Below are 72,089 nucleotides of genomic sequence, written 5' to 3'. Positions count from 1 at the left end.
ACACTTTTACAAAAAAAGTTGGCCCAAGAATCTTGAGCCATGAATTTTAAAAACTTAAATAACTTTTATATGCATTTCTGCTACAGGAGAATGGTTCTTGTAATTGTGGCAAGGTTTTCTTCCTTTCCTTTCTCTCCTCCTCCTCTTCCTTCCTCCTTCCCTGCTTGCCTGCCTTCCTTTGTGGGAGTTCAAGGTTTAAGAGGTTGGCAACGTGTTATTATAGTAAGAGCACAGGTTTGAACTTAGTCACATCTGTAATGGAATTTTGAGCAATTTAAAATTTTAACACTTGAGCTTTCTCATTTGTAAAATGAAGATGGCATCACTTGGAAATTGTCATAAAAATCATAATGTTGAATTAAGTGTTCATACACACAGGAGGTTCTCAGTGAATATAATCTTTCTCCTACTACATCCTCCTTCACTTCCCTAGAGAGGTCTGGATGTAGAGGAGCCACCAAAGGCCCAATTTCCCCAGTGAAGAGTAGGTCAATGTTCTTCAGCGAGTTGACCATTTCCAGGGGTTCAAACGGTCACAGAGGCTAGACGCACCTCCCTGGGCTGCAGAGGCTCCAGAGATGAGTGCAGCTGCCTGGAGCCACCTCTATCATGGCAACTAGGCCCAAGGATGCACAATGAACACCTTTTTCATCTCCTTTATTGCTGGTTTATATGAGAGTTAATCTAGCACGTTCAAAAATGCTTGGCACCCTTCTGTCAGTCTGCACAACCTTCTGAATACTCTGAAAATGGCAGTAATGATAGCTGTTGATTATTATTTGCCAAACGCCCCCACTGACGTTGTGGCACACAACCCTACTTTAATTTGTCCAAAGCCATATTTTACCAAGCCAGGGCAGAATTCCAACCCAGACATCCGACGCGAATGCCTGACTTTTAACTACTTTGCGGTGTTTGTCCTCTTTACGGTGAGTTCAGAAATTGATACTTTCAGTAACTGGATTCATGATAGTTCTTTACCACTCCAGCACAAGTGGTCCAGCCGCTAGCCTCTTGCCTCTGCCCACTTCCGCTGAGCAGCTGGGGGGCGTCTCGTGTCCTGTGGGGAAGAGCGCCCCCTTCCCACCCCTACTCTTGCTGGGCAGAGGTTAAACAGCATTGAATGAACTGAAGTGCGGAATAAAACAGCCACGAACAGGAAAAAGGAGAACGCTTAAATCGGCGGTAAAATCTTTCTCTCTCCTTTTCCTTGCAGATTACATAATTCGATGTCTAATCATCAGCTAGTGGATCAAAATCTGGATTGGATAGACGGTGACTCGATCTCCGACAGACTGAAGTCCTAAGGCCTGTGCTCACTTCTGGAACTTTCCTTTGGGCCTTGACCGAAACTCCTGTTATTGTGTGCAGTAGCAGAGGCTGCGCTGCCTGGCTCAGTTTGTGCAAAGGCTATTATATTGTTTCTCATTCACTGACCCCTCCGGAGAAGTCTTTAGCAATAGTTTTTTTCCCACACAAACGTGAATAAAGACGACCCCTGCAGTTCTTCCTGAAGCTCTACAAGCTTCCTGGATGCAGGAACCGTGTGCTGTTCCAACGACTCTCTGAAACCTAGTTCAGTGCCTGGCACTAGACAATAAAAAATTGCTTTCTGAATGAAAGTATATGCTGGCAGGCGCAGGGGGTTTCATGCCTTTCTCTGCCTTGGTAGTTCTAGCGCTTCCTACCTCTTTGCCCTTCTTGCCCAGTTCCTGCATCTTTCAATCCCTTGAAAAGCTAGGTAAGAAAGGGCATGGAAATTCTGACATAATCATTAGCAAGTGGCTTGTTTTTTTTGTCAGATGCCCCACTGATGTTGTGGCATACAACCTCACTTTAATTTGCCCAAAGCCGTATTTTACCAAGCCAGGTCAGAATTCAAACCCAGACAACCCACACGGAGGCCTGACTTTTAATTACTTTGCTATTTTTGTCTTATAACAAAGGCTTATAAGCTTATAACCTCCAAGGGATCCTCAGGCATCATGGTGCATTTGAGTTCTTCCCTCCGGAGAGACCTTCAGACCTCAGCGTTTGCAATTAAATTGGGAAACCTACTCTGGGTGCCTAAGAGGCCAACTGGGTCAGGGCCTCTGTTTATACAGGAGGCTCTGGGGGGGCCAGTAGGAACATGTTGGATAGGAGAAGTCTGCGGCAAGCCCCCGTAGACAGACTCTGGATGCGCACTTTGAAATGCTGTGTGTGATGGCCAGACATTGATGTAGATTTTGGCTTGCTACAGGGTAAAAAGGGGACCCAAGGTGGACAGTCAGAATGGGAGCTGAGGTCATTTGGAGCCAGGTGCTGCTGCATGCTGTCCTCTCTGAACTGGAAAGGAGATACACCTTCATTTACAGTCCACAAAAAGGAAGAAGAACAGGGAGGAGACAGGAGGGCAGTAGATGGAGTCTTTGCTCTTGAGTAGGACAGGTTCCACTCTACAGCAGGTCACAGTAGTGTGCCCTGGGTGCCTTGGCGCCTGAGCCTAGTCTCTCCCCAGTCACAGTACATTCAAGCAGGAATAAACTCTGGTCTAGGACTTGACTGGGATTCCAAAGTCCTGAAAAAGGGCTGGAAGACACCATGCAACCTGGAATGGTTTTACCAGCGCTTGCGATATTGAAATTACTCAGCACTAAGGGAGAAAGCACTAGCGCCTTATTCTTAAGACTTGGTGTGTCTTCTTGGCAGACACACTAAGATTTGCGAACTCAGCTATAACTGCTATAGGCTTAGAAACACAACAAAAATTGTTTTAGAAGTGGTTAATCCCATTTCTTTCCCTCAAATACCACCCCCTCTTCCTCAGAAGGACCTCCAACAAGTGTTTATTATGATTACTATTAATTTTAAATGGAGTCTTTAGGTTGTTCCGACTTTCAGTAATAACACCTTGATCTGGCTAAGCTCTTTACAGTTTGCATCATTGTTGTTTTTGCATCTCAAAGTTTTGGGAAGAAATAAATAGGCAGCAGTTTCTTTTGAAGCTTTTAACACATACGATGCCTTTTCAAGGTTTCTTTCCCCTCTTCTCATTCAGAATACTTCTGCCCTGCTTCGCTAATATTTTGGGGTATTGTGTGGGGGGAGGAACCTCTTGCGTTTAAAAAAATAACTTGGATTAATCCATGTAAATCTGTCTTTTAAAGGTCAGGATGCAGAAAAAAAGTATGCTGTAAACTAAGTCAGAATTCCTGCTTCTTTAAACCACCCTTCCCTCAGGCTGAGATAACTTTTTTCCTAAAAAGACTTTGTATTTTTAGAGATGAATATGTATCCTTTTATAAGAAGTACCATGGATTGTTTAGCTTTGCCTGGCTTTTACATATGTTGTCATATGTAGTCCTCACAATCTTCTGTTAAGTAGAATGTATTATTATGCCTGACTCACAGATGGGGAACCTGAAGCTCGGAGAGGTAGCCCACATTCTCACGACAAACTAGCGACAGAGGATGAACCTAAATCATTACAAGGTCTTAACCATTGTGCTACATGTAAATAATATTTTGTGGCCTTGCATGTTGGCTGTGTGGCTCCTCCCAGTCTCCTGAAGCATTATAATAGAAGTGAGAATTCTCTTAGAAGACCTTGAGGATGGCGGGACTGGGGGAGTGGGGTAGGAGGGGCGAGTCTTGAGGGACCTGAGCGCTGCGCACGGTTAGGTGGGAATGGGGTTAGACACGTGTGGAGCTTGGGTCTGGGATCCGGGAGCGGGGAGGAGAGGGAGGAGGATGGGCTGCAGGATGACAATCAGCCAGGGGAGGGGGGTGGATCGCGTGCTGGGCGAACACTTTCTTATCGCCTGCTGGTCATAAATATTGTTGCATTTCCTTGGTAACACCCCAACGCCCGAGGCGAGGCGGAGGCCCGCAGGGCGCGTCCATTGGGAGTTGAGGCCCTTTCTCGCTCCCGGAGGCCTGAGCTGGCGCCTGCCTTCGAAAGCGACCTCGAGAGAAACGCCCTGGAGCCAGGCAGGTCCCCACGGCTTTGAGGTCCCAGTTGTCCAGCCCCAGTGCAGGTTGGGAGCATCCCCACCGCACGCGGTGCACTCCGGGAGGCACTGCTTTCAGGCCCAGTTGTCCAGCCCAGTGCAGGTTGGGAACATCCCCACCGCGCAGTGCACTCAGGAGAGCACTGCTTTCAGGCCAGATTGTCCAGCCCCAGTGCAGGTTGGGAGCATCCCCACGCGGTGCACTCCGGGAGGCACTGCTTTCAGGCCCCAGTTGTCCAGCCCCAGTGCAGGTTGGGAGCATCCCCACCGTGCGGTGCACTCCGGGATGCCCTGAGGCATTTGGGCGCAGGGCTGGGCGATGAGAGCCGGCGCCCCGGAAACAAGCTCTGTTCGGGAAGCAGGTGGAGGACCCTGTGTGATCCTCTGCCCCGCCCCTCCTCATCACTAATCCAAAGTCGGTGTGGGTGGCCGCGGCTCCGAGCGCCTGGACGCCTACCCGAGCCCAGGCCCTCAGACAGGCTCCTCGCGTCGCCCTGGTGGGTTTGACCGCCGCCCTCCTCGCATCCTTTTCCGTGGGAAACCCCAGGGCGGAGGCTTCGGTTTCACATGGGTAACATTCTTCTCCTGGAATCAGATCGGTCTTCCAGAGGATAAGACCTTTCTTTCCTGAGAAGGAGAGCCTGAAGGAGACTCAAGGCCCAAGCCCTCCTTCCCCTCCGCCGTATCTACTGGTAAATAGGTAGGTAATTCTTCCCCAACACTTGAAAAGCTCCCTCTGTGCACATTCGAGCACCCCACAGAACGCTGTGAAAATAAGAGGAAAAACCACAACCGAAACCAGCAACAAACAACAAGGCCACGGGGGCAAGGCCTAACTAGGCCAGAACAGATAATGTGCCTGGGTTGTCCTGTGAGGTGGACAGGCTCCGGATGCCCGAGTCGGGAAGAAAGGCTGGAGGGAGTGATACGGCCGGGGGAGGCCGCTGTCATTTCGGAGTGGCTTCGCCGCTGGCTTTCCTCGGGCGCGGCGTCTAGGCGGGCAGGCAGTAGCCCTGAGGGCCAGGCGCTAGGGGCCTTGGGCCTGATCATCACCCGGAGGCCCGCGATTTCAGCCTCTGGGAGGGCTTCCTCGGGAATTGGAGTTTCTTCTACTTGGCTTTACTTCCTGTGCCAGCCATAGCCCTTGGTCCTTAGAACTTTTAATACTATGGTGTAAAGCTTGGGCAAATACATGTAACTGATCATGCACGAGTATATAGCCCTTTTAAAAGGTAAAAGGTGTGTGTGTGTATGTGTGTGTCTACGTCTACCTACGCGCGCGCGCCTGTGAGATTCTTCTGGGCTGAGAATGTTTTCCGTTCCAAATGATGAATAGGCCTTAGACCCTCTGAATTTCTTAGGTTAAATCAAGGACTTAGTTTCTTTTAACATGTATGAATAATTATATCATTAATTTTGGCCACCCTCATAGAAGTTTAATGCCAATATATAAGAGAATGCAAAAGGGAAAATATTTGTATGCCAAGTTTAGTCTGGAAAAATATCAGTAGCATTTCGTATTTGACAAAGACATACATTTACAATTTTTTTTTTCCCCAGCTGGCAAGGGTATTGTTTTTAAATGTATATTCCATGATTATTGTTTCTGTTTGGTACTTTGGTCACTTGAAACACATCTGTTTCTGATATCGTTCCTGTGTTAAGCACACACTATTGTGTTAGCAAGATTTTACACCATCTGTTTAAGAAAAGTCTTGCCAGTGCTATTTGATGCCCTGTTGAACTTTAGCCAAACTTCATTTTATAATGTTCTGTCAGTCCTGAGCATATATAATATATTTTAATGAAATTATGCTTTTGTATTGACTGACAGACATTAGAAACACATTCACATAGGTCAAAAGCATTTGAGCTAAGTGTTGGATAGGAAGAACTATTAAAATAGTATAAGAAAAATATTTGGAAACAAAACAAAACTTTAAAATAAAATAACCCAGATAAACAGTTCTCTCTCACGTGCACGCGGGTGCGTGCACACACACACATACACACACTCACACAGAACTTGGATGTGGCTATTGGGAGTTAATGTATAATTCTGATAATTTGTGTGTTTCTTCATTACATTAAACTTGGAATTTGTATTTTTGACATTATTCCAAAGGTGTAATAATTGACTTTCAAAATAATAAAATAGAATAACATTGTAATGGGATCATATTAAGTATATTTTAAATGTAACACAGACGAGCATTGAGTCTACCTAAAGTGGTATTTTTTTTTTTTTTTAAATTTTGTGGCTACTCATAAAGGTTTTGCATTACATTATCAAAAGCTAACAAACTTAAGGTCATTTGTGACAATCCAAAAAATGTTCAAGCGTCTATACTTGATGGCTAAGCTTACATCTAACAGTGGAATAACTGCAAGGCTGGAATTGGCTAGAAAAAGCAAATATTGGCTGTGTATTTTCAAATATCTTTTCTAGAATGGAACACTTTGGTTGATAGATTAACCTATTTTGTTTACATCCAATATGTGTACCCCAGTATAAAGCTTTAAAAATGGCAACTTCTCGTGATATTTTAGTTATAAGTCTAGAAATATCAACCTTGTCCTTTGGTTTAGTAAGCTTCTGACACTTATTCCTAGAAATCAGTATTTTTCAGTTAACAAATATGTTTGCTTTGTGATCTACCAAAACCAGGTTGTCACATTCTTTCAGTTGGTACCTGGACAGACTGCTTTTATTGCTCATTAATCAGATGCTGTGGTTAAGGTGTGTCTATTAAATAACTACTTAGGGATGTATTGTCATTTTATTGGTTTCGGAAAACAACTTTTTGTTTTGGTGTAATTTCTAAATAAAATAGATTCATGGTTATGTGGATAACTGACATTATACATATCATTTGGAATTGAGTACCTTGTTAACTGTGTAATAAGTATGGTTATAAAAAGAGAATGAGTATCATAACATTTTTGCCTATATATACTTTTAAATATTTATCAGGATCTACATTTTTCTTAAACTGTTACTTTGGATGTGTTGAAATGTACCCTATACATTTCTTTTTAAATAATGGTTACTAGAAAACCTTACGGATCTTCATATGTCTGGTTCCAATTAATTTGCTTAGACTATTTAATGGATAAAATAATAAACTTGATTTAGTCAATCTGGACTTCTACACAAGTTTTCTATGTGCCTCTTTAAGGTCTAATGCCTTCTTCTACACATATTTAGTTCTTGGTTATACTCTTATAAAACCTGGGATTGGAAGAATAATTAATTTGATTCATTTTCTTAAAAAAAATTTGCAGTTACATCAGTACAAAAAGGCATCTTCAAATGAGTGTCAATGATTATCAAAAGAAAACTATGTACATCTTTATGAATTTAATCAAGTATGTATTGAGCACCTACTACATACCAGTAACTGGGGATACAAAGAATAAGACATGGGTGGTCCTTGTTCTCAGAAAATTCTCAATCTATTAAGGAGACTGACAAAAATACAACTAGCTCATCCCTGTAATTCTTTAATGATTTTTATCTACCCCCTGGGCTTTGAATTAATAAAGTATCAGATGATCCCAATACTTTGCATATGTTTTAAAAATCTTAAAGGCATTAAAATAGTAAAGTATCAGATGATCACAATACTTTGTATATGAATTAGTAAAGTATATGTATGACAATACTTTGTATTGTATCACAATACTTTGTATATGAATTAGTAAAGTATCAGATGATCACAATACCTTGTGTATGTTATAAAATCTTAAAGTTAAATCTTAAAGTCATTTGTGTGGAACAGAAGCAAATTACCCCCACAAGGCTATCGGGAATTAATTTATGGCTTTTAAGATAAACTACACTTTCTGTACTTTTTCAGGTATGAGGAGGGGATGGCTTTAACTTGATGTTCCTAAAACATCCATCTGCTGGATTGTTTTGAGTCTTACATCATAATTATTCCTTTGGTCTGTTGTAGAATCTGTTGAAAGAGTGGTGATTGGGTGTAGTATTGGGGCTAGTTTTTTAGTTTGTTGGATTTTAAAACCTGAACAGCTCTTTTCCTCTAACCTTTCCCTGTCACTTTCCTACATAATAATTTTATATTTTTATTATGGAAAACTTTTAGATGATTAGGGGAGGAAGGAGGATTCTACAGATACTATCTTTCAAGGCAATATATTACTGAAGCCAATATTTGCTGTTTTTCCACCATATATTTGCTAGCTTTGGGGATTAATTATCCCCAAACTGCAAAGCTGAGTTTGTTTTTCATAGAGACAAATTGGGGATAAACTGTTTAGCAGACTGTCTTGTTAAAAAGTTGAGTTTTTGTCTGTGGAAAGTTTTGGGAATTTAGAGTAAAAATTTAGATGTTAAGATGTTTTAGCACTTACAAGAATTGCCGTAAAGTTAAATTTAGTTACTATCTCTAATAATTTTAGAGATCAAAGTATAATTTTCTTCTTTTATACATGCTGGAAAATATCAGGAGAGAAAGGATAAATTATTTGATTGAATTAATTTAATGCTTTTTACCCCTGAGGAAACATTGCAGTTTTAATTGTTTTCTGTTTAATCTTGGGTTTTGGACTAAGTCTGTGTTGTGCTTTTCTTGTAGAGAAGATTGCTCCTCATTTTGCCTCACCATAATCACAGAACTGTTTATATGATCTGTTGATTTCTACTGGCATTTGTCACACATTTTATTTCGATTTCCTCAATTTTTCTCAACTCCTTGTTTCTCAGAAAGGTAGAATGCTGAAGTGAAAGGTCTTAGAGTTGAAATCTACTGACGTGTGTTTTCATTTCAACCCCTTTGGTTTTTAGCTCTGTGACCGTGGGGAAATCACATAACTTTCTGAGCCTCAGTGTCCCATTATGTGTTCTTTTCCTGTACATGCTGATTTGTGAGGCTAGGAGTTTAAAGATGAATACAAAACTAGTACAGTTTTGTTTTTGACAGTTTTGACAGTCTTGAACTGCATTAGGGTTTTTGGTAGAAATTCCAAGATGTCAAATCCAAACTTTTTTTTATGTTGTGGTTGAGCCAGAGCCCCTTTAACAAATCAACAAATAGTTTAAAAATATAATTCAGTTTTTCTATATTCAGAAGCTTAGTATTAGGTAATATACAGAAAACTTGATGTGTTCCTTTTGGGTACATTTTGGTTATGTGGCTTTTCACATACACTGAGTTTGATACAATAACACTATATATACTTAGAATCAGTGGTCCATGTGGTGTTCAAACATTTGAAGTGGCTATAATCTAGCTATAAAATAGAATATAATTTTCTTTGTTGATCAGAAATAAGGCATCTCTCTTATCTACCTTTTTTGTTATATATTGAATACTTGTTTAAAAAAATTTTAAATTTGTGGTAGAATTATAGCCTTAAGCTTTCCTCCAAAACATAGTTACGGGTGTTTAACATGAATCTGTAATGAACTGAGACTAATCTGAAGTGAAATCTAAACTTATCATTCCATATGTTAGACTATTAATAAAGACCTGGAATTTAAATTTTGAAAGCTGCACTCTGGAATGGCATTTGAAAATCAAAGTGAGAGAGGTAATGGAGACATACTAGCCATATAGATTACTTTCCATGATCTGATCCTCACATACTGATTTAAATATTTGACCTTTATGCTTGGCTGGCATTTCCTCTATTTGTTACCTTTTTGTCCAGATGGGCTTATGTGATTCCTTTACTAAAAACTTTTTGAGGTCAGTGAGTATGTCTTATGGAACTTGAGATTCATTCCTAGTGCCTCAGATAGTGACTGCAACTGTGTTTGGCGAACAGATGGAAGGATAAATGAATGAATGACTATTCCATTTGATGGGATCGCAGTGCAAACAATTTTAATGATCAGATAGTAATATGAATGTGGGAAGGGTCCAGTAAAATACCGTACAGCATGGGGGCCTATAACGTAGCTTGCTTACGCACATTTAAATTAATTTTGGTTTGTAAAAGAACTGTGTTGAGACACTTAAGAAGGTTACTAGTTTGTGATTCATACATTAAGTCATCTTTTTAAAAAAATCTCAACTTAGAGATAAAAGACTCAGCTCTGATACTTAGGCTTGTGACCTTTCTATGCCTACTTTTTATTTGGAAAATTAGGAAAATAATAACTTTTTTGACTAAGTACTGAGGTCATTGTGATGATCAAAAGAGATACTGTATCAAGATTTTTTAAAAATATAGAGCAATAAACAAATGTTAAGTAAGTGGTGAACCTCTAGAGAATGAATTGTGAAGGACATTCTAAGTTCGAATAAACAAAGTCACAGTGATAAGGGCTCATTGGCGCTTAGGGACCATAATGAGGAAGTCTGGTAGTGGTTTCTATTGTAATTCCTATCTAAATTCAGGGGATTTGATTTTGGTAGATAGTGTGGAACCCAGGGATTAGAACTGTATGGGACTTTCTAAAGACTTTATAAGGTCCCAAAAGACTTCCTACATAGAGAAAACGCATTGAAAATTCCTGGTTGAATGACAAATGGGTCAGAGACTGCCTAACCTAGAAGGTTATGCACCTGCAGAGGTTAATTATGTGTCTCCCAATGAATTTGTGCTGATTCTTGGTCTTCCCTTCACAGCCAAGCCTTTGGGAAAAGGAAGTTTAAAACCCTTCTGTGGGGAAAGATTTTTAGAGCTATGGTACTAAAGCTCTTTTTCCCCAAAGAGGGGGAGTACATAGACAGAACTGTTTTTGTCGTTGTTGTTGTTTGTTTTTTTACACACAGAGAGAGACAGACAACCTGAGTGATAAGCAGAGCAGCAGTAGACCCTTCCTTCTGACAGCAAGAGAATGGAAAAGATGGCCTATGGATATTCATTCAATGCATATTTATTGAACACCTGCTATGTGCCAAGCACTGTGGCAAGCACTTGGGAAACACGCTGATAAGCAGAACAGACCAGTCCTGTCCTTCCACATCCCTTGATGCTTACAGGCAGATGGCTGACTGTGATAGACATTAAACAACCTACTCTACAACTGGTTTTCCCCACAGACGGGAATAGATGATAATATAAAAATATTTATGAACCAATTATCTGATGTAGAATAATATAATTTTTCATCTTTTCTCTCCAAACTAATTTTATGCATTCTTTAAAAGAATTTTAAAATGCTTCTCTATTTCTATTTTTCAAGGTTACCACTACAGCTGATTATTTAAGAATGTATTATAGAATTTGATTCAACCCTGAAAATAGGGATAGGTAAATTCTTGAATATCTCAAAGTAAAATAATTAAAAAGCAAAAGAAATTAGAACAAAAGATAGATAAATATTTTAACCATGTAACTTTTTAAACCTTTTAACTCAGATACATTTTAGTGATTTCTTATTAGGTGAAACCCTGTTAAAACATATTTCTTCTGATCTCTTATTTTTTGTATCTCATTTGTTGTGGGTGCTCAATAAGTATTTGCTCATAATTAAATAAATTCATGTCAGATCCTGAAGGTAAAAATAGAGTGATAGAACAAAGGGATTATACTTTTCTCCTATAGGCTATGACCTGATGGAACTTGTGACTGTAGTTTTAATTGAAAGAAAAACAAAACATAAACACCTGATAGTTTACAGGACAGAAAGAATTTAAAACCGAAACACATCAAAGGCAAATAAACACTATTTAGATGTTGCCAGCTTCAGAGTCAGTTGCACATCTCAGAATGCTTAATCTTAAGTATTTATTACCTATTTCACTTTCAGCACAGATATATTACTTAGAAAACTGTTTTACAAAGAAGTTTTCACATCTGTCAATTATTTCCAGCTACTAGCTAATCTGGTAGTTTAGATCAGAGAAAAATAAATAAACTTACTTGCTTGTCATGATGTAGTTGAAATTTTCATATATAGAAAAGTATTTTGTATTACTAAGTAACTATCAAATCACTAATTCTACAATTTCATATTCTTTCAAAATATTTTTGGGCAATTGAGCCTTTAATTCAGAATGTCTGATAAAGGGCTTAGACTTTCTTTTTTGCTAAACTTTAAACTGTCTTCTAAATATTTTTGAGAATTTGCTTTCTCAGAAAGGATATTGACTATTTTTCTCTATATTGAGTTACTATTCACTTGTTTTGCTTATAATATTTTCCAGTTTGTGGATTTACATAGGACAAATACTCCTCATAGATTACTTTTCTGTGGCTCTTAAGAAATAAAGTACTTAAAAGTAATGTTGACATATTAATAAATTTTGATATTGTAAAGAGAGAAAAATTATGGAAATTTGAGTTTTAAAGTAAAGCATAGTTATCTCTTATTTCTGTCAAGTTTCTTAAAATGTTCATCTACCCTAAAGAGAACCAACAGGAAACTTAAAACTCCAACGTGAAAACTTTTGAAAATCATGAAATTCAGGGGATAACTATATACTGCTGCTATTTGCCAGCCAGAACTTCAGAACTAGTCATGTTTCAGCTTTGCTGGTTGAGACTTTCTAAGTCTTATATATTCCATTCATCAAAATATTTTTTACTGTTTTAATTTTTGGTGGGAGGTGCATTTAAGAAACTATACAATAAATGTCGTATCTTCAGGCATTTGCTTCTCTTTGGCTTAGACTCTGGTTTTGAAAAGTTTTCAATGGAGAGGTTAGGTGGGAAAGTCTATTTTCCTTTAAAATGAGGAATGAGTTCTCTAGGGCACACAGTTAGGGTAGAGATCTTTCCTGGACTCACATGGCACTTTTTTTCTGGGACTCAGTTTCTTTTCACAATTTGCTCGTATAAAGCCTACCAGTTGGTATCCTCTTCTGATTAGGTTCTCTGATGGTCAGTTTTTGTGGCAATAGATAATTGACCAAAGGCATATGTATTAGTGATTCTAGAGACTTTCCAGACTTTTAGAAATGGAATCTCACTGTGTTGCTCAGGCTGGACTTGAACTCCTGTGCCCAAATGATCCTCCTGAGTGGCTATGACTACATGTGCATGTGTTACCGCACTGGCTTTGGTGGTTTTTAAAGTAAATTGTTACAGGCCAGTACATGCAGTTTTAAACATGTTCACTACTGATCCTTTTAGGGTAGAACTCTAGTATCCTTTTTTCCTTCTAAATAAGTTTAAAATTTAAGCATAGGAAAATGCTTATTTCAAATCAAGCAATTTACAAGTAAATATTGTATTTGATGTATTTAAAATATTCACAGGTAACTAATTAATATCTTTTTTTTTTTTATTGAGACGGAGGCTCGCTCTGTCGCCAGACTGGAGTGCAATGGCGCAATCTCGGCTCTCAGCAACCTCCGCCTCCCGGGTTCAAACGATTCCCCCGCCTCAGCCTCCCAAGTAGCCGGGACTACAGGCGTGTGCCACCACGCCAGGCTTAATGTTTTGTATTTTAGTAGAGATGTGGTTTCACTATGTTGGCCAGGATGGTCTAGATCTCCTGACCTAGTGATCTGCCCGCCTTGGCCTCCCAAAGTCCTAGGATTATCATATCTTTAAAGCTTAAGTAAAATGTAATGGATCAAGCGCAGTAAGTGCAATCATTATTTGTCTTTCAGTCAGATAATTAGATCTACTGCTAGATCTACCTGAGATATTATAGTTTAATCAGAATTTTATCTTTGGAAATTATTTCTAGAGATCTCAGGGTAAGGGGAAATAAAGTAAAACACCACACCCTTAATATTCAAGTCTAACTTATTTTGGTCGCTTTGCTATTGTATCCATTGTTAAAGGGGCTTTTTTTTTTTTTTTTTTTTTTTTTCTCTCTTTTGAGGACAACAAGCCAAAAGTCTCAGCAAGATTTAAATTACAAGTAAAACATCCTTAATTTTAGGGCTTTTTTTTTTCCTCCTCTTTTCCTTGGAAAAAAATTTTTAAATAATACTGTTGATACAATATCTTAAATTACCAAAGAGAAATGCTAAGTAGAGATTTATGAATGTCTAAAATTATAGGGAATAACCAAAATTTCATTTATATTACATGAATGAAAGGTTGATAGTCATTCCATTTGGATTTAAAACAAACAAACAAAAAAACCAACTGTGTTGTGGAAAATGTTATTACAGTGTTTTGAGAAAATTGGTTAGCAATGTGTCCTGAATTTATGAGTTTATAAAAGTAATTGATGAGGATTAGAGCATAAAGAAGATATATTTTAACAGTTTGCTCCCAGTACATTTTAATTTTTTATTTTTGACAAAAGATTTTTATTTTATTTTTTTTTATTTTTTATTTATTTTTATTTTTTTTTGAGACGGAGTCTCGCTCTGTTGCCCAGGCTGGAGTGCAGTGGCCGGATCTCAGCTCACTCCAAGCCCCACCTCCCGGATTCACGCCGTTCTCCGGCCTCAGCCTCCCCAGTAGCTGGGACTACAGGCGCCCGCCACCTCGCCCGGCTAGTTTTTTGTATTTTTTAGTAGAGACGGGGTTTCACCGTGTTAGCCAGGATGGTCTCGATCTCCTGACCTCGTGATCCGCCTGTCTCGGCCTCCCAAAGTGCTGGGATTACAGGCTTGAGCCACCGCGCCCGGCCCACAAAAGATTTTTAAAATGAATCTTTACGCAGGGTAAAATACCAAGGGGAGTGAGTGGTTTTGTTTTTTTACCAACATCTTAATTATCCATCTCAAACTATTATGATAGAAGAAAATACAGTATTTAGGTAGTGAAGATTTACCTCTGTTACTGAGATAACAAAGTACATATTTTCTGGGGACAACAAAATAACCACTTTCTAAAAGTTGTGATTTTGGGGGAGATATTTTTATTATGAAAATGAAATTTAAAAAATGATTAAAGACATAGAGACTTTGTCAATATTATGAGTTTATTTCTTTCGTGGTAATTACATATAAAACAGTTTTGTATTAAGGAAATCATGTCTTTAAATTTAGGCTTTTAAAAAAGTAATAAACATTGAAATGCTAGTTTATGTTTTAAAAGGCATTAGATTATAGTTTTATTCCTCATAACCAAATATGTATAAATAATCATAATTAAGTTTGATAATGTTATGCAGTTACATATTATATAATATTGTATATAATATTTTACAACATTTAACATGAGATAATTATAAATGTAGTTAGCATTTATAATTGTTTGCTAATTATACTTATGTCTGCCTAATAGGATATAATACTGTAATATTATAATTAGTAAATAGAGCATTTATTAAGATTATGTTGTTATAAACACCTGGGCATTAAAATTTAGAATTAGAGCCTAGGCATTAATTTAATATGAATTCCTCTGTGTGAACACATATAAGAAAGTGAACATGTTCCAAAATGTTTAAAGCCAATGTCAAGGCCAAAAAAAAACCCTAAAAATCTTGAGAAAGGTATTTTGAAATAGTTGATGTGTTCAATGAAACTAAAAAGACACTACAATGAAGAGCATAGGCTATTTTGGGTTTTTTGTTTGTTTGTTTGTTTTTGTTTTTTGCACTTTATAAGCGCTAGATATATTTTCATATTTTATAATATGAAATAATGAGCTGTGTTTATACAAAGTAAAAGTGCATTCAGAGTTGGAAGCTTGACTTTTATTTTCTTAGCTGCATTCCATCTGGTTCATCAAAGACATGGTGCCAGCTGTTTCATGATGTCCAGATCGTTAGGCACAAAGCCCTTGTATGTGAATCAAGGTAGATTTGTTTTATGTTTGACTTACTTTGAATGGAGAAAAAACCCAAGAATGATCATGAGCTACTTAGATGGTGCAGAAATGCTTGAAAAGAAAGCCATACATGGATTGCTAGTTATTACAATTGTTTTAAAAAGTATAATTTTGAGCCAGAAACAGTTGTTATATGTGAACTGTTTGATTTGATTAATTATAATAGTGGATATGATGATTTCAAGGCTTAATTTTTTGGACTATTAACTTTTTTTTTTTTTTTTTTTTTTACCATGAAGACAAACTAGAAACATGTTTTGGGGTCAATTAAAAATCATTCCGTGTCATTTGTTCTAACTATAAATATGGCATATGTACTTACTAAAAGTTAAAATATTAAACATACAAACAAAACCCACCCAAAATCTCACATGCAGGATGGGTTACATTTTTAAATGATTAAAGATTGTTTCTTCACTTTGTTGGATCCTGTAAAAAAAAAAAAAAATGTAGATTTTAAAAATGCATATTGTTGATTTCTTTGTTAATGAGGCAAATGGCTCTACTTTAAGCCAAGAAAATTTTAATATAGGACATATTTGTGAGGGAACAAATAGAAGTTTCCTAATCTTTTATGAAGAAATTAAGAGAAGCTATATCTGGAAGTTAGTTTACATATGGACTGACTGAACTTTTACACTTTCCCCTCCCCAATTAATTACTGATAGAGAATATCTGGATTGGTTTTAATTTGCATCATATATTTTTCAACCAAAGAGACCAGAATAGTTTGGAATTGCTTTATTTCTGAAAATAGTTTGAATTGTTTTGGCAAGGTTTTACCTAATGCATCCTAATATGTACATGTGATTAAACTTCTAAAAGAGTGAAACATTTATTTGTGGTGGTGCTGCTTGTATAGAAATTCTTACTCATTAGACAGCTTAGTTGCTAATAAATTGACATTAATATAGTTTACTTATGAAAGAAGTGATTCAAACACGTTCCCCAAGTAGATTTCTTTCTTTCCCTCCCTCCCTCCCTCCCTTCCTTCCTTTCTTTCCTTCCCTTCCTTCCTTCTTTCCTTTTTTCTTGTTCTTCCTTTTCCCCAAGTAGATTTTCTTTCCTTTCCTTTTTCTGTTTTCCTTTCTTTTCCATCCATTTTCCTTTCTGCCCTCCCTTCCCCTCCCCTCCCCTGCCCTCCTCTCCCCTCCCCTCCCTTCCCTTTCCTTCCCCTCCCCTCTCCTCGTCTCCTTTTTCTTTTCTTTGGAAGTTTTTTTTTTCTTTTGAGACAGAATCTTACTCTGTTGCCCAGACTGGAGTGCAGTGGTGCAATCTTAGCTCACTACAGCCTTCACCTCCCCAGCTTAAGCAATCCTCCCACCTCAGCCTGGGACTACAGGTGTGTGCCACCACACCCAACTAATTTTGTTTATTTTTTGTAGAGATGAGGTCTTACTCTGTTGCCCAGGCTGGTCTCCAACTCCTGGACTCATGTGATCCTCCAGCCTTGGCCTCTCAAAGTGCTGGGATTACAGGCATGAGTCACCATAACCAACCTGGATTTCTTAAATTAATGTTTTTACTCAGAATTTGTTAACCCCCCAAAGCATCAAAATATAAAAGCATGAATAATAATTTTATTATCTTTTTATAACTTACAAAATAATTTAAAACTATATAATTAAGTATTTAAAAGGCTTTGTGGAGCCAGAAAGACAATTTGTCATTTGAGTTTTGTTTAATCATGATAAATACATATATATACATATCGAAACAGAGTCTCACTGTGTTGCCCAAGATGGAGTGCAGTGATGCAGTCTTGGCTCACTGCAACTTTTGATTGTGGGGTTCAAATGATCCTCCCAACTCAGCCTCAGTCACGCCCCCCCCCTCCAGTAGCTGGGACTACAGGTGCATGCTGCTATGCTGGGCTAATTTTTAAAAGAGATGGCGGTCTCACTTTGTTGCCAGTGCTGGTCTCCAACTCCTGGGCTCAAGCTCTCTGCCTGCTTCAGCCTTCCAAAGTGCTGGGATTACAGGCGTGAGCCACCGCACCAGGCCCTTTTTATCATTTTGAGTGAATTAAAATGAAATAGTATTCTTTATGAAATCTATTTTCTATTATTAATGTAATGAAAGGAAGAGTTTTTGCCATATTGGTTTAATTTTTTCCACTTTAACAAATATGTTCATTATATTATCACTAGTTTGCTTATTGTACTTGTTCCTAACTAATGATGTCATAGGGGACCTGAAGTTGATTGTTTATTAACTTCTGGAAATGTTTGTATACTCAATAGGCTGCAAAACCAGAAATTCCAACAGGAGTGTCTAAATATGGAAGATCTCTGCATGTGCACTTGCTTTCCTATATGAAAACAAAACAAAAAAAATGTAAATTGTCACTAGCATTTTATAATCATCTCTAGTCTTTAAAGTGACAAAAGAGAGGTAATGTGCCTAATCTACCTTCAGAGAATCTTCATTAATTCAAACTCTGCTAATTTAGAGTTAGTGACCATATAAATGGAGTCTTCCTTTCTTTAGAGAGAACTCATGAACAATTTATGCAATATTATTTTAGTAACATTCAGAATATTTCAGGGACTTTGTATATTTTATTATTTATTTATTTATTTATTTATTTATTTTCGAGACAGGATCTCGCTCTGTTTTCCAGCCTGGAGTGCAGTGTCACAATCAGGGTTCACTGCAGCCTCAACCTCCCAAGCTCAAGCAATCCTCTCCCCTCAGCCTTCGAGTAGCTCAGACTACAGGCATGCCATCATGCCTGGCTAATTTTTTTTGTATTGTCTGTAGAGACAGGGTTTTTCCATGTCACCCAGGCTGGTCTCAAACATCTGGGCTCAAGGCATCTGCTCACCCCAGCCTCCCAAAGTTTTGGGATTATTACAGTGTGAGCCACCATGCCCAGCCTCAGGGACTTTTTTTGTGATAGCATTTCTGTATAAATTATGATTATGTTAAATAACATATCTTGTATATTTTATAAAATATGGTCTTGTGTATTATTTAAACAATAAATGTCCTAAGATGTAATACATTTGCAACAAATGTCACCAAGAATTGATAACCTTGTTGTATAAAATGTTCATACAAGTCATTAAGCAATAAGTCCCATAGATAAATGGGCAAAAGATATGACCATTCTATAAAAGAAGAATTACAAATGGCTACGAAATAGATATTAAAAAATTAACCTTATTGTATCTGGTAAAATACAAATAGTAGAGTAATTAAATTACGTTTTTTACAAATCAGATTAGCAAAGCCTAAAAGATAATGCCGGTGTTGGTGAAAATAATTTACATTCTTGCTGGGAGTAAAAACTTACAAGTATAGCTTATAACAATATAGCAAAAAATCCTTTAAGATGTTTATAATGCTGTATTTCCTTTTTAAGAAATATATGCAAAGAAAATAATATAAAATGCTCATTAAGGTTTACACTCAAAGAGATTTGGCACAGCCCTATTTATAACAAGAAAAAATTGTAAACTGTCTAAATGCCTAGAGATGTGGTTGGGTAAATTATACTTTACTCAAGTGATGAAGCCTAATGTAGTTATTAATAAGTCACTAAAACAACAATAAATACTATAAATAATTTTAATGTCATGAAAGTGCTTCAGATATGTTAGGCAAGAAAAGCTGGATACAAATTTCTATATGCAAAATAATTTCAAATGTGTTAAAATGAAAGAGAAAAGACTGGAAGGAAATACGACAGAATATAGTTTCACAAGAAGAAAGTCATGGGTATTTTCTTCTCTGCTGCTTTTTGTTCACTACTGCTAACTACAGAGCATTGCTTTATTTTTAAATATGAAAGGAGGGAGCTTTAAAAAATGTTTGTGCTAGCTGCCTCTAATTTTGTGCAAAAGGAATACATACAGCTTTTTTTGTTGTCATTAATAGCAAGTTATTTGTAGCAAGCAAGATATTCATATTAGGTACATTATTAAGATATATTTCTAGGATAGAGTATTACATAGTTATTAACATAATTTTTCTGAAGAGTGAGATAATTATGATATAATTAAAAACATGTCATGTAAAGTATGATCTCAATATATGCAAAATAATATATGGAAAACAAGAATAGAATGAAATGTGTCAAAATGTTGGTGATAAGTGATTTTTATTTTCTTTTTTAAATGGTTTTGCATTTCACATTTTTTTGTAATGCATCCCTAATTACTTTCATAATCAGAAAAACGTAAGTGTTGAAATTTTAAATAAGCAAGTTTTCTAAAGATGTCTTCCAGGCAAAATGTATTAGTCCTAAAAGTATAACTTAAATAATAATATAGAATATATATTACTTGTAACTTAAGTAATAATCTGAAATGTAATAAGTTAAAAATGATAACAGCTTTTAAGTTTCAAATGAGACTTTTCCTAGTTTTAATTACTCTTTTAGCCTAAATTACAGCAATTTTACTGTAGAAGCAGGTAATTTCATTAGTAATAAATAACTAATGGTTATTAGAATTTTGATACCTGAATCACACTGTTCAATAGCATATTTAAAGAAAAACAAGAAACCAAATAAGGGTTGGTAAATGTGGCTGTTGATATGGTTTTATGCTTCTCACCAAATCAAAGTTCCAGAATATGATGGACAACTTTTAAAAATAGTCATGACTATCATGTATGAGTCTTATTTTACAGAAAACTACATTGGAAGAAGGTTGCAATCTCATGGAGGGTGTAGAGAGTGAGTGTTTCACTATCCTAGAATGAGATACGGAAGTATCAGTGAGGGTGCCTACTGAGGTGTCAAACTAAATGAGAAAAGGGGTACAGCAAAGCCTATTTTCAAATAATGCAGGATAATGTAGGACCCACCCTGATAAACAGGTAGATAGACCCACTTGACTAGCTACCCTAGTTTGTAGCTAACTAACTATAGGATCAAAGAGTTATTTTCATCCATATAGCCTGCCAGCAATGGCTGGCAAGATCAACCTTTCACAGCCTGTTCACAGCCTGTGCACATTCATATGGCTATAAATGACCAGATGTATTATCTTGGAATGTGAAGCACACTTCGTTAATATACACATGTACTTAAGATAAATCAGCCCACTGACTCGATGGTCGTTATAAAGAGCTAAAACAGTCACACTTTTTAAGAGGCAATTTAAAGGCAATTTGGACAAATGGAGAAAATAAAATAATTTAAAACACAAAATGAAGTTTATGTCTTCATTAAAAAATCCACTTTAGATAAAAATATAAATGTAATATAATAAACACTAGATATCTCACATAACACAGCCTGAAATTACTAAAATTTCTATTTATTCTTTAGTCCCACTGTTTATACATGAATAAATGTGTGCTATAAATATGTTCATACTAAATATATATTCATATAAAATCAATTCAGCTAATCACAAACCATATATTTCTGTCTCATCTCAGAAATATATAGTAAGATATAGACTATTGTAGTTGCCAAATCAACTTTTTTCTTTTCAAAGAAATAGCTGTGTTCCTCTCGATAAGGCACATGGTTTCTGATTGTAAGGAACCAAGGATATAAGAGTCCATAAATATATAATGAAAACTGTAAAAGACATATCTCTTACATATCACAACAATTTTTTAAAAATTTAGTTTCATTTTTCTCTCCCTCTACAAAAAAGGTCCGAATCAATTAAAAAATCCCATCCAGAACTATACTCTCCTCCCCAGAACCCCCCCACAAAGCAAAAAACAAAAAACAATTTTGTTCATATATTTCCCTTGAGGTCTTAATCGGTTTAGTCTGTAGAATTTCCTTTTGGGTGACATTATCAGAAGAAATTACCCTGTATCATTACCTATGGTCAATGAACTTTGACAGGCCTTCCTTCTCGCTTGTCTGCATCTGAGTAGAGGTTGCAAGCAATTCTCTGAGACAGGAAGGTGTCGTCTAGACACGACCCTTTGAAGTTTCTTTTACTTCCATCTTCAGCTCACTGAAATTTCATTTTTGGGGGTCATCAACCTTAAGCACTCAGAGCTCAGTGATGCTGCTTTAATTATTATAACCATTTACTGTACTACTCTGTACAAGAGGAAGAAGTCTGACTGGCTATGGAATTTGCCTGGAATTCATTCAGTGTCAGCCTTGAGTGGCCCTTACCCAGGCAGTGGCTTCAGGCCAGGGAGAAAGACAGAGTGAAGCTGGGAAGAGGACTTTGCAAATTGGAAAAGTCCAAGTGAAGGGAGTTTATCTCGGTCAGGGGATAGAAATTTTTCGTTTGTTTTTCTGAGGAACAGAACATTTCATTGCAAATTTGCAGTTTAAAATGGGTAATAATCAATAGTGACAGAAAAAAAGGTGCTCCAGACATTTTCTTAACTAATTTTAAAAGCTTGCATTGTTTTAATTTTATTCTTTTTACATTACCCTCATAAAGCAATGTAGTTAATTTTTTTGACACTACACTGGGCAGAGTTTCAAAAGAATTAATATTTGTCCCTTTAAGAAAAATGCTCATTCCCCTCAATGTGCCCTATTTTCTCTAATGGATAGAGTAGATTGGGGATAAAGGTCTGATATTTTTGTCTTTAAGATAGTCCTTGGCTTATTCATCTTAAGTGTAATATTAAAGAAGTGGTAACTTTAATAGACTCTGAAATTCCTTCAGAGTTTTACGTACAACACAAACAAACAAAGAAACAACCACAACAACATCCAGAAGTCAGTCTTACAGCCAAAGAGTACTCTTTTAGGGGGGAAGGGAAGGAGTAGGGAGTGGGAGTTATTTTATAGTAAATCTATATTTTTTTCTTTTATGAATAAAAGGATAAACTTTCGAGTTTGATTTTACGTATCTCCTCCTCCCTTTTTAATGTCAATAACTCCCCTTCATACATTCTTCTTGCTGTAGTAAAAAGGTTTATTCACTTCACATTCACATCTGCTTTGTCTGAATTGATGTTTCAGCAAAAATGTGAAAGTGGTCAGTTTGCAAAAACCTTTTGTAAGCAGAAGTTTACTGTTTGTCTGCCAAGGTCTTAATTCCCACGGTGAAATTTACTAATAAGTTAGCTAACATTGTGGGAACTGGGATCTTCGCCCCAAGAAATGCAGTAATATTTCTTAGGTAGTGCTCTAGGTCTCTTATAATCACATAATTGAATTAGCTCTAAGATTTAGGAGGCTAATTTTTGTATTAATTCATTTCAAAGGGGGAGTGAAGATGAAAGAGAGGGTGCAGCATAAATATTGCCAGACCAGAGAAGACAGTTTTAAGAATAACATTTTCTCGTCTTATCGAGTACACTACTGTTTAAAAAGTAATTTTACCTATATATAATCTCTCTTTGATTTTGATCCTAAAAGTACTGTTTAAAGAGTGACCATCAAATAGCCATTACCAAATTTTCATTTTTCAAGGTATGGAAATGGAGGATTATGTTTAGCAAGATTCTTAACTTTGCATGGTTAGTAAGGGGCAAAGGATTAAAACCTAGGTCTTCTGATTGCAAGATCTTGCTATTATACCAAAATTTAATGAGGATACTGTGGTGGGAGGGAATTATGGAGAAATTTGGCTCCTTGAGCTTTGCTGAAGGCTTAACCTATGTAAACATCATTAAGCTGAGAATAAATCAAATCTGCAAAGTGCAGGGCAAATATGCGTTGCTTTAAACACCCACAAATTGATTTATAACCTTTTTACATTCTTTTACAAAGCATTTTACAGATGTTCAGTTTTAATTTCATAGACCCTGTACATTTTCTACTTGTGTATATAACCATTGTAAATGTTATAAGCATTGCCCCCAAATAATACCACATATATTTAAGAGGTGATTTTCCAACTGTTTTTCAGAACAAGTTGTGTGGTATGTGGGATAAAGTAGGATTTTTAGAAATCCCCTTTATAACTGAGGACTAAGGAAGGTAGATTCATAAGACTACTAAGAGGTAAAAAATTCCATGTTGTAAATATTGGAAAGGCTTATTACGAGAATTTTCTTTGTGATTCCCATACATAGGTTTGTTTTTATTGTTAGTTATAGAACTAAATTTTTTATTTCTGTTTTTTATTCATTCAGGGGTGTCCAATCTTTTGGCTTCCTTGGGCCACACTGGAAGAATAATTGTCTTGGGCCATACAAAATACACTAACACTAATGATAGCTGATATGCTAAAAAAAATTGCAAAAATGTTTCATAATGTTTTAAGAAAATTTACAAATTTATGTTGGGCCACATTCAAAGTCGTTCTGGGCTGCATGCGGCCCACAGGCTGTGGGTTGGACAAGCTTGCATTAGATCCTAGAAAAATTATTGTACATATACTCTTAAAAACCCATCCACAAACCCAAATAATAATAAAGTTTTTAAAAGTAAAGTTTTATTATTTGTTGATTAGAATGTTATATATGGATACTATATTTAATATTTAAATAAAAAAGTAACAAAACTTTTTAAAGAAGAATATAGTCAAACATTTTAATGGTGAAAATGTGTGATTTTATTCTTTGAAGAGTCTGGTTTCTAATGTTTCAATAAAATATGTGCACATTTTTATAATAAATTTTATATTAAAAAACTTTGGAAAATAATTTAAAAGCAGAGAATTTGTCATGAAATCATTTGCTTAATAACTTTTTTCCCAGTCACCATTGCAATTTTTCCTGGCCCTTGGCAACTTATTTTCTATTTTCTGATTTTGAAAATTTTTAATGAGACTTTTTATTACTGCTGTATCATTTAGCAGAACCTAACAAATTTTCACAAAAAATAGATCTCCCCATGATTCTGAATCACTCCAGTAATTTTATTGGGCCTCAAAGTTTCTGAGCCTGAAGGAAATACTCTATGTAAAACTTGCAGCTTCATCTGGTAGTGATTTGTCATTTACCAGGTTTTGGGCTTGCAGCCAGGTCAGCTGTTGCCAAGAGAAGGCAGACAGGGGAATAAAATTATTATCAAGAAAAGACTTGGAAATGTACAGAATGAAGCAAACTGAGACAAATGCAAACAAAATCTAAGGTGTAATGGACTCCTAGAAATAAAGGGGGCTAAAAAAAGAAGAGCTTCCAATCCCTCTAGGCTAGGCTTTTTTTCTGCCCTTGGCATATCAAGTATTAGTCTTTAAATCTATTTAATTAATTGGACAACTAGAAATATATTTCCTGTAACATTTTAGTCGAACTGATTCTATGACCTGGAAATACACTCGTGTAGTTACTCCTTCAGTGCTATTTTAGTAGTTATAAATGTAATTTCTATCAGGTTTGTCTCATGAATTCAGTATTCCTTACTCAGTCAATAAAATATGTAAATCTGTAGTATAATTTTTTTTTTTAAAAGAGACATCATTTCAATCCAATATGAAACTATCATGGGCTAAGAATTTCAAGTGTCCTTGGAAGTCAAATATATTTGAGTTCTATAATTTTAATAGATTCTGAATAAAGATAAAAAGATCATCTGTAGATAAATCTCTGCAATATCAACTCAAAAATATTTATAAGAGACTTGAAATTAAGGCTCAAAAATCTTTAGACATGTAGAAAATCCTTTAGGAGTTTACCAAATCTCATTAGTTCTTTCGGTACTTTTTAATTGAGGTAATTATAATAATCACTAATATTTGTTGAGCACCCTAAGTTGACACTGCTTACTAAAAAGCTAAAGATAGAATTTGTGCATTCATTTCATAAATTTCTATTGAATGCTTTTGTCTTATGGGAGCTCTTATTATAAAACATACAATATTGAGGATGCCCAAGAAATAGCACACTTCAATAACTTGTTTATGTTGTTAGTTTCTGAAATGTAGAAAACTTCTAAGGATGATGAAACAATTTATATATATGCCCAAGAAACCAATAAAATAGTTTTAACATCAGATTTATTTATATGTCTAAAATCAATGGTAGTTTGTATCAAATTGTTCCTTTCTAAGAGAATCATTTATTTAAATTTGAGTAAGAGAGTACTATAGATTGTAAGTAAAAAGAGCACTGATTTGGCATCAGAGAGACCTGGGCTGGAATCCAAACTCTTATGACCTTGAGTGAGTTACTTAAATAGTTTCTTTAGGGATAAAGGGGAGAGGGTTTGTAATAATATATTCCTTAGAATTCTTATTGATAATGTAGTTATAGTGGCTAGAATGATAAAAAACAGATGGAACTGAATGAATGGTGGCCAGCATTGTTACTATAACATCATTTCTAATGATCTTACAATTATAACATTTCTAATAATTAAGTCTTTTAACTTTTAATAATTTGTATTTTAAAAGTATCAGCTCCTTATGCTTTATTTCTGACATGTAGTTCTAGGCTTGTTTCTTGATCATACTATGTTGACTTCAGTCATCTTGAGATAGGTTGGTGCATGGTTTGGGTAAATGAACAGACTTGAAGCTGGAGGTTGGTGTACTCAAGCTTACCATACTGGCTTTCTCGGCTACTATCCTCCTGAAACCAGATTTATAGCTCAGAACTGCTGTTTCTGGGCCACAAGACAAGCAAAAGTCTGCTAGAAAAGGAAAAGAAGAAAGGGCAGCGTATTAGTTAGAGTTCTCCAAAGGGACACAGCTAATAGAATATATGTGTATATGAAAGGGAGTTTATTAAAGAGAATTGACTCACATGATCACAAGGTGAAGTCCTACAATAGGCCATCTACAAGATGAGGAGCAAGATGCCAGTAGTGGCTCAGTCCAAGTCCCAAAGCCTCAAAAGTAGGGAAGCCAACAGTGCAGCCTTCAGTCTGTGGCTGAAGGCCTGAGAGCCCCTGGCAAACCACTATTGTAAATCCAAGAATCCAAAGGCTAAAGAACCCAGAATCTGATGTTTAAGGGCAAGAAGCATCCAGCACAGGAGAAAGATGAAAGCTGGAAAACTCAGCAAGCCAGCTTATTCCACCTTCTTTTGCCTGCTTTTTCTAGCTGCACTGGCAGCCGATTGGATGATGCCCACCCACATTGAGGGTGGATCTTCCTCTCCCAGTTCACTGACTCAAATGTTACTGTCCTCTTCCAACACCTTCACAGACACAGCCAGAAACAATACTTTGCATTCTTCAATCCAATCGAGTTGACACTTAATATTAGCCATCACAGGCAGCTCAAGATTCCATCCACTATTGCAAGGGTTGGTACCATTATTGTAACCACTACAAACTGGGGCCAGCATCTTTCCTGTTGGCAAGGTCTTTTGTCATAGGTCCAATTAGTTCTATCACTTGAGAAAGAAAAGTAGTTGCTAAGTTTGGTTGTTATATTTGTAATTTTTATATCAACAAAATATTTTACAAAGCTATTTTGGGACAGTCTTTTAAGATTCATATCAGATCTTTATGATTATTGACTTTTTAAATGTTCAGTAGAGTCAAAGATTTGTCTTTTATTGCTTTGCATTCCACATGGTACCCAAGATTGGGTTTTGAATGTAATATGTTTTTAAATAAAAGTTAATTGATTTAAACATTCTTATTGTCCCTGATGACCTATTCATGATTCTTTTGAGAAATATAGCAATATGAATTATCTGCAAGCTTATTGATTTAAACATTCTTATTGTCCCTGATGACCTATTCATGATTTTTTTGAGAAATATAACAATATGAATTGTCCGCAAGCTTTTCTACCCTAACCGCTGTGCTTGTATCTATCCAGAAATATTGCAGACAAAACAGGATACAGAGAATAGTGATTGGATCGAAGATTTCCATGCCTAGAAATTATTAAAATTTTCATAACACTCACTTATTAAACATGGATTTGCTATACGAGCCCTAACTAAGCAGTATGCATTGACCCAAAGAACTCTCTGTTCCGAGATGAGGCAGTAGCGATCAGAGATTTATTTTCCCCAAAACTAGGCTCAGCAGTGACAATGACTATTTTCCAAGATATTGACTTTATGGTCAGCAAATTTTTAAAATTATTGTTTTATTGAAATCATAAACAATGCATTTTTATTTTAGAATGTTTGGAAAATACAGACATGTGTGTGTTAATTTGTTATAGAATGGTTCTCAATGAGCCATACCTATCAGAATTCATGTCCTTGAGTAGGCCTCTCTCACAGTGAATCTGATTTGCTTTCTATTGGAATATGGTGAAAGTAGAGTTGTGCAATTTCTAGATCTAGTCTTTAGGCCACTTGCAGCTTTTTCTTTGCCCTGTGTTATGATATAAAGAAGCCTGAGGTAATTTATTTGAGAATGAAGTCTTGTGGAAAGATAGGCCTTGTTGCAGAAGGACTACAAGGAGAGAGAGAGAGAGACTGCTAAATCCCATCCATTCCAGATGTACCAGCCTAGGAACTCGACACTTGGATGAAACCATCTCAGATTCTTCAGTTCCAGTCAAGCCACAAGCTGACTTCAAATTCATGAGTGAGCCCCATTAATACCACATGGGCAGCTTACCATGTGGTATTAATGGGACTCACTCTTGAATTTGAAGTCAGCTTGTGATAAGCTGCCCAACTCGATGCAGTTCATATTGCAGAACTGTTAGCAAATAAATGGTTGTGTTGTTTTAAGCACTGAATTTGGGCATAGTTTGTTATGTGGAAGTAATTAACTGTTTCATTATGCATAGATATAAATTAATCTTTTGGAATAATTCATATTTTGTAAAGAATTTGTAACTTGCTTTTTTCATTAAACTCTAACTTGAATATTTTCTCATGTAACTGATCTTCAAAAATATTTAGATTTTATTAATAAAAAGACAAAAAATAAAATCAACAACCAAAACAAAAACACTGTACAATAGACTTTAAAAAGTGAGCAATATATGTTTCTCTCTGTAAGTAATGATAGCATAAATATTTGTGAGGTTAGGGATATGCCATATATTAGTTACCTATTGATATGAAACAGATCTCACCAAAACTTACTTGCTTAAAATAACAATAAATATTTACTATCTTTCATAGTTTCTCTCAGACAAGAATTCAGGAGTGACTTACCTTGGTGGTTCTGCCTCAGGCTCTGTCATGAGTTTGTAGTCAAGATGTTGGTTGGGCTGTAGTCATTTGAAGGCTTTACTGTGTCTGGCATATTCACTTCTCACAAGAGACTTGCAGGTTAGTCTGTGCTAGTCATGTTATTGGTGGGAGGCCTTGGTTCCTCACATCCTTGGGCTCTCCAAAGGGATGACTGAATGTTCTTATGACATAGTTGTCTGGCTTTCCCCAGAGCGAGTGATCCAATAACTCAAGGTAGAAACTGCAATGTCTTTTATGACCTAGACTTAAAAGTTACATATTGTCACTACTGAAACTTCATGTTGATCACCTAGGTCAGCCCTATTTAGTGATGTAAGTCACCTTTGTTGAAATATAGAACAACAGAAATGACCATTAGAAATATATTGACAATAATGGAATCTGACAAGATATTGAACCAAAAATTCCATAGAGTTAAAGTAGTGTCCCTGAAATGTAACTTTATGATTTGAGACATAAAGATGGTGTAGCTGTGGAAAACAAGGTTTATACATTCTTTTCAGAATTTTCAGAAATGTATTTGTTACTAAAAAATCATAGATGGTGAAGAATAGGTCAAGTATAAATGAAGAAAATAGATTAAATTGGACTTTAGTTTGTTCATGTAATGGTATGTTAAGAAAAGTTATCTACCCTTGAGTAAAAATTTTGTGTTCAAGGTTAATTTATGCAGAAAACATAACCTGAAAAGCAATTTGAAACTATTAAAAACTAAGTTAATGCACATTGTATGAACTTATACAAAGTAAAGTAGAGTTAAGATACTTTCTGATAGATGAGAGTAGGTTTGTAATCTAAATAGTCTACCTGAAAACTACAGATATTACCAAAAAGGTTATTTTTCTTAGTAACTGTTTTCGTTTGCTGATTTATCAAAAAAAAAAAAAAAAAAAAAAAAAAAAAAAAAAAAAAAGACTAAACCAATTCATGGAATCCTAGCATATTAAAATTATAAACAGAAGACACATTGGCAATCAGCAAGACAGTCTTCCATGCAATACAGTAATTTGTTCTGTAGTATTTATGATTGATACTTATTTTGTTCTTGAATATCTCTGATGTTGAGTGATTCTAGATTTTGCATTTGTAAAAAATTTTAAGTCAAAATGTAACATTTTGTAATCCATGTCTTTCTGCCTTTAGAGTAACAAATAATCTACTCCTGCTTCTACCTAACAATCCTTCAAATATCTACCTTCGTTTTGTCTTCTTTATATCATGTATACCAAGATCTAGGCTATTCACAGTATTCACTGTTACTGTCTACTTCTTGTAGACAGTACTGTCACTGTTACTGGCTACGACTTCAATTTGCTTCATTGTCCTAACGTAAAAATGATAGAGGCAGGAGACAGACAAAGGCCTAGGCAGATAGGGAATGCCCTCCCCACCCCACCGCCCCCGCTCCCGCCCCCTTGAAACCTCACCCTAAAATAGCCTGAAGTCTGAAAGAAGGGACTGCTTGTCCAGGATGAAACCTGAGACCCAGAGGGAGAGCTTCTGCCTCTGTTTGCCCGCCCTTTCCTGATTGATTCTTTCTGAATAATGCCTTTTAACCAATAGAATGTTGCCTTTTCTGATACTACCTATGGTTTGCCTGGGCATGCCCACTTACACACTGGGGGAATAGGGTGGAGCCAGCAGGATTGCTTGCCTTTTGCAATGGAGGAGCCTGGACTCTTCAGCTCAGGTGTGGTGGCCCTGGTATTCAATTTGTGAGGTAGAAGTCTGCATGCAGGACCCCTCTGTTTGCTGAGAGCTTTCCTTTCGCTTAATAAATTCTGCCCTCCTCACCCTTCCATGTGTCTGTGTGCCTAATTTTTTCCTGGTCATGAGAAAAGAACCTGGACTTATCTGAACTAAAGAGCAAAAATCCTGGATCAAAAGCATTCTTAGAACATGACTAGGAAATATACATTGATCTGATGGAATCTGAATTTACTACTAGACTGTAAACTCCATGAAGGCAGGGGCTATGTATTTTTTTCTCAGCATTATATTCTTAGTACCTGGCAAAATGCCCAGCACCCTATAAATATTCGTTGAATGAATGAATGAATGTATGAATGAATATGGTTCAACTCAGCATGCATGTCTTTTTGCTAGACACTGGATTTGTTCCTTTCTTAGTGTTTCAAAATTATGATTACCACTGGAAAATAATACCTCGTATTTTTTAAAGTTAATGCCAATATTTCAAAATATTTTGCAAACAATTAGTGATCCAGTCCTATATCATTAGACAATGTCTGCCTTTTATTGAACTAGCACCACCCTAATGCGCTAAAGGCATTTTTTAAAACCATGTAAAGGAAAAGCATATTACATCCAGTGGAAAAGAAGCAAAAATAATTGTGTGGACTGAGACAAGACCACATGATAAGAATAGACTGCTTATTCTTATAATAGTCAACCACAGGATTTTGTAATTTATTTTGAATAAACAGAGAAAATAAACCAAAATACTTCCTTTTTTTCTTTTCATTTGGTAATCATTGGATTTAGATCTGGTTCAGGATGAGGACTCCTTACTGCATCATTTCTACACTTTCTGAGATTGACTAAACCTGTTTGTTTCAAGTATAGATTTAGCCTTTTTTTAAAAAAAAATTAAGCTTACAGTAATTGACAGAATCAGTGTCAAAGGTGAAGGATTTACTTTACATTAAAGCTATTTATTGTAGCTTGGGTGATCTTAGCTATCATGTCAATTCTAAATAGTATCTACTCACTTGCTCCAGTCACTCAAGATATATTATTAAAGCTGCCAAAATACTGGCATTAGAAAACCCCAATTCAATTATTTGATTGCAACCAATTAACCACATTATAGTTCGTACATTGGAGCGAAGTGGGGAGTTCCTAAAACTTGGAAGTAAGACTACTTTCTAAATGTAAGGCAAGTAGGAATCATCAGGTTTTAGATGATATTAACCATGTATGGAAACTTAATATTTGTGTGCGAGGTTGTGCGTGGCTCATATAAAATACTATTTCAAACTCAATTTGTTTAGATTCCTTGCTAACAATGATACTTTCTGATAAATAAATTAGCCCTTTGAGCATTTTGATATGAAGAAGGGGATTCCCTGAATAATAGACCTATTCTCATGGTCACTGAAGAAAATCATATTCCTCATTGTAAATGAACATGTTGCTTCATGAATCAGCCTCTGATGAGTTTAGCTAGCCTAAATCAGTCTTCAGGCACTTATTCAATTCTGGGTACACTGAAAACAACAACAAACAGTAACTCCCCTGGGCATAGATATAGCTATGATATTATTAGCCCTCTTTAAATCTGTGTGAACAGCAGGCACTTCTTTTATCCATAATCTTTCATTGAAATTTATTCTAAACATTTAAAAGCATTACACTATAGTTGTCAATATAGTGAGCTGATGTTAACATTCCTATTATTTGATGAAATTCTAATTTAGGCACATAATTTTGGCAACTTGCAAAGTGCCAATTGCTTCAGCTTATTATATTTCTCTGAGATATAAGCCGAATTTGACAAAGGAGAAAGGGCTGACTTGTCAAATATTTTATTTGTCTAGTAATTTGGCACTATCAGTTCAACTACAACTATGTAATAAAGCAGTTTATGGAATGTAAAGAAAATATTTCAGAATTGCACAAATTAGTTCAGAACGTTTATAGGAGGTTCATTATGTAAAGGTGAAACATGTTCCTTAAGAGTTGTCATTGAATTTGGACTCAGATTTTGAATAAAAATTTCCGGTGTCTTAAGTAAGGAATCTTTTCTGTTTCAAGAGAGTTCCTAAAAGTATTGTAATCTATTTACAGAACCATGAAATATTCAGATAATAGAATAACAGTAAAATACAATATGTGGGTGTAGCAGGCAAAAAAAAAGGGCACCTCAAAAGATATACTTACTTCCTAATCCCAAGAGCCTGGGAATATTACATAATGGTGCCAAAGATGCAATTACCTTCAAGATCTTGAGAGAAGGAATTTATCCAGAATTGTTTGATGGGTCCTAAATGTAATTATATATTATTGTAAGGGTGAGACAGAGGGAGATTAGACATGTGGAAGAGAAGATACACTGAAGACAAGGCAATGTAAAGGCAGAGAGATAGCGATATGGCCAAAAGTCAAGGAAGGCCAATAGCCACCAGAAACTGGAGGAGCCAAGGAAAGGATTCTTTCAAGAGCTGCTGGAGACAGTGTGGTCCTCTGATACCTTGATTTTGGACTTCTGACCTCCAGAACTCTAAGAGAATAAATTTCTATTGTTTTAAGCCATCAAGTTTGTGATAATTTGTTATAGCAGCCACAGGTAACTAATACAGTTGAGTATAGGCTTACAGAAGTTTTATTTCCCTCCTAACTTAAAAATCATGCTACTTCTTTTAATATTGGGTTACAGGTAGAATTACACAGTTGTACCTTGATGAAATGCATTGCAAGGTTATATAATATTTTGCCCATCAAAATGTTCTTTATTTTTAATAAAATTCTGATATACTCCTGGCATCAAAAACAATTGGCTAGATTGTTAGGTGGTCAGGATGATTAAAAATTATGTTGTAGTTTATGTTTGTCATGATTTTTAAAAATAAACAAATAAAACCAATAACAACATATAATGCTCATTTCTCATTTTTCCTCTGACTTTGCAGGTTTAATTGTGCACATTCTACAGCCAAAGAAAGGAGCACTTCTCTCAGATTCTATGCTTGAGTTTTGCATTTATTGATACTACTTGTGGAGAATTATTTCTTTCCTTTCTCTCCCCTCACCTCTCAAAGGTTTACTTTGTGGCTGTTACGTGTCATGGACTGTTCAAAATGCTGGGAACATATCATAAGGCTGATAGGGTCCTTATCTACAGGGTCACCACTAGCCCATTAGTGCCTTTGCACAAATTAGTAAAGGCACCTCCATTCAGCAGTCATGTCCTAAGGGTATGGGATTTGTCCAACTATGTAAAGCCCAGATTTTAGCCACACTTGCTCCCTTGGCTTAGTACTTTTGTGCAGAACACGACCTGCACAGCTATAGGCAGAAGTCCTGCATTGTCTCAAGAAGCTTACTATGTAGCCAAGGCAGATGTTTTTTTCAGTTAGTATCTCTAGCACCTTTTTCTTTGAAAAGGAGACAAAAATTGTTTCTGGGTTAGATTAGTCTTCCCTTATCTGCTCCGGATATGTTCCAAGACTCCCAGTGGATGCCTGAAACCATCAATAATACTGAACTATTTGTATACAATGATTTTTTTCTTGCACATACTGCTGATAAGGTTTCATTTAAAAATTAGGCACAGTAAGAGATTAACAACAATACCTAATAATAAAATAGAACAATTATAATAATATACTCTAACAAAAATTATGTGAATAAGATCTCCTTTTTTCTATATTTCTCTCTCTTAAAAGACTGTAAGATTTTTGGATGGCAGTTGACTGCAGGTAACCAAAACCACAGAAAGTGAAATGATAGATAAGAGGGAATTTCTTTTCTGAATAGAGCAGGCTCCATTTCCATTTCCTAGTTGTGTACACCAGGAATAGAGAAGCTGAGAAGGTGAATATTGAAACTTTCCACTGGTGTGTGCTTTCTCCCATAGAAGTTGGTAAATTTTTCTTGACAAATTTTTGTGAACCTCATTTTTGTCCCACAAGCCAGAGAATTTGTTCTGTTCTGTGTTTTTCCAGGAGATGGAATACTGAAGAACAAGCCATGTACACACTGGGTATGAAACCAACTACTGTGATACTTGGGAATATTTTGTGGACTGTGGGCTGTGGGCTGCTAAGATTTGTGGAGAGGTGCTAATAGACTGTGAGAAACTATTTGGAAGGATGATATATCAAATGAAAAATATTATAAGAATACATTTATCCAGAGCTGAAACACACATGTGTTTAGTGAAAATGCCATTTTTTTCCTGGGACTACTCTGATCACATGACAAGGATGGAGAAAGTTCTTAAATTTTCAGTATATTTTGTTGTCTTTTCACCTGGATCAAAAATACATGTGGATAACTTCTTCATCTGTCTTCCCAAAGTGAAGATATATTTGTGTTGTTTGAAAAAAGAAATTATTACTCTTTGTAAAGTTGCGAAGGTTGTGGGACTTGGGCTGTGTGTATATATTTGTGCAATAAATAGGCATGTTTTACTTTAAAAAAGATAATAAGAGATGAACATTTCCTCATATTTCCCTATTATAGCATAGGGATTTAGGGACAGAAAAATAACTGATAAGTGATTTTTTTTAAATCAGCAGAAAAATGCCTGAATCAGTAATCCAGCTTGCCAATGGAGGCTGACATATAAAAAAAGATTTGCATTTTAGAGGTTGGGGTTGAGTGGGAGTGTAGGAAAAGATGTAAAGGGAGATAAAACAGCCAACAAGAGACTACAAATAGTTAGAAGGCAGCCAAGGGAAAAAGACAGAGCCAAGATCTGGAAGATTCATTCCTTCCTAAAGTAAGTGTCTCCACTGCTTAGTTAGGTTGAGAGAATGGTTTATGTTAAAACTGCCTATATGTGGGATAGCTCGCTATAATTTTATCTTGAAATGATGGAACCATTCATTCACTCGTAATTAGGTTGGTCAAAATAGATGAGATTCTTTTTTGAGTTCTAACAGATTATATGCATATATTGCGTGGACAATTGAGTTTGATACAAAATAGCACTTGAGCTGAAAGTGAGATATCTTAAAAATGAGCCTTATTTTTCACTTTTTTTTGCCTACAGTGAACAAAAAGTCCCTGTAAAAAGTCTTTTTTTTTTTTTTTTTAAATTTTTATAACTGCTGACTGTGAAAGGCAGATTTTTTCTTATATATTATCCTCATAGTTTAGATTTTAAAAGGCCAGAAGGTTAAGTGTCTTTAGTTAAACAACTATACTGTCTCTAACTGTTGGCTTGGAAGATGACTATAGAACTCATGTGAGCTCCATTCCAAACAAAACTCTGGCTTTTTCTGTTTTCATATTCAGGACAATGAGTTTGCAAAATAGACCCAGTCTTTTGACTATCACTGAGAGTACATAGGCCTGAAAAGATACACAGGTTGAACCAAATATAGACATAATTGACCAATGGGTCTTCATTTCAGAGCATAAGTGAATGTGGCAGTGGTGGCCACATTAGTATATATTGGAAACTATCTTCAGTATCACTTGAATAGTTACATCCCTCTTCCTCCACTTCCCACAAAAATCTGGATCATACTGAGTCTTGTTGGTCAACCTGCATTTCTGATTCCTCATTCCTGAGTCAAAGTATCCTTGCTCCCAGCCCATATTGTGGCCACTCTTATAAGAAGAAAGATGTGTTAATTCACAAAAGAGGAGTGGAAGGACCCAGAAAAACATTGCTGATCTAGAAAGCTCTTTGGAAATTCCTATAGTTTGGCAAGTAAAAACTATGGGAAACAATTTTCAGATTCCAGAAGACTTTAATATTTACTGGAAGGAAGCATAATGTTGCTACAAAGAATTAAAGTCATATTTCCTGGATTTCCATTCTAGGTTCCATAGGACTTGCTTTGGGCAAGTTAGTCAGCTTACTTCTGTGCCTCAATTTCTTCATTATTAAAGTGGTGATAATAACAGTACCAATCTGAATAGGATTGTCAGAATTAAAAGAGTTAATATAAGTAAAGTGCTTAGAATAGTGCCTGGCAATCACTAATACATGTTGGTTATTTGCATTTTCAGTTCTAATTCTTTTAAAATACAGTGTACATTACCAGCAAGATACTATTTAAAGAGTGTAAGAGTGAAACCTGAAAGTATTTGCCCTGTAGACTTTGCTAATAACTTATATTTCCTATTAGAAATCACTCAAGAATTCAGAGTAGAATAAAATTAAGGCAGGGGATTTGTCATAGAAATCCGATAACTGGTTAACCATAAACTGGAAAAGATAACCATAAACTAGAAAAAGGCCAGCATTAGGGTAACTTGCTGTGATAAAGGATGTGAGATACAGCATTCTCTATATTTCTCCTGTCTAGAAGCTAATTTTGTCTCAGAATTTGGCTCAAAGCTGAGTTTTCAGATGAGGAAAATTGGTTGACCTGGCTTTGGTGATAGATCTAGCTGCAGTGATAATGAACCAGGCTAGTTAGAGCAAATGATATCATGATGGAAATCTTCAAAGATCTGAAGGGTTGTCACTTGGAAAAAATATTGGACATGTTTTACTTCTAAAAAGTAGAACTAAGGCGAACGAGTAGGGGTTTCATGAAGGTAATTTGGGGTCCATATGAATAAAAGTTTTGAACAAAATCATTTTAAAATAGAAAGTGCTGCCTTAGGAGGTAATACATTTTTTAACATTAAAAATGTTCTGTCAGAAGCTAGCTCAACAGTAGCCAGAAATATACCTGCATATTCATCTGTAGAGTGGAGATAATTATCCACCTGGATTGTTATGAGGTTTAAATGAGATAATGTGTGTATGGCAGCTAGCATAGTGATTGATACATTGCAAATATGTGCAGTGAATGATGAATGGTAATTGTTGATACTACCACTATCATGACTGCCTCCACTACTACTGCTATCATTATTATTTTTAATGAGGATTTTAGAATTAGCTAAGAAGTGGACTATATGATTTCTCTAGTTTTGATGCAAATAGAATGTTAGCTTATGCCTTTAAAGCTCTCTTTCCATTCAGGAAGTTTAAAATACTTAGAAATGGGAGGCATCTTACATTGTAGGATGTCATGTTACTCTTCACATGTTTATTATGCTAACTCCCTTGACTATTCTATTATTTATTATTCTCTACTTTATTTAGAATGTTTTAACCTGTGTATAGTTCAGCTGTATCCTTTGTTAGTATAGTAATTCTAGATTTTCTTCTGTTTATAAAGATGAAAAGGAGATAGGGTAAAGAGATTTTAAAAAGTTTCAAGTTTAAATAAGGCCTTTATTTCTCAGCTGGTAAACAGGTTAGATGAGAATTATTTTAGAAAAAAAAAAAATGGCACCTTGTTTATTTTCTCCTGAAGTATTCATTATGTTTTAAACTCAGACTTCGAAAGTTTTCTTATGTTTTTGGTCACTAAGCCTTTTCTTGCAAAGATAAATTGAGTTAGGAATAAAGTAAAAAATCAGCGTATTTTCTTCCAAGGCAAAATAACAGAACTTGCAGAAGTAAGATAGAAACAAAAATCTGAATGAAGAACATGTCTAAATGAGTGAAAACTATCATTTTTTCCTATTTTTTTTTTTTTTTTGAGACGGAGTCTTGCTCTGTCGCCCAGGCTGGAGTGAAGTGGCCGGATCTCCGGTCACTGCAAGCTCCGCCTCCCGGGTTTACGCCATTCTCCTGCCTCAGCCTCCAGAGTAGCTGGGACTACAGGCGCCCGCCACCTCGCCCGGCTAGTTTTTTGTATATATATATTTTTTTAGTAGAGACGGGGTTTCACCGTGTTAGCCAGGATGGTCTCGATCTCCTGACCTCGTGATCCGCCTGTCTCGGCCTCCCAAAGTGCTGGGATTACAGGCTTGAGCCACCGCGCCTGGCCCATTTTTTCCTATTGTTATAAGTCTATGCTCTTGGCATAAAGTATTTTATATTAATGAGACATCTCTGATTTTTCTCACTATATACATTGATGGATGGGGAAGTAGGGCTCTACAGGACAAATATAATACAGTAGTCTCCCTTTATCCATGGATTCCCTTTCCACATTTGGTTTCCCAAGGTCAACCACAATCTAAAAATATTACATGGAAAATTCCAGAAATAATTCACAAGTTTTAAATTGTGTGTCGTTCTGAGTAGTGTGATGAAATCTTGTGCCAACTTGCTCCATCCGGTTCAGGCCCTGTGCCATCCCTTTGTCCAGCGTCTCCATGCTGTCTGACATTACCCACCTATTAGTCCTTGGTTATCAGATCAACTGCTGTAGCATCACAGTGCTTGTGTTCAAGTAACCCCTATTTTACTTAATAATGGTCCCAAAGCACAAGAGTAGTGGTGGGTCGCAATTCAATTATGCCAAAGAGAAACCGTAACTTGATTCCTTTAAGTGAAAAGGTAAAAGTTCTTGACTTAGTGCGAAAAGAAAAAAAAAGTAAGGAAAAAAATTATATGCTGAGGTTGCTAAGATCTGTGGTAAGAATGAATCTTTTATCTGTGAAATTGTGGAGAAGAAAAAATAAATTTATGCTAGTTTGCTGTTGCACATGAAACTGCAAAATATAAGGCTATAGTGCATGATAACTGCTTAGGATGGAAAAAAAATTAAATTTGTGGAAGACATGAACAGAAACGTGTTCTGATTGACAGCAGTTGGGTTTTTTACTATCTGTGGTTTCAGGCGTCCCCTGAGGTAATTACTTGAATTACCCGACACATGCACTCTAATTACTCCACACATGTACTGTAATTACCCCACACATGCACTGGGGGTCTTGGAACCTATCTCCCTATGATAAGGGGAACTACTGTAATATATATTTAGATTTATCAACATCTAGGAGAAAATAGGAGACAACAAAAATCAACACAAAGTTAAAAGGATTGAGAATCACAAATGGTTTTTTCTCTATAGTCTCTTCTCACTTTGATGGTAAATGGAAGCCCTGTTGGAGTTTGGCTTCATTTTTAATTTTTTTTTCTATGTGTGCAGTTTACTTAGACTCCTTTCTCCTTCAAATACATATATTTTTCCTTGCCTGTCGGCCTGCAGAGGCAATCAAGGCTGAACAATAGGTGCCTTCTTATTTCAAGTGGGTAATTTGCATTTCTGAGGATCTCCTGACTGGATTAAACACATTTTACCAAGGCTTCTGCAACTCACAGGAATGTTTCTTCTAGAAATTTCTCATCTTTAGCACCTTTCCTCTCTTTCACACTCCTAAGAAACAGAAGATACCTAAATTTGCACAAACTAATTGTTTTTGTTTCCTCTATGATTCAGTTACTTGTAAATTCAGAACTGCTGAGTTAAAATTCTTTCCTGATTTTGATGGTTTGTGTGAATCTTTTACTTAAAATGGAGCAGGCAAGCTATGAAATATCAGGAAATTGGAATTTCAAAATCTTGCCCTTTTGTATGCTATGCTCTGTGGTTTTGGGTCAATCATCTTGCCATGCTGAGCCTCAGCTTCTTTTTGTAACATGAGGGATTACTAACCTTTAGGGCTCTAAGACCCGAGCATTTCATGCAAAGGGTACCATTGACTAACCCTCCTTTCCTTTCTGCATTAAGGAAAGATAGTGTATTTACCAAGCATCAGCACATGACTGTAGATACAGTGATACTGGATGATACCTGGCCTTTGCCTTTGAAGAGCTCACCATTTACAGGAAGAGGCTGACATGCACATAAGTGCAATACGGTGGGATAATTGTAAATGAGGTACTTCAGGAGCAAGCTTTACTTAGCCGTGGTATTTTGGTTGGATCTTGAAGAATGGAAAGGAATTCACTAATGAGTAGCATGTATAAAGAGGGGGATATTAGCATCTACAGTTTTCGTAGAGGAAGCAGAGCTCTCAATGAAGACTCAGGGATGCTAGAGAGGTAAGAGGAAATGCAAGAGAGACTATGTCCTGGAAGCCAAGGAAGAAGGCATCGAAGAAGTGCTTATCAGTAACGTCAGATATCACTAAAGGTCCACTTAAGACCCAGACCCAGGTCCACTTAAGACCAACAGAGTTAATTGGAGTCTTTGCTGAGGTTGCTTTCTCATGGAGTCAGATGGAGCAATGGGACAGAAAGCATATTACAGTAGGCTTAGTGATAAATATGAAGTAGAGACTGAAATTAGATGATTATTTTCAGGAGCTTGTCTTGGGAGAGAAGGAAAGATACGATCAGTGAGATTTTAGGATCAAAGGAAAATTTTTGTCTTAAAGGAGAGACCACCATGTGTTTATACACTGAAGGAAAAGGGATAGAGAAGGTATAGTCAATGCAGGGCGAGAAAGAGATACAAACCACTGACATGTTGAAAATTCTACACTCTGTCTGGCTTGACCCAGTTTTTTGAGGTCCAGCTGTTCTCCACTTCTCTAACTTTATCTCTAATTACCCCACACATGCACTTAAATTAAGCAGCACAACTGAACTAGGGATATTTCCTTGAATGCTGTTGTATATGCTGCCCAGAATGCCTTTTATTTATTTATTTATTTATTTATTTATTTATTTATTTATTTTTTGGTCTGGATAATTTCTACTATACTTAAAGCCTTGTTCAGAACATCTCTTTCTCTGGGAAACCTTTCCTGGCATTCCTTACTCTGATCACCACCAGGGTTAGTCACTTCACTTTGAATTCCTTTAACATTATTTGTAGGCTTTAATGTTATTAATCACATAACATTAAGATTTTATATTTATTTGTATGCCTCCTAATAGGTAGTCAATACATGTTTATTAAGCAGCTTAAGGTAGTAGGAGGCCAAAACCTGGGTATAGTGCCTAAATGAACTTCCACTGTGATTCAGAGATCCTGGTTTGCTTGGGTGTCTCTTTGTTCTCCAGTTTTCCTCTAAAATAACTGCAGCCTTCTGAGTCATTAGCAAGAACTACTGGGATGCAGGCAGTTGGTACTTATGTTTTTACTTCTTCCAAGGCCAGGACAGACACCACCAATCAATTGTTGTACTTTCTCACAGAACCTGGAAGCTGTCTCTTTACATAGTAGCTATTATTAATGGATCAGGGTTGATGCTTGAGAAAAAAACATTTGCTGTTCTTAAGTATCTTGTATCTTGCTTTTCTTAAAACTTTCCTACAAATATAATAAGAAAGTTCGCTTCTGCTCTGAAACTGTGTTTCCTTGGCTTTCCAGGAATGTACCTGGTCTCTTTCTTGTATGTATGATTCTCAAGCAACAAAACATGGATGGACTTTAATTTTTTTGGAAATTTATGATATAATTATATGTAAACAAATAATACTAAGCCCATGATTCAGATGAGGGGTTTGAGAATCATTAGCTTTTTAAGAAGAATTGCAGCAGTGAGGAATTAGCGGGGAGAAAGATTAAGGGGGAGAAAAATTACCCTGTACATACACAGAAAGATTGCATTATATAAACAGAAAAAGATAAGGAGAATTAAGGAATTCAACTTGATCATTACTTTTTTTCATAAGCACTTGTCCTCCCTTCCTCACTCTGTATTATATAATTCAGTTTAATAAAAATTTATTGAGTAGTTGCATGTGCTAAGTACTGTACTGGGAACAGGAGATACAAAAAATGCATGACAGCCTTCAGGAAGTTTACAATTTTATTAGGGAAGGTGAGTGGTTAATAAAGAATGTGAATAGGTATTAAGAACTAAGGCAGAGGGATACATAACATGGTAGTGGAAAACCTACTAATATAACTTGATCTGAATTGTCCAGCCAATTTAGCTGTGTTGATAGAATGTATGAAATTACTGGATTTTTTATTATTGATATTGAATCACGTTTGTATATAGGATGATTCCCTGGCACCTTGGGAATCATATGTGGCTAAGAGCTCATAGTCTTTGAATATACTCTTATGGATAAAAACATTTAAACGTATTGCAACATTATAAACAGGATGCATACTTATTTTCTGAGTGAGAAAGACAGAAGTTAGAGTTCAGTAAGACGTAGGGATTAATTGATTTAGAAAATATTACTAATTTTTTTTACCAATTACCAAGCCTGTATTTCTACAGACTTTGTTGAGTCTGTAGAATTGGTTTGTTATAAACGGCAAAAGACAAACTTTATTTAGAAAATTAAACAAAAATGACCTCTCTCTACCCTGTTTACTCTTGACTCAAAATCACAGCACAAGCATTAAAGAAAGCCTTGCTAAACTCAGTGTATTCTCCAGTGAACATTAAAATTAACACCAATGTGACTTTTGTAAAAATAAGGAATAGAATGTTCACAATAAACCTAAGGAAGATTCTGATACAGATAAGCCAAATGTTTCAATTTTGTTTTCAAATATAACGGTGCTACAACTTACTTGCAACATTATTCCTTGCATGGCAGGGCCCCCTAATTATTTCATCATGCAGCAGGAAATCCTGGTAGGTCATATATAAACAGCCTGAGGCAGGAACCTCTTCATCTGATAGAGCATGACATCTGACATCTGTGCAGCCTGCTGCTAGTCAGCCACAATTAACCAGGAAGTGCAGACATTAACTAATGCAAAGGCAACTGGGAGCTTGGGATAATGTGGAGTAGCAAAGGTCTTTCCTAATCCAATAAATTCCTATGAAGATGACAAAGTGACAGCAAATGGGTGACAGTTTTCTCGGGAATTGAACCTTTGTGGTCTTTTTCCTGACTTTTTCATGAAATAGCAAGGCATCTTTCTTATTTCTCCTCCCCTTCTACTTCTTGTATATACATAATTTCCCTTAACTTTGAGTGGGACTTAAGTGCACTTAGAGGTTGCTGAATTTAGCACTTTCAATGTCATTAATGCTTATTGCTAGGGTGGGGTGGGGGTGCCTTTTCTGGGCTTCACAAACTAAATGAAACCTAGGATGTAACCTCTATATAGAACATGTTGAGGGAGTGAGCCAGCATCTACTTTATAGGCTGTTTCTATCAATAATTGTTTTTATTCTGTTTGGAAGCAAATACTAAGGACAGTGGTATGATGTGCATTGCTAGGGATTTCATTGTATTGCCTGCTAAGAAAATGTACTTTTCACATTTTATTTTAGTGCTTTAAAACTGTAGCAATTCATACCTTTATTAAGCAAATATTTACTGACTAGCTGCTATGCTTGACCTGAGGCTGAAGATGTCTGCCCATGAATTTGGTCGACTGAAGGAGACTGGTTAGTGGCTTACACATTAACTAAGAAGTGATAAGGAGGAATTAGCTCATCTAATAAGAGGAGAGTCAGGAAAGTTAGCACGGAGGGGATGATATTTGATCTGTGTCTTGAGTGATGAGTAAGTTTTTTTTTGCTTGTTCTACAAAGTGAGGAAGAGTGTTATAGAGTAAGTAACAAAAACAAAGGCACTGCAGTATAGAAGAATCAGGGATGTTCCAGGGAACTCATGGAGGATGTTTGAGAGAATGTAGGGAGGATTAATATGTGGGCACTTAGAATGTGTGGAGGTGAGTGGAAGGAGATCGGGCAAGAAAGTCCAACACAGCTGAATTGCAAGGGACCCTAGGATCCATGCCAAATAATGATTGTACAGGCAGTGGTTAGTTTGATTTTTTTTTTAATTAAAGTAAAATTGTTGCTGGAACTATACTTATAGATGGTCCTGGCAGAAGTGAGTAAAATAGATTGGAGAAGGAAGAAGATTTGTGAGGAAGTCAGAAAGCTGTTTCAATAAGGACTCTCCACATTCGTTTGTTGATTCCTTCAACAAATAAATACCTTAGAAGGATGAAAAAAAAGATGGCTTTGAATTTTGATGTCTTGGTATTTTAAATGATACTGGTTTGGCTTCATGCTTGATTTTGCTATCCCTTCTTTATTCTTACTCCCCTACCCATTCCCCATTTTTTGTTCTCCATTTCAGAGCCATCTGAAACCAGAAATCACCGAAATCACACCCCTTTGAGGTTAAAGCTCTTGGCCAGCATTCCAATCATTTCAACACTATCCAAGTTGAACTCTTTGAAGTCCATGCCTTGCTAATAATGATATAGCAGATATTTGTCCAAAATAATCACTAGTGGGTTTGTGGAGAAACATGCCTAACAGGCGAAGATTGGGAAATACATATGGTCAATTATAAATTAACTTAAAAAAAAAAAGTGCACTGTGGGAACCCAATGAGAAGAAGTCTGTGACATTCAGAACAAACATACTGTATTAATTATTATTATTCATTCTGTCATTCTGTATTGCCACAAGTGTACACAATACTACAAAAATGGTTGACAGAGCTGAAGAAAGAATAATATCCTAGCCCTGGAATGCTTATAATTTATGTAAACACATCCTTTTATTTTGTTTTTGCAAGCCATATCTCTCTGAATTGTGATTCTGCTTGTTTTGCTCATATTCATATTTCATCTCTGGTTCTCATATAAACTAAAAAATGAGTTGTCTTAGAAGGCATACATGTTTTTCCAAAATGATGATTCTCTTGCATAGGACTTGAACTGTCTCATTAGGAATTCTGAATACAGAGCCCCCTCCTTGGTTGGGGTCCCCCTGGATATCTGAAATGAGAAAAGGGGAGTATATTTAAGGCCCTTTGGAGATGAATGGTGCTAGAAGAGTAAAATATTATTAGGAACTTTTCTTGGTAGACTATCAAAAGTCTTTGTGTTTATAAGTGTTCTTTCTACTATGAAAATACAGAGGAAGCAAAGTTGAAGAGATTAGCACCAACATTTATCATTACCCGAATTCCTTGCTAGTTCTGCCTCCTGATCACATTGTTAATTCATCAGGCTCATTAGTTTCGACAGTATACATTCATGCTATATTGTTGCTTTATTTTAACTTGCCCATGAAAAATCTTTAAACTGGCTTAATTTAGAAGCAGATTGAATGATTTATATAGTCTCTCAAGTTTTTGTTAAATAGCAATATGCATTCCACAGAGAGGCAAATTCAGTATTAATATGAATGTGACATTGGAGAAATTTCTGTTTTTATTGTAACTACAAATATTGCTTGTTTTACTATCTTTTATTTTACCATTTGAAAACATTTGAAAAACACAATTTAAACCTTGATACAACCTGTATTAGTCTTTGAAAAATTTCTCCTTAAAATAAATTTGTGACTAAATTTGGAAATTCTAATTTGAAATCCTGTATAATATGATTGACATTCATATATATTTTCTGGTATGAAATACCAACATTTATAAAAATAAAGGGGAGGCCAGGAAGATGAATTTGTTTTAATTCCCCAATATTAATAAGGGCCCCTCTCTGTGTGAGACATTATACTAGGCACTATTGATACCAGGGTGAATAAAACAGATATATTCCCTGAATCTGTGGGTGTGAATAATGTAAACTGACAATCACAATACTTTGTGGAAGTGTTTTAATAAGACAAATATAGAAGAGACTGTGAGATCCTTTTTTAGGACTCTGAACTCATACTTAATTATCAGGAAGGACTTCCTAGAGAAAATGAGGTCTACGTAGTGATTTGAAAAATTAGAGTTAGGTGAAAGTCAGGGGTAGGAGTTAAAAGCAGATTCTGGGTAGGGGAATAGAAAAGTCTAGAGGCAAGTGAATTTCTAGTAAGAGTCTAGAATTGAAAATAATCCAGTATGGCTTGAGCTTAGATTGCAGAGATGGAGCAGGAGTAGTAAAAAGAACTAAACAGAAGTTAAATTATTCAGCATCATATAAGTCAAGATAATGTACTTGGACCATATACTACAACTAAAACAGAGGTTCCTAATTTGTGTTCCATGGCCTTGTAAGGAGTCATGAATGAGATTCAGGGAATTGCTTGTGAAAATTTTTTGCATGAATAAATTCTGAAGAGGTCCTCACAAGCCACTCTCCTTGTTAAGAACAAAAATCCCCTCCTTGATGTCTGTCCCCAACCAACACATATAACTATCTGTGCAATGCTGTCAGTTGGACTTTGACAACCTTATTCATTCACACATTCATATGTTCAACACAGTTACGAAATTTTTCATAAACAAGAGATACAGTGGTGAAAGAGAGAAAACAGACTCCTAGAAGAGGATGACAAAAAATAAATAACAAATAAATGAGTAAATTTCATAGCAGTAAGCATTATAAAAAAACTAAAATAAAAGACTCTGATAGAGAGGAAGGCTTCCCTGAAGAGGTGACATATGAGCTAAAACTTGAATTGGCAAGAAATTGAAATAGCAAGTGCAAAGGCCATGACACTGAATTGGTTTGATGTGTTTTCTGAATAGAAAGAAGGCCAGTGTTGCTGCAGTATAGTTAGTTGTGGGGAGAGTAGTACACAGTAGGATGACTCTGGAGAAATGGGCCAAGAATCAGGTCATGTAGGTCATTATCAGGAATATGAGTTTCATTTTCAGTGCCATAGGAAATAATTGAAATAATTTAGCAGTAGCATTACATGATCTGATTTATGTTAAGGAAAGAAGAAAGAAGTAGGAAAGTTAAGAGTAGAAACAGGGAGACTAGTTAGCAATCTTTTATAGTAGTTTAGATGAGAGATGATGTCTTAAGGGTGACAGTAATGGAAATGAAGATTAGTATATAAACTTGAGATTAATTTTGGCATTGTACTGCATATTTGGAGTGATGCCAAATTATAATGGATGAGATTATTTAAATACAAATGTCTTTAAAAGGAAAATATCAGAGATGTTTCAGCAAAATTACTTTTAAGGTTCTATCTGACAAAATGAAGTTAGGATATATGAGTTCAAATCTTAACCCCATCACTTACGACCTTGGGCCAACCACTCATTTTGCTCTTTTTGGGTTGATTTTATCATCTAAAAAATGAAGCTAATAAAATGTGAAAGCACCTGCTACCAAGTAAATTTTGTTTAGTTTTTTAAAAGAACAGTCAACATTTTCAGCAACTACCAAATCATCATTGACAATGGGTAGCAGAGAAAGGAGATAAGAAGAAGATCTAGAGGACAAAAAAGTCATTTTTTCCAGAAGTGAAATTGCTACCTTTTATAAATCATTTCTGATCCTTTTTGAAAATGTGTTTTCAGGACCCCATTAAGCGTGGTTTTAACCATTCCTTTTGTTTCTGTATTCAGGACTGCATACACACAAGCTAGGCAGTGAGATTTTCAATTCCATGTAAACAATGAAGCCTGGCTTCTGAAAATTAATTCTGCATATATTACATGCATTGATATTCAAATATTCACATGAACTTCACAGCAAGCTACAGTGATTATGACCTCCACAATCACCTTAATTGGCCCAGCCCTTCTCCAAGACTATGCCCCGGAGTCACTGAGGATGAGCTCTGTCCTTTGTGTATTTACAAATCATTTCCTCTTTTTTCTATTTTCTGTGAAAACTGCAGTTAAAAGTAACTCTAGGAAGCAGGTTTGGGGTCAGGGAGTAGAATAGTCTTGAAAAGCTTTAATTAGATACCTACTTTGTGAAAACAAGGAACTCACATCGTTTGTGGTTTTAATTTAAAAACTGAGCTATCTTTTGCTCTCTTACCTTAAGCAGCTGGGTCAGTGTTAAGTAAAACTGTGGCTTAGTTACTGTTGTTTATAGAAACTGGAGTTCTTTGTCATACTGCCATACTGGTATAAAACCAAACAAAACCATGCTTTTGTTATTCTCTTGGTTTCGTAGCAAGGCTCTTGAATTGGATGTGGGGTGACTTGAGCCGGGAGCTGGGGGTGGGGTGCAACATTTGAGGGCATACATAAACTTTCCCAGTTGGAAAGTCCTGTGTTCTCAGTCTGCCTCCAGAATCCTGTGAATGAATTTAACAAAACTGCATGGCGAAAACTGAGCTGGAAGGAACCTGCTAGAAATAAGCCAACTTTTCAGAAATCTTAAAAGAATACAAATTTTTTGGGGGAAATTACTTTTAGGTTGTGTCTGTGAATATTATATGACTAGTATTTGGATAACTTGGGCCAGTGACCCTGTAGAAAAGAGCAAAGTAAAATAAAGATTTTGAATATCATTTTGATTATTCTCCACATGGCTGCTCAGATGTTGATGTATTTTAAGAAGAAAAACCCTGAATCTGTTCACCTGAGCTTTCTGCACTGCTAGAATATTCCTTTGATACTAGGGCAAGAAATCTTTCTGTAAAGTAAATACTTTCTGTAGTATTTTTACTACAGTAAGCAAAGTGTGCCCTAAAGGAGATACTGCTCCTACTTTTTTGATGTGTCTCCTTTTGTTGTCTTACCCTACAACATTCTAAATTTTTTTAAAAAGTAAAATGACCCTCATATGAATATAAAAATGAACACACATTAAAGATTTTATTTAACTCATTCAATGAGGGACCAGACAGATGTCATAACTGGCCAAAAGAGAATCTGTAAGACAGGCAGATTTATAGATCAGGAATATTGAAATCAACAAGCAAGTGAGGGTGAAATAGTTTTTTTTCCATAGGATGGGAAAGGAAGTCTATTAAATCTGTACCCAAAAGGACATAATTTTTATCTTTATCAATTACCTGCATTTTAAAGTTGTCAAATGGCTCAAAGACAATGAAAGATTAAAATTGGACAACCCGGAATAGTGTCTTCCAGACAATGCATAGTTTTCCATTGAAGATCAAAATTTCTTCTGCATTTTTTCTTTTTTTTCCTTTATACAGTTTATTCATGGCATAGAGCAAGTATACTTCCTATATATACTTATGAAGTAAGTAGGACGAGTAAGCATTATCTAGAGTGCTATCTTTGATCAATTGACAAAGGCTGCCCGGAGCCTTTGGTTTGGCAAGAAACAGTGCCACATATATTTTCAATATCTGTCATGGGCAATAGAGTAGTGAGTAGTGACGTTTGTAGCAAGTATTTGCCACTCTGTTATTATAGAGGAATGTTATCTGTAAACTAACTGACCCTAAGATATCATTGTGTTACTGCTTCTAGGACCATTTACATTGAAAAAGGAGACAGACAATTGGAGGAAAATGTTTGTTTTCCTTTTAAAAATTTTCATACATGATATTGCATACTCTGGAAAGGTTTAAATGACAAAAAACTTTAAGTATTACAAAATGGTACATAGTGAAAACTGAAGTCTCCCACTGCTGCTTACTTATTCCTGTTTCTTTTAATAATGTAACTACTGGTTAGGTTCCTCTGTTTCTCTTAATAATTATGACTACTGATTATCAATTTCTTATGTATCCTTGAAGAGATATTACATCCAAAGATTGGACACAAAGTCCATTGCATGTTACTAGAAATTATTTGTTTGGTCCTATCCAATCTTTGTATAGATTTAAACCCATCTACATGGTCTGCTTGATCACTTTTTCTGTGGATTTAATTGTAAGTAATTCAAGTGATCTATCTCAGTTATTTTTAGGTCTTCAACTGTTAAATGGAGTCCCTACACGTGAGACTGTGAAATAAATTTCTCATGTGTGCCTTTAATATTTTTCTTACAGTGTTTTGTCTTACCTTATGAAATATTGTAAGTATATAGAATTCAGAAAATAACAAAACAGACATCCAGGTAGCCATCACAGATTATAGATTTTTAAATTTTAGCAGATCCCTCTTATAAATGAATGAATGAATGAATGTTATGGAGGTAGCTAGAGTTCCACTCTTCTGGCACTTCCTTTTCTGTCTCGCATCATGAGAAACTACAGTAGTATTTTGAGTTTGGGGCATTTTTCTTTTTTTTTCTTTTCTTTTTTTTTTTTTTTTTTTTTTGAGACAGAGGCTCGCTCTGTCGCCCAGGCTGGAGTGCAGTGGCGGGATCTCAGCTCACTGCAAGCTCCGCCTCCCTGGTTTACGCCATTCTCCTGCCTCAGCCTCCCGAGTAGCTGGGACTACAGGCGCCCACCACCTCGCCCGGCTAGTTTTTTGTATTTTTTTTTAGTAGAGATGGGGTTTCACCGTGTTAGCTAGGATGGTCTCGATCTCCTGACCTCGTGATCCGCCCGTCTCTGCCTCCCTCCCAAAGTGCTGGGATTACAGGCTTGAGCCACCGCGCCCGGCCCGAGTTTGGGGCATTTTTCTATGCAAATAGTTTTTACAACATATGTATAGGTCCAGAATATGTATGCATTTATACACACACACACACACACACACGTTATTGATATGTGCTCAGACTTTTACGTTATCCTACTCTATGTATCATTTTGAAACTTTGTTAACATTTTTTTTAATTTATTAACTTTTTGAAATTTATCCATGCTGATACATTAAAAGCAGTTAATTTATTTTGATTGCTATATATTTCAGTGTGTAAATAAACACAGTTTTTTTCCCAAGTGAAGGAAAGTTAGGTTGATGTCACTTTTTTGTTGTCAACAGTATTCCAGTAAACATTTCTTTAATGTTTTCTCACATACATGTGCAAGTTTCTTTTTGAGATACCTAGAAGTGAAATTTCTGTGTTCTCTACTATGTGCATGTACACTTACGTAACTTATTATTAAATTATCTCTTCAACATGGCTGTGCCAGTATATACTTTAATAACAATGTATAAGAACTATCCTTTTCCTGGGTCCTCGGTAATACGTGATGTTTTCAAATTTACTACCTTTTTTCTAATCTCAAGAATATTATTTTAATTTTTATTTTCTGATACATTTGTGAAGTTGATCACTCGCTTGTTGTCCATTATAGATTTTTATTCCCTGAATTGTGTATCTATTGATTTGCATAAAATTTTCTTATTAATTTATGGGAACTTTAAAAATGTTCTGGATATGAATCTTTTTGTGATTTCTATAAAGATTTCGATTATCTTTAAGGTGTATGAGACTTGTCTTTTAACTTTGTTCATAGTCTCTTTTGACATACAGGAGTTTATAATTTTAACATTTATCTATGTTTTCTTCTATGGTCTGTGTCCTTTCTTGGGGAGGGTATTAAAACATTTTTTACTAATTGTGGTAGCTTTATAGTATGTCAGTTCGGTTAGGCTAAACTAAATTTCCCGGGATTTACTTTTGTGCATGTTTTCAGTTAGGGTAGGCCATAACAGAGATTCTTGTGTGAGATTTGGAGGGCTGAAGTGAAGCAACAGACATTTTGTAGCCCATATACTTTTATGCTATATTTGCTGGATCACCTCATTAGCATGAAGCAACAGTAAGGCTGGGACTGCTTTACTTTCCCCTGGATCCTCCTTTAGCTTCTCTAGTACCTGGGTGCAGTATGTGTGTTTTAGCTCCATGAAGAAGGGCCCCAGCTTCTATAGGATGCCTATACATCAAGATTCGAGGTAATAAGAACTGTCAGGAATTTTAGTCTGTCCTCACTGGCTTCAGCTCATGCTTATGAGATCCAGGTTGTTTTTGCTGTTTCCCACTTCACATTCATCTTTCCTTCCCAACGTTCAGTCCTGAAAGCTTGAAGATATCCATCACATGGAAAGACAGTGACATAGGGATAGTTATTTGTCCACCTTTTTCCCACTGATTTATAATGTCACTTTGATCTTTTATGAAATTAATATACACATGGATCTTTTAATTCATTCTATTTTAGTAGTATGCTTACCTGTAGGTCCTACATTGTCAGAATTATTGTCATCTTAGTAAGTTGTGAAACAAGGTCAATAAGTTTATGCCTTCTCTTTAAACTATCTTTGGTTTTTTTGGTTGTTTTTGGCTTTCTACACTTCTATAGGAATTTTAGTGTAAACTTGTCAAGTTCTATGAGAAAAATTGAATTTTGATTTTAATGAATTTAATGTATAGATCTAAGGGAGGAGACCGCCCTTCATATTGCCTTATGCCCAATTTCTGCCTCCAAAGAAAGAAAAAGTAAAAACTAAAAGGCAGAAATGAAATCCACAAGCAGACAGCTGGGCACCACACCTTGGGCCTGGTAGTTAAAGATTGACCGTGACCTAATTGGTTGTGTTATCTATAGATTACAGACATTGTATAGAAATGCACTGTGAAAATCCCTATCCTGTTTTGTTCCAATCTAATTACCAGTGCATGCAACCCCCAGTCATGTACCCTCTGCTTGCTCAATCAATCACAGCCCTCTCACGTGCACCCCCCGCCCCTTAGAGTTGTGAGCCCTTAAAAGGGAAGGAATTGCTCACTCGGGAAGCTTGGCTCTTGAGACAGGAGTCTCGCTGATGCCCCCAGTCAAATAAACCCCTTCCTTCTTTAACTTGGTGTCTGAGGAGTTTTGTCTGCGGCTAGTCCTGCTGCAGACCAAATTAGGGAGAATTGCTCTGTTTACTCTAAGACCTCCCATTGAAGGGCATGATATATTGCTCTCTTTCTAATCCCCTTTTAATGAATATAATTTACTTTTTAGAGCAGTTTTAGGTTTATAGAAAAATTGAGCAGAAAGTACAAAGAGTTCCCATGAACTTCTCATATCACATGCCACCCTGCCCACCTCATTTCCCCTATTATTAACATCTTGCTTTATTGTGGTAAATTTGTATTTGTACTAATTTATTGATGTCTATCTGTCTACACAGATAGATGGACATATTATTTTTATCTAAAGGCCATAGTTTACATTAGGGCTTATGCTGCATTGTATATTCTATGGAGTTTCACAACTGTATAATGACATATATTCACCATTATGGTATCATACAAAATAGTTTCACTGCATTAAAAATCCCTTGTGCTATACCTAGTCATCCCTCACTCCCTTGTCCAGGAAGTCTTGCAACTAGTAATCCTTTTACTTTCTCCATAGCTTTGCCTTTTCTAAAACATCATATATTTGAACTCATAAAGTATGTAATCTTTTCAGATTGACATCTTTCACTTAGCAATATGCATTTCAGGTTCCTCCATGTCTTTTTATGACTTGATACCTTATTCATTTTTATGATTGAACAATATTCTGTTCCATGGATATACCACATTTCATCCATTCACTGTTGAAGAACATCTTGATTGCTTACAATTTTTGGCAATTATGAATAAAGCTGCTGTAAACATTTGTGTACAGAGTTTTGAATTTTATTTTTAATTGATACATAATTATATATACAATATATTGTACATATTTATGGTGTAAAGCGTGATGTTTTGATACATGTGTAGATTCAAATCAGAGTAACTGGTATATGCATCCCCTCAAACATTTATCCATTCTTTGTGGTGAGAACATCCAAATAATCTTTTCTAGCTATTTTGAAACCTATAATACATTATTGTTTACTACATTGCCCTACTGTGTAATAGCACATCTGAGCTTTTTCCTTCTATGTAACTGTAAAATAGCACCTATTGACCAACTTCTCCCTATCCTTCCCTCTACTCACCTTACCCAGCTTCTGGTAATCTCTATTCTACTTTCTACTTCTATAAGATCAACTTTTAGAGTCTACATATGAGTGAGATCATGCAGCATTTGTCCTTATGTGCCTAGCTTATTTCACTTAATATCATGTCCTGTAGGTTTATGCATGTTGTCTCGCATGTTAGGATTTAATTTTAAAAAATGACTGAATAGTATTCTGTTGTGTTTGTATACTAAATTTGAAAAATCCATTTATCTTTTATAGTGGTATGTTGGTTTTAGTGTAGACATAAGTTTTCAACTCAATTGGGTAAATACTAAGGAGAACAATTGCTGGATTATATGATAAGAATGTGTTCAGTTTTGTAAGGAATTGGCAAACTGCCTTCCAAAGTGGCTGTACCATTGTGCATTCCTACAAGTAATGAATGAGAGTTCGTGTTGTTCCACAATTTTAGCACTTGGTGTTGTCAGTGTTTTGGACTTTATCCATTCCAATAGTAATGTATGTAATTGGCTGTATTTCTTTGGGTCTATTTCTGGACTCTGTATTCTGTTTCATAGATCCAGTTTTCTGTTCTTTCACCAGTATCCTATTGTCTTAATTATTGTAACTTAACAGTAAGTCTTGAAGTTAGGCAGTATTAGCCCTCTGACCATGTTCTACCCCTTTTAATATAGTGTTGCCTATTTTGGATCTTTTGTCTTTCCATATAAACTCTAGAATTCATTTGTTAATATTTATAAAATAACTTGCCAAGATTTTTACTGGGATTGTGTTGAATCTATAGATCAAGTTGAGAAGAACTGAAATCTTGACAGTATTGAGTCTTTCCATCCATGAACATGGAATGGCTCTCCATTTATTTAGATCTTCTGTTTTTTTTCATCAGTAATTTGGAGTTTTCCTCCTATAGATCTTGTACATTTTTCTTAGATTTATACTTAAGTATTTAATTATTTGATGTTAATGTAAATAGTATTGTGTTTTTAATTTCAAATTTGTATGGTTCATTGCTGGTATTTAAGAAAGCGTTTGACTTTTCTTTGTTTTTATTCTTTGAAATTTTAGGGTTTTTTTCCAACATGTCTAACTAGACACATCAGTCACCAGTTCTCCTCAGAAGAACCATAACTTTGGAATACTGAGGGGAGGTTTCTGGAGTCAATCAGAGAACCCATGGGTAAAAGCTGGGGCACATAAAAAGAAGGAAACAAGAGTTTGGGAGAGATTGACCCCTGAGGAACATGGAGTCCCATAGAAAGGGTAGCTGGGGGTATTTTTGCTCCCCCCAGCCATGCAGCAGACTGCTAGTTTCTGAACTGTTGGAGAGTCCTGCCGTTTACCCTTGTGAGTCCAAGCACTGGTGTGGGCAGCGATTTTGGAATTTTTTGAAAGCAGAGCAGCAGGCTTCCAGCTCGCACAGGGTCACTTGCCCTTCTCTAAGACCTGAGCTGGAGTAGCAGGTATTATACTGGGTGAGCACCCATTTTGGGATTCTATCCTGCCCATGTAGTCTCAGCACTTTTATCTCTGCATCACTGGATCCCCTGCAAACCTTCCCCTCCACACACTTGGACTATGGCAACCACAGAGGGCCAGTGGGATTCAGGGGAATGCAGGATACCCAAAGTTCTAACTCTCAGGGCAAACTGCTCCTAGGGAAAGGGAGAGTACAGTGTTCCAAAGGAGTATCCCTTGGGACAAAGGAAACCAGAGTGCACACACTCCTGTGCCTGAGAGTTTCCTGCTTGTGAACTGAAGGTGACTGTGCTCCTTCCAGCAGACATGTGGACACAGCAGTGAGGTCTGTAGGGGAAGAGTGTGATTCTGGCCCACTAATCAGGCAGCTCTGGTGCTCAGGAAGAGACATGAAGATGGTACCTTCTCCTCCTCACCCCTGCCCACTGTGATGGATGCAGCTGTAGCTGCTCCCCCAGGGGGTTGGCATAGGTACACTTGTGGATGGCCTTTCCAGTGCTATTAGGGGCTGTTGCATCCCCACTAGTGGTGTGCCCACCAAGCCTGGGTTTTCATGAAGGGTGGCCCCCTCCCACTTTCTCCACTGAAGGGCAGTGTTCTTGCAGTAGAGGTCAGGTAAGCTGCAAAGCTGTCTGTTTTGGCTTGAGGAAAAAGGTTCCACCCTGAGGCCATTCTAGCAGAGACCCATGGGACAGGTGTTTTTCATGGCCCTCAGTTACACTGTAGCATGGAAATAAATGACAGTGTCTGTCTGAACTGAAAGTCACAAGACTTGGGTCAGAGGGGTGATAGGGAGGCAGATCACATTCCTGCCTGTCCAGAATATGGAGCTGGTGCAACCCTCTCCTCCCTTACCCACTGGATAACTTGGTGAATTTCAACATAAGCTCTCCTTGCCACCCCATCAGGGCTGGTACTGGTGCTCATCATTGGGTATGTAAAGGAGAACTTGGCAGTCCATCTCTGCTCAGCTTTGTCCCCCAACCTCTGGGGATGAGCAGGGAACTCAGGACACCAGGCATTCCACAGACTAGCCCAACTTCTGAGACAGCAGAGAGACTCTCCAGTAAACAAACATAAAGCACATAGCTGTTGCTTCTGCCATAGCTGGTGCATACTGGTAAATGTCACATACCAGCCAAGGATAAAGAAAGGATTCAAAAAGCAGCAAGATAAAAGAAACAAATAACATACAATGGAGCTCCATCTAATACGTCTGGTAGCAGACTTTTCAGTGGAAACATTACAGGCCGGGTGAGAGTGCCATGGCATCTTTAAAGTGCTGAAGGAAAAAATCTTTTAACCCTGGAATGGTATATCCAGCAAAAATATCCTCCAAATGCAAAGGAGAAATAAAGACTTTCCAGACCCCCAAAAAAAAAAAAAAAACCTGAGGGATATCATCAGCACCAGACCTGTCCTGCAAGAAATACTAAATGGAATTCTTCAATCTGAAAGAAAAGGATGTTAAGGAATAAGAAATCATCTGAAGGTACACAACTCACTGGTGATAGTAAGTACATAGACCAACAGAATATTCTAACACTGTAATTGTGATATGTAAACTACTCAAATCTTGAGTAGAAAGACTAAATGATAAGCTGATCAAAAAATAAAAACTAAACAACTTCTCAAGACATAAACAGCATAATAAGATGTAAACAGAAACAACAAAATGTTAAAAAGCTGTGGGGATGAAGTTAAAGTGTAGAGGTTTTATTTGTTTTCTCTCTGCTTGTTTGTTAGTTCGTTTGTTTGTTTTTGTAATCAGTGTTAAATTGTAATCCATTTAAAATAATGAGTAATAAGATGTTATTTGCAAGCCTCATTGTAACCTCAAATTTAAAAACCTACAACAGATACACAAAAATAAAAATCAAGAAATTAAAACAGATCACCAGAGAAAATCACCTTTTCAAAATGGTAGATGGGAAGAAAGGAAGGATGGATGGAAGGAAGGAAAGAAGGAAGGAAGGAAGGAAGGACAGAAGGAAGGAAGGAAAGAAGGAAAGAAGACTACAAAAGAAGCAGAAAACCATAATAAAATGGCAGGAGTAAGTCCTTATTTATCAGTAATAGCATTGGCTGTAAATGGACTAAACTTTCCAATTGAAAGACATCAGGAAGCTAAATGGGTATTAAACAACAACAACAACAAAAACCAGAGACCCAGTGACCTGTTGCCTGCAAGAAATACACTTCATCAATGAAGAAACATATAAACTGAAAATCAAGGGATGGAAAAATACATTTCATGCAAATGGAAGCCAAAAAAAAAAAAAAAAGAAAGCAGTAGTTATATCAGACAAGATAAGAGTTTGAGACAAAAATGTAAAAAGAGACAAAGAGGGTCATTATATAGTGATGAAGGGTCAATTCAGTGAGAAGAAGTAACAATTATAAGTATATATGCACCCAACATTGGATAATCCAGGTATATAAAGCAAATATTATCAGTTAAAGACAGAGATTGACCCCAATACAATGCTAGCTGGAGACATTGTCACCCCACTTTCAGCATTGGACAGATCATCTAGACAGAAAATCAACAAAGAAACATCATAATTTATCTCCACTGTAGACAAAATGGACCTAATAGAGATTTACAGAACATTTCATCCAGTGGCTTCAGAATATATATTCTTCTCAGCACATGGATTATTCTCAAGGATAGATCATATTTTAGGGCAAAAAAGAAGTCTTTTTTTTTTTTTTTTTTTTGAGACAGTCTTGCTCTGTCACACAGGCAGGAGTGCAGTGGTATGATCTCAGCTCACTGCGGCCTCTGCCTTCCAGGTTCAAGCAATTATCATACCTTACCCTCCCAAGTAGCTGAGATTACAGGAGTACACCACCATGCCCAGCTAATTTTTGTAGTTTTAGTAGAGACGGGGTTTTGGTATGTTGGCCAGGCTGGTCTCAAACTCCTGACCTCAGGCGATCTACACTTTTCAGCCTCCCAAAGTGCTGGGATGACAGGCGTGAACCACTGTGCCTGGCCCCACAAAACAAGTCTTAAAATTAAAAAAAAAGATTGAAGTCAAATACGGTATGTTCTCTGACACAAGAAAATAAAACTAGAAATCAGTAATAACTGGAAGATTGGAAACTGTACAAACACATGGCAATTGGCATGGCAAACAATGTGCTCCTGAATGATGAGTGTGTCAATGATTAAATTAATAAAGAAATTAAAAAGCTTCTTGAAACAAATGAAAATAAAAACACATCACACAAAAACCTATTTGCTACAGCAGAAGCAGTACTCAGAAGAAAGTCAATAGTAATAAGTGCCTACATCAAAAAAGTAGAAAAACATCACATAAACAACCTAATGATGCATCTCAAATAATTAGAAAAGCAAAAGCAAACCAACCCCAAAATTAATGGAAGAAAATAAATAATAGAGATGAGAGCAGAAATAAATGAAATTGAAACAAAAGGATACAAAAGATCAATGAAATGAAAGTGGATTTTTTTTTGAAAAACAGATAAACAAAATTGACAAACCTTTACTCAGAGTAGGAAAAAAGAAAGAAAGTCCAAATAAAATCAGAGATGGAAAGGGAGACATACAACTGATACCACAGAAATTCAAAGGATTGTTAAAGGCTACTATGAGCAACTATATGCCAATAAATTGAAAAATCTAGAGTAAACAGGTAAATTCCTAGACACATACAACCTACCAAGATTGAGCCATGAAGAAATCCAAAACCTGAATAGATCAATAGCAAGTAATGAGATTGAAGCCTAATAAAATGTGTCTCAGCAGCAAAAAGCCTGAAACGCAAAGGCTTCACTGCAGAAGTTTACCAAACAATTAAAAAACTAATACCAATTCTACTCAAATTGCTTTAAAAAATACAAGAGAAGTACATACTTCCAAATTCATTCAAAAAGGCCAGTATCACCCTGTTATTAAAACCAGGAAAAGACACATCAAAGAAAGAACGCTACAGGCCAATATGCCTGATGAACATTGATGCAAAATTCCTCAACAAAATACTCACAGAATGAATTCAACAACACATTTAAAAGATTATTCATCATGACCAACTGGGATTTATTCTTGGGATACAAGGATGGTTCAACATACATAAATAAATCAATATGATAAATAATATCAACAGAATGAAGAACAAAAAACATAGGATCATTTCAATTGATGCTGAAAAAGTGTTTTATAAAACACAACATCTATTCATGATAAAAACCCTCAACAAACTTGGTATACAAGGAACCTATTTCAATACTATAAAAACTTTATATGATAGACCTACAGCTAGTATCATACTGAATAGGGAAAAACTGAAAACCTTTTTTCTAAGATCTGGAACAAGACAAGGATGCCCATTTTCAGTACTATTATTCAACATAGTACTTGAAGCCCTAGCTAGAGCAGTCAGGCAAGAGAAAGAAATAAAAGACATCTAAGTTGGAAAGAAATAAGTCAAATTATCCTTGTTTGCAGATAATATGATCTTATATTTGAAAAAACCTAAAGACTCCACCAAAAGACAATTAGAACTGATAAATTCAGTAGAGTGGCAGGATACAAAATCAACATACAGAAATCAGTAGTATTTCTATATGTCAACTGCAAACAATCTGAAAAAGAAATCAAGAATGTAATAGACAGCCAATAACAAATGATGGTGATGATGAGAAAAAAGGGAACCCTCATACACTGTTGGTGGGAATGTACATTAATATAACCACTATGAAGAACACGTTGGAGCTTCCTCAAAAACTAGAAATAGCACTATCATATGATCCAGCAATGCCACCACTGGGTATATACCCAAAATAAATAAAATCAGTATATAGAAGAGATATCTGCACTTCCATGTTTGTTACTGCACTGTTCACAATAGCCAAGATTTGGAAGACACCTAAGTATCCATCAATAGATGAATGGATAAAGAAAATGTTGTGCATATACACAATGGAGTACTGTTCAGTCACTAAAAAAGAATGAGATTCTGTTATTTGCAAAATGGATGGAACTAAAGATGATCATATTAATTGAAATAAGCCAGGCACAGAAAGACAAAGATCAAATGTTCTCACTTATTTGTGGGATCTAAAAATAAAAAAGATTCAATTCATGGACATAGAGAGTAGAAGGATGTTTACCAGAGGCTGGGAAGCCTAGTAGGGGGCTGCAGTAGATGTAGGGATGGTTAATGGGTACAGAAAATAATAGTTAGAAAAAATGAATAAGACATACTGTTTGATAGCACAACAGGGTGACTATAGTCAATAATAACCTAATTGTACATTTAAAAATAACTATAAGAGTATAATTGGATTGTTTGTAACACAAAAGATAAATGCTTGAGGGGATGGATACTCCATTCTCCATGATGTGATTAGTTAATGTTGTATGTCTGTATCAAAACATCTGATGTACCCCACAAATATATATGCCTACTATGTACCCACAATAATTTAAAAAGTAAAGAAATAAAAAAGTAATCCCATTCATAATAGCTACAAATAAAATAAAATACCTAGGAGCATACTTCAAGAGCATACCAAAGAAGTGAAAGATCTCTATAATAAGAACTATAAAACATTGATGTAAGAAATCGAAGAGGACACAATAAATGGAAAGATATTTCATGTTTATGGATTAGAATGATCAATATTGTTAAAAATGTCCATACTACACAAAGCAGTCTACAGATTCAGTGTAATTCCTATCAAAATGCTAATGACATTCTTCACAGAAATAGAAAAAAGAAATAGAAAAAAGCAATCTTAAAGTTTGTATGGAAACACCAAAGCCTCAGAATAGGCAAAGTCATTCTAAGCAAAATGAACAAAATTGGAGGAATCACAATGAAGAAAAGTGGAGAAATCACATTACTTAACTTGAAATTATGCTGCAGAGCTATAGTAAATGAAACAGCATGGTACTGGCATAAAAGCAGACATGTAGATCACTGGAACAAAACAGACAACCCAGAAATAAAGCCAGACATCTAGAGTGAACTCATTTTTGAAAAGGTGCTGAGAACATACATTTGGCAAAGGACGGTCTCTTCAATAAATGGTTCTGGGTAAACTGGATATCCATATGTAGAAGAATGAAACAAGACCCCTATATTTCACCATAGACAAAAATAAAATCCAAATGGATTAAATGGTTAAATTCAAAACCTCAAACTATGACACACCTATAAGAAAACATCAGGGAAACTATCTAGGACATTGGTTTGTGGTAAGATTTCTTGAGTAATACACCACAAGCACAGGCAACCACAGTAAAAACAAATGAGATCACGTCAAGTTAAAAACCTTTTGTACACAGTAAAGGAAACAATAAAGTGAAGAGACAAACCACAGAATGGGAGAATAAATATGCAAACTACACATCTGACAAAGAATTAATAACCAGAATTTATAAGAAGCTCAAATAACTCTGTAGAAAATAATCTAGTAATCCAAATAAAAAATGGGCAAAAGATCTGAATAAACATTTCTTAAAAGAAGATGCAGAAATGGCAAACATGTATGTGAAAATGTACTCAACATCATTGATCATCAGAGAAATGCAGATCAAAACTAAAATGAGTTATCATCTCACCTCAGATACAATGACTTTTATCCAAAAGACAGACAATAGCAAATTGTGGCAAAGATATGGAGAAAAGCAAACCCTCATATGCTCTTGGTGGGAATATACATTAGTACAGACACTATGGAGAACAGTATGGATGTTCCTCAAAAACACTACATATAGACCTACCTTATGATCCAGCAATCTCACTGCCAGGTATATACTATAAAGAAAGGAAATCAACATATTAAAGATATATCTGCATGCCTCTGTTTATCATAGCACTATTAACAATAGCCAAGGCTGGACGTGGTGGCTCATACCTGTAATCCCAGCACTTTGGCAGGCCAAGGTGGGTGGATCACTTGAAGTCAGGAGTTCGAGACCAGCCTGGCCAACATACAAAACCCTGTCTCTACTAAAAATACAAAAATTAGCTGGGCGTTGTGGCACCTGCCTGTAATCCCAGCTCCTTGGGAGGCTGAGGCAGGATAATTGCTTGAACCCAGGAGGTAAATGTTGCAATGAGCTGAGATTGCACCACTGCACTCCAGCCAGGGTGACAGAGTGAGATTCCATCTCAAAAACAAACAAACAAACAAACAACAAACCACAATAGCCGAGATTTGGAAGCAACCTAAGTGTCCATCAACAGTCAAATGGATAAAGAAAATATGTCACATATACACAATGGAGTATGGAATACTATTCAGTCATAAAATAAAAAAATAAGATCCTGTCATCTGCAACGACATGGATGGAACTGGAGGAAATTATGTTAAAGTAAGCAAGGCACAGAAAGACAAACTTTGCATGTTGTCGCTGATTCCTGGGAGCTAAAAATTAAAATAATTGAACTCATGGAGCTAGCAGAATGATAATTACTCGAGACTAGGAAGGGTAGTGTGAGGGTGGGAGGGAAGAGAGGATGCTTAATGGGTATAAAAATATAATTAGAATGAATAAGAGCTACTATTTGGTAGCACAACAGGGAGATTAAAGTTAACAATAATCTATTGCACATTTTAAAATAACTAAAAGGGTATAATCGGAATGTTTGTAACACACACAAAAATGATAAATGCTTGAGATGATGGATACCTCGTTTACTCTTATGTGACTGTTACACTTGCGTGCCTATATCAAAATATCTCATGTGTCCCATCAATATATAGATCTACTGTGTACCCATAACAATTAAAAATTTAAAAAAATACATGAGATGTTTTGATACAGGCATACCATATGAAATAATGATATCATAGGGAATGGGGTATCCATCATCTAGAGCATTTACCATTTTTTTGTGTTACAAACATTCCAGTTATACTTTTAGTTTTTAAAATGCACAATTAAGTTATTATTGTACAAATTGTTATTTTTACCAGTCTCTGGTAACCATCCTTCTACTCTCTATGTCCATGAGTTCAATTGTTTTGATTTTTAGATCTCACAAATAAGTGAGAACACGCAGTTTGTCTTTCTGTGCCTTTCATATTTCAGTTAACACAATACTCTCCAGTTCCATTCAGGTTGTTACAAATGAAAGGATCTCATTCTTCTTTATGGCCGAATATTACTCCCTTGCCTATATGAGCTACATTTTCTTTATCAGTTCGTCTAGTTGATGGACACTTAGGTGGCTTCCAAATCCTTGCTATTGTGAGCAGTGCTGCAACAAACATGGGAGTGCAGATATCTCTTCTATTCACTGATTTTCTTTCTTTTGGGTATATAACCAGTAGTGGCATTGCTAGATCATATAGTAGCTCTAGTGTTCTCCATAGTGATTGTACTAATTTACATTCCCACCAACAGTTTATGAGTGTTCCCTTTTCTCCATATCCTCACCACCATTTGTTATTGTCTGACTTTTGGATATAAGCCATTTTAACTGAGGTCAGATGATATCTCATTGTAGTTTTGATTTGCATTTCTCTGATGATCAGTGATGTTGAGTACCTTTTCATATACATGTTTACCTGATGTCTTCTTTTGAGAGATGTCTGCTTCAACTTTTTGCTCATTTTTAAATCAGATTATTATTATTTTTGCTATAGAGTTTGAGCTCCTTATATAGTCTATTAATTCCTTCTCAGATGGGTAGTTCACAACTATATTCTCCGATTCTGTGGGTTGTCTATTCACTTTGTTGATTGTTTCCTTTGGTGTCCAGAACTTTAACTTGATGTAATCCCATTTGCCCATTTTTATTGTGGTTGCCTATGCTTTTGGGACATTACACAATAATTTTTTGCCCAGACCAATATCCTGGAGAGTTTCCCCAATGTTTTCTTGTAGTAGTTTCATGGTTTGAGGTCTTCAATTTAAGTCTTTAATCCATTTTGATTTGATTTTTGTATATGGCTAGAGATAGGGGTCTTGTTTTATTCTTCTGCATATGGATATCCAGTTGTCCCAGGACCATTTATTGAAGAGACTGTCTTTTCCCCAGTGTATGTTTTTGACATCTTTGTCAAAAATGAGTTTAGAGTTGGTGTGTGGATCTCACTCACCCGGGCTGGAATACAGAGATATGATCACGGCATACTGAAACTTTGCTTTCCCAGACTCAAGAGATCCTCCCACCTCAGCCTCCCAAGTAGCTGGGACTACAGCTGTGCACAACCATGCCAGGCTAATTTTTGTGTTTTTTTGTAGATATGGGGTTTCACCATGTTACCCAGGCTTACCTCAAACTCCTGGGCTGAAGTGATTTGCTCACCTTGGCCTCTCAAAGTGCTGGGATTAAAGATGTGAGCCACTGCACCTGGCTGAGGTATGTGAATTAATTTCTCAGTTCCCTATTCTGTTCCATTGGTCTATGTGTCTGTTTTTATGGCAGTAGCATGCTGTTTTGTTTACTATAGATCTGGGAGCTCTAAAAATCTTAAAGATCCTCTCCCACAGCATCCTGATGCTTAGCCTATATTGGAGAGGGACTGTCTTAATGATTCTTGGGGCATGCTTTTTGTCAAATAGTATGGATTTATAATTTGATGCACAGGAAGCCCACAAATTTTTTTAAAAAAGAAATGACATTAACTTGCACTAAAAAGGCAGAGACAATCAAAATGAAAACAAGTCTCTTGGCCCTCATCTTCCTGTGAGCAGAAAGCAGGCTTAGATGGCTGCTGACCCATAAAACAGGACATGAATCAGGGATGCAACCAGGAGGCCAGATCCCAGAGTGACAGAGTTTAGGAGAACAATTTCCAAGGATTATATCTGGGTCCTTATCAGTGAACATTCTCTGCCTGTGGAGCTGGGAGAGTTGGCAACATGTTTCTGACTTGATTTCTCAATTGCTGTGGACCAGTGATTGCCTTGTACCTCTCATTTTTGTCTCCCTTTTTGGTTAGCACTATCTATTGTTGTTACCTTATCTCTCCCTCTCCATTGTATGTGGATGTGTGGGGCAAGGTAACTTGTCTCTTTAATTCTTCTGTTTTCAGATAGAAAGAATTGTATAGAAGATCCTTATCCACACCTGGACCTGATTTAGGTGATTAGATCCTAGACTTCAAACCAAAGTCTAATTCTAAAATGAGATGAGATTTTGGAGGTATTAGGAGTGAATGAGAATATTTTACTTGTAGGAAGAACATGACTAATTAGGGGACTTAAGGTGAATTAGTAGTCTGCTGTATTGTTGATCCCTAATGGATCATGCCATCTGATATTTACACTCTTGTGTAGTTCTTTCCCTTGACTATTAACTAGCTGTGTGACTGCTTTGACTACTAGAATGTGGGCTCAAGTTTTAGGGCGTTTGAGTTCAAGCAATACGAAAGTTTGGGGGTCTTCATTTTTGTGCTTTTGAAGCAATGAGCTGCTACGTAAGAATTACAGTTGCCCTGTTGGAGAGGTCACACGAAGAGAAAGAGGCCTTGATACTATATGGAGGAAAATTAAGGAATGTAGATTATGTTAAGAACAAAGATGCCAGGCATATGATCCCACTTGGATCATTCTACTGTAACTGTTTGGACCATTTCAGCTGAGACAACAGATATATGAGTGAAAAAGACATCTTGGACATTCTAGCCCCAGCAGACATAAAGTAGAGCAGAAATGAGCCATTCCAGTTGTACCCTATCCAAATTCTTCACTCAGAATCATGAGGAATAATAAAATATATGTATACCTGTCTTCCACAGATACATCAAATACCATGGATCTGGTGAATCATAAATTTCACATGACCAGGAAGCATGTACTGAGCCTGGATCTGTAAAGGTAACTTTTCCACCCTAGGATCCACACAAAATTTGCAAGCTTATGGGTTACCTGGAAAGTAGGTTAGAAAATCACAACGAAGTGTGATACATATTACCTCCAAACCCAAGAACATGCCCAAGAGTTTCAGTGTGAAAGCGTTAAGTTCAGAAACTTGTCTTACACATTAGAAAGAATATTCCTAGATGCTACAGAAACTTCACTAATGTGGCATGTCTCTGCATTTTCATAGGGTTTATTTTACACTGTCTGGCATTCATGTATCTTCTTAAGGTGTCTGTAGTACTCTCTATTTCTTGCTGACTGGGTCCAAATGACATAATGTTTTAAATGTAATGGACCACTAGCATGGTCTATAGATAGGTGATTTAGTTCTCTTTTGACTATATTATAGTAGGTAAGCAGGTGAGTTGACATCCCTTAAGTGTACAGTTAAGGGGTACTGTTATGACCACCAATTGAAGGTAAACTGATTCCAATTGTTTTTAGCAATTGGAATTGAGAAAATAACATTTGTGAGATCGGTAGCTGCACAGTAAGGGTGGAGGGCTATACCTAGTAAATGTAATACTATTGGAATAGCGATTACAATGGGTTTCACCACCTATTTAAGTTTTCAGTAATTCACTGGCACCAGGCAAAGGGTGAGTCAAATGGACACATAATAAAAACATCACTTCTGCATCTTTCAAAACTTCACTGGTGGCATTAATCCCTGCAAATCATCTCCATGGGGATACAATGTTGCTTTCAATTTGCTATTCTGGGAAGTGGGATAGGAACAGTTCCAGGGGCTTCCAATAGGCTTGCCCTATCACATTAATGCTTCATCCACGGTCAGGGATCTAAAATAGGGATTCTTTGAGTTACTTGGTATATCTATTATAATTATAAGTTTGTGAACCAAGGAAATAGTCACAATGGGCCCACTGAATTCACTGCAGGACATACTTGGGGCAAGACTGTATTTACCATCTAAGTCCCTGCTCTGACAGTTGACCACCGTGACATTGAGTCTTAAGAGGTTATCAATTTAGAGCAACTATAAAACCCTCATAAAGCCAGAATAATTCTTTTTACCTAATGCATAATCATTTCAGTATATGGTCACAGATCTCTCTGGGGAAGTCTCATAAGAAGATTTATAGTAAACACCTATGGCCATGTTGCAGGATTCTTTCTCAATGTCCTACCCCATAAAATAGGGATTCCAGGTCTGTGAACTGGTTAATGTCTTGGAATTGGGTAAATGGCCACAAATATTTATGGTAGAGACTTGATTTGGATTTTTTATTTTTATTTTTTGAGACGGAGTCTTCCCAACACAGTATTTTCTACATATCATACAGAACCTTAAAAAGGTTTCACTTGTCAGTTGAATATGCTTATTCTTATTATGATTATTGATACATTTCATTTAATTTCTGCCATCTTATTTTGTAATCATCACTTCACCATAATTTTTCCTTGCTTGTTTTATTTTTCCATTTTCCTTCTTCCCCTTATTTTTTCTGTTAATTTGAAAATTACATATTTATATCTATTCTTGTAGTGATTAAATGTTTTTAATACCCTTGCTTAAAAAGTGTAAAGATAATATTTTTATCCTCTTCTTAGTTATTTTTAACACACATCCCTCCTACTTTCCTTAGATGTTATTGTCTAATAGTTGAGTTTTCTTAATTTGACCTCCAAAACAAATGTTCTTTTTTTTTTTTTTTTTTTTTTTTGCTTTTTTGGTTATTGTCTTTGTTTTTATATGGTTAAAGCTTCTTTAGATTTGCCCACATGTTTACTAGTACTTTAACATTATGGTTTTTGTTAATTCATTCTTTCTAAGCCTATAGTCTTTCTTCTTAACATACATCCTCAAGTGATTCTTTCAGTGAGGCTCTGTTAAATCTCTTAATATTTTTTTCTGAAATATCCTTATTTTATTCTACTAAAGTGATTTAAAAAATCTAGATGATGAATTCTAGATTGAAAGTTGTTTTTATTCTGCATTTTGCTGTTACTATTTCATTGTCTCCTGACATGTATTGCATGTATTGCTGCTGTTGAGAGGGCTATCAACAGTAAATATTTCCCCTGTATATAATGTTTCTCTACTTTTTAAGATATTATGTTTCTATTTGATGTTCTTTTGATTTATTACAGTATGTGCAGGTGTCTTTTTTATTTCTTTATATCCTACTCAAGACATCTTGAATTTCATGAATCTGAGGATATATGTATTTCATTAATATCATAAAATTCTCTGCTATCATCTTTTAGTGCTACCTTTTCCCTACTATTTTCCTCTTCTGGAACTTTGATTAGGATTACTTTGAACCTCTCACTCCATCCTTCATATCTCTTAACTATTCTTTGATGTTTTTCAATTTTTACAAATCTCTGATGCATTATTTTTCTCAGACCTATCTTCAATTTCATGAATTCTCTCTTTAGTTATAGCTAATTAAGTTTGAAAAATTTAGTTGACATTTTTCATGTCTTAAAGTTCTGTTTGCCTCTTTTTCTAACATCTATTTTCATAATTTTTTAGTTTTAGGATTTCCGTCCCTTCTTTCATGTTACTTAAAGATGTTTGTTTTGTTGTCTGTTTCAGAATCTTGTTTTATTCTTATGGTTTTAATTATACCTTTTTGGTATATCTTGATTCTTGCCTATTACGGACTGTTTTTTTGTGATTTTGTATTTATTTAATCATGAACTAGTGTTTAGTGACTTTAAATTTTTTTTTAGGGTATCCCATAATGTTTTTGTTTTGGATGTACCTCCAGATTGGTTTAGTATTTGCTTCTCCCAGGTGCATACGTGTCGAGACTCACACATGTTCCCATGGTTTCTGCATATATTTTAGCAAAGTGTTGCAAGTTTTGTGTATGTTAATAATTTCTTCCTAGGTCATGGTATGTTCTTGATCTGTGGGGCATACTAATATTTAACTCTATTTATGGATATAGTGGCAATGGGAACTGGTTGTGGTGGGTCTCAAGGAAAATAAATGTACTCTTTCAAGATATGTTCACCAGGTGACATTATCACAGGATTTTGAAGCAAAGGAAGGCTACATTTTTAGATACTACAGGGCAAGCTACTTCCACTGGTAAGGGAGGATCAGAGTTGTGTGTACTGATGGTGGAGTTTTCAAGACTGTCAGTTTCATCCGGGTCCAACTGGATATCTGATCCCAAGTTTCTGAATTCCATTCTTTCTTAATCAGTACTGTCATGTAAGAAACTTGGCAAGACTGTCAATTCAACCATTATAACTCAGCAACTCACACAATTTTATTTTGTGTTTTATTTTCAACAATATCAGCCACATGGCTATGGAAATTAGAGATTCTTTTAGGGCTATCACAAAAGCTTTATGACTCTCAGGCTGTGACTTAAACTGAGAGTTAAAGGATTTGAATTTGCCGGTATTAAAAAATAGGCACTCAAGTCACACTTATAAGCTTCTATCCCACATCACAGTCCTTAATATTATCATTATGTCTATAATGTTCAAGTACAGAAGCCACTTAGATTTCAAAGCATTTGCTTTAGTTGGTGTTTCATTACAATAAGCCACAGGTGATAGCTTGATTAATTTTGATGCCACTGCATGTCAGGATTACTAGCATCCTATTTCCTTTTGGCAAGGAGCTCAGCACTATGCTGAAGCCCAAGTGCATGACCAAACCAATTCTAAAATCCCAACTTCATCAGTTTATCTCCTGGATCAGCTGTGATTTTAATTTTATATAAGGCAAAGTCCAATGAGGAGACTGAAATCACATGATAATTTGAACAGGAAAATTTTAATATAAAGAGTTATTAGCTATAACTGGGGATTGGAATAATGAGGAATTGGCTAGAATGGGATAAAGAGATCTCTAAACAGTACTGGAATAGCAGGCATAGAGAGCAGCCACTACCCCTATGGCTGAGAAAGAGCATCCAAGGAAAAGCCCTTCTATGCCTCTGGGTTGAGATCCAGATCTTGTTGGATAGGGTGCAGTTTACTGAATGGTGGAGGAATTTGCTGAGGTGTTGTGCTTGCAAGACTTGCTGATAATATAGTTTCTGGCTGCTTGAGAAAGCTGTCCATGGAGCGGTGGTATGACTCAGAACCTGCTGCAAAGCTTCCCAAAGGATGCTATAGGAAGGCTTCCAATGGGAGGTGCTGTAGTTCATAAATCATTGCAAAGCCATTCATTGCAAAGTCAAATATTGCTGGCCACCAGGCACTGCTGACCCTCAATTGCTTAAGGAGCTGGGGACTGAAGAAGTTACCTTAGAGGGCATTGAGCAAAGTCATTCACAGGGATGTGACATATGCCACTGGCCTTTTGATGCTACAGAAGTTGCTCATAGTGCAGAAGCCTTCTAAGAGGAGTATACTTGAACTAGATTCATAAACTCTTTCTTTCTTCAGTATCCCTCCAGTGACCTCTGCTGACAAAGTTTAGCACTGTGCCAGCTGGCAAAAGAAATATTTACAGGTTTCAACTTCATTATTGCAGAGCAGGTAATGAAGAATGGATTTGGAGCTTAGAGGCAATAAATTAATAATTGGAGTATTTATTTCTACTAATTCTGTATTCAGGAAGTAGCCTAAATTAGAAATTTTGTGGGTATCTTGCTTTACATCTACATATTAATTGCAATAAATATTTTAATACGATTTTTATTAATGACCCAGAAACATATCAATCAAATTTATGTATGACTGAAAGCTTGGAGAGCCAGCTAACAGTCCCACAGTGGATAATAAGCACACAGAGGACATTGCAATAAACATTTTTTAGATAAATGATTAAGTTAATGGATAACTATATTATTATTTAACATGATCTCAAAAGACTGAGGCCAACTTTTGACATTTGAATAAGTAATAAGATGGAGGGAGGGATGTAGGAGGTTATATGGCATATCACTTCTTTGAAAAGACAGAAGAGTTTTACTGTTTTTAGAATTTGATGAAAGTTATGTACCTTCTCCCAGAAAGATGCACTTGTGCATATATATGTAAAATTTTGCATGCAGTTGCAAGGGGGTTATGGAATCTCGATTAGGAGTTCTTGGGCTGAATGATATGAGAAAATATACCTGAAATAATAATAACAGGAGCTTCATTTATTGAGCAGTTCTATATGCTAGTGCTCTGCTAGGTAATTATATATATATATATATATATATATATATAAAATATCTCCTTTCAAATGCCACGACAACTTTGCAAAATGGCTAGTATCACTTCCATTTTGCTATTAAAGTAACTGACAGTGAGAGTCCACAATTTGCTCAAAGTCACATAGTGGCACATTTGCACTTTCAATCCAGGTACCTTCATAAAGAGCTTATTGTTTCTATTTTCTACAAAGGAACCTGTCTTGTATGTAATGTTTAATAAATGTGTGAATGGTAAATAAATGAAAGGCTGGCATGTGGAAGGTGTCTTATTTTGTATTGCTCTGGAAGGAGAAATAAGATGCATTGGTAGAATTAATATAGAATGATATTTTATATACGTGTGTGTGTGTGTATATATATGTGTATATTTAAAACCCTAAATTACTAATTCTTTTGCATTTACCTAACAGTTTTTATCTTTTAAATATCTTGCTTTCACAGATAATCTCACATGACTTTCACCCTTACTCTGTGAGGGAGATAAGACAGATATAATTACCACTGTTTTATAGATAATGAAACTCAAACAAAAGGAGGTTGTGATTTGCTCAAGGTCAAGACAGCAAGTTATGACTAGAGCTCCAGGCCTCCTTTTAGATAGCTCATGCAATGCTCCTTCAACCACAGTATTTTCTGCTTCATAGACTGTCTTACTGTGAAGTGAGACATAAGACATTCAAAGATGCATGACTGATATATTTAAGACTGCCTATAGTCTACTTTAGCTGAACAGGTAAATGAAAACATCCATTCAGAAATTCTAAATAAAACAAATACTGTATTAATAATTTGGATTTAGTTCTGCCCGATGCTGAAAAGGAGTTCAGAGATGTACAATTGAACATTCTGACTCTTGGAATTGAAGAATATGATTTTTGAATATGGGGAAAATTTTCACACCAGAGCCCAGTTGTAAAAATCAACACCAAAAGAGGTTACCTTTGCTTTTTTCTCTCCCTTCCACTACTCTTTCTTTCAAGATTAGCAAAAATTCCTTGTTCTTCTTCCTTGCATTTATTAAGTGCAGGGATTTTCAGGGCACCTTAGCTATGACCCAATTGTACTGCTCATATTAATTATGCTAAGTGTTTTATGTAGAATTTTACAATTTAGAGTAATTTTACATACATCTATTGATTTGCATGCCACCCCATTTGGTA

The sequence above is a fragment of the Papio anubis genome, chromosome 1 (assembly GCF_008728515.1).
Source record: "Papio anubis isolate 15944 chromosome 1, Panubis1.0, whole genome shotgun sequence".
Lineage (NCBI taxonomy): Eukaryota > Metazoa > Chordata > Mammalia > Primates > Cercopithecidae > Papio > Papio anubis.
The sequence above is the reverse complement of the archived record's forward strand: the minus strand, read 5'-3'. Positions refer to the sequence as shown.